The sequence below is a fragment of the Myotis lucifugus genome, unplaced genomic scaffold (assembly GCF_000147115.1).
Source record: "Myotis lucifugus unplaced genomic scaffold, Myoluc2.0 scaffold_658, whole genome shotgun sequence".
Classification (NCBI taxonomy): Eukaryota; Metazoa; Chordata; class Mammalia; order Chiroptera; family Vespertilionidae; genus Myotis; species Myotis lucifugus.
In genome coordinates, this window is record NW_005871706.1 from 180,122 (window position 1) to 231,799 (window position 51,678).

Genomic DNA, 51,678 nt, shown 5'->3' on the forward strand with positions numbered 1-51,678 from the left:
CGCTCCGTGAGTCACCGCAGCGGGGAGGGAGGGAGGCGCCAGGCCGCCGGGGGAGGGACCGGCGAAGGGGGCGGCATCTGGCTCCGCGCGGGCGGCGGAGGCGCGGCCACGGCAACGCCCCGCACAGGGGGCGGGACCTGCTGGAAGGGGCGGGGCCAGGAGCACGCGGGGGCGCTCATTGGTTACATCGGCTAGTGGGCGGGGATTCCTTTTGAGGGGCGGGAGCTGTAGGGTGTTTGGGGACGCTCATTGGGCGCCTCGAGCAAGGGGCGGGGCCACGAGATGGGCGGTGTAGCCCGGTCGCGAGTAGTGGCGGAGCTGCGCTCAGCGCTCAGGGGAGGGCGGGACCGGAGGTGGGCAGGGGAGGAGGCGGCCTGAGGGCGGAGCCGGGTTAGCCGAGCTGTCGCCGAGGTAAAGCAACTTTGCGAGTCCCTGGCTGCTCCGGGAGCAGTGATCCCGTAAAAACAATGGCCTCTTCCACACACGGGTCTGTGTTTAAAAATGGGAGCTGCCAGACCGGGCGGAATCCTTGGTGAGACCGGTTCACCCAGGATCGCTGAAAAACCTGAATGGACGAGGTTGCAAGACATTCAGAGGCGTGGTCTTCCTGAGTCTCAGCTGGGTTCGTTGCTGCGTTTGAAGCAGTTAGGCCCGCTCTTGCGTTGGGGGCCTAACCTGGGATCCACGAAGCCCAGAAAGCCCAGGGATGGGCCTCCGTGGGCCCGTTAAACTTCGAATATCGTGTGTATTGTCCAATACCAATGAGCGCATTTTTCTGGGGGAAAGGGACCCATGTTTAAAATGTTTCTGTAGAAAGTCTGACCCTGCTTGCTGGCTCTCTCTGGAGAGAGTACAGGGAGAAACAACCCTTTATAGGCAACATGGAAGCTGCTTTGCACTCGCACCTTTCCTATGAAAGGGATGCGTGTACTGAAGTGTGGTCTCATTTTCAACATTTTAACGTAACAGTTACACAGTGTGACACTAACCGCAATCTAAAAGCCCTCCCGCCCCGTTTCCCCCTTTTCTGTCTCGTCCTCTTCCACTTCCCCAGAGTTCTTCCTCTTCCCTGTGCAAGAGACATGAGGTGCTTTTTTTACTTTACTGTGTTCATTTTCTGAAATGTCCATATTACTTTTTAACACTGTACTGTAGTTACAATCGAGGAATATTTTAATCTTACAAAAAATCATTAAATTACAAAGTCTGAAAGGCCAGAAATAGATCTTAATCCTGTTTATATCCCCATCGATGTCCAGACTACCATGCCCATAGCAAGAGCTCAATAATATTGGCCAATCCAAGTGTACCCGCTGGCCCTTCAAGTTTTCCAGAGCATGCCAATGCAAAAAAACCTTACCCATTCAAACTATTTTTATGTAAGTATCGACATTTAAACAAATGAATTAAAATTGAAAAAGTTGTTTGCTATTCAAGACACAATGTATAAATTATATTTCTAAAAACAATATATCGCCGAAACTGGTTTGGCTCAGTGGATAGAGTGTCGGCCTGCGGACTGAAAGGTCCCAGGTTCGATTCCGGTCAAGGGCATGTACCTGGGTTGCGGGCACATCCCCGGTGGGGGATGTGCAGGAGGCAGCTGATCGATGTTTCTCTCTCATCGATGTTTCTAGCTCTCTATCTCTCTCCCTTCCTCTCTGTGAAAAATCAATAAAATATATTTTAAAAAAAATAAAAAAATAAAAACGATATATGCTTAAGGAGGAAGGTGGGAAAGGAATGCATAAAATGAAAATGTGTCAGTGTAAAATAAATGCTTTTCCTTTTTTCCAAAATTACAGAAATATCGTTTTTATAGTTCAAAATTATAATAAGTTCATCAACACAGCCAGTGCCTCAACTACCCCATGAGCTTAGAACTGGAAAATTCTGCATTTCTAGATAGCAGTATTGTTTCAGGATAACTAAGGCTCCATCCATCTGTAGGGTCTTAAAATGAAACATTGAAGGCTTAGGAGATAGGGAACATCTGTTAGTTCCGACAGCCCAGTACCACCTCTCTCCTTGGGGAGCTGCTCCTCTCTACCTTCTACCACCCAGAGGTGTGACAAGGTTACAATTACAGTATCTACACCAGTAGTTCCCTACATGGGGCACACGCCCCACGGGGGGGGGGGGGGTAATTTGACTTTTAAGGGGAGCAATTCGAGAATGAATATTAACAGTGAATTTTTTTGCATTTCTTATGGTTCTAGGGGCCTCATATACAGTATATAAATATATATTGTGACATATTTATGCATTTCAGTTCTCTATTATATGTTTTGAAACTTTATTTGCTATTTGTTCATAGCAATGGGCAGTGTAACCCGGTCGTGAGTAGTGCTCCTGGCCCCACTTCATATTATTATGATTTTTAACAATTTCTTAGTGATTTCTTCCTCAGTACTTCAACTGTCCTTTCGTTCTTTTATTTTCCTCTTTCATGGATGCCATGTTCTTTGGAAGCTTGTGTAGACCAAGTTAATGGCCTTTTAGGCTTCCTCCACGTGACTAGGAGTTCACTTTTTAAAAATATATATTTTTATTGATTTCAGAGAGGAAGGGAGAGGGATAGAGAAATAGAAGCATCAATGATGAGAGAGAATCATTGATCGGCTGCCTCCTGCACGCCCCCTACTGGGAACCAAGCCCGCAACCCAGGCATGTGCCCTTGAGCAGAATCAAACCCGGGACCCTTCCGTCTGCAGGCTGATGCTCTATCCACTGAGCCAAACCAGCTAGGGCTAGGTGTTCACTTGTTGAATAATAAGAATTATATGTCATGGGGCGGGGGACATCAGTATTTTAGAGATGCTTAGGTGGGGTATGGCCAAAAAAAGGTTGGGAACCACTGATCTCCACTCTGCCCTCCACTAAAACAAACAAACAAACAAACAAACAAACAGGGAAGACAAGGCACTCGAGCTGGACCAATCCAAGTGCTGCATTCTCTTAACCACTGGCTAAGTAGGATGTGACCCCAGCTGAGCCTATCAGAGCTGTTCCCTGACATTTTCTGAATGAGAGATGAAGGGAAGTTCTGTATTTCCTATTGGATCCAGAACTTATAAGGAAGTGACCTCAAAAATGTTTGCATCAGCTTCCACCCACCACGTGGAAAACTTTGAAAGAATGAGGCAGTGTTACTGGACAGAAACAAAACATCGGAGGGAGGGAAGGGGGAAGGGAGAGGAAAGGAGCTTGTTCCGTGGTTTCAGTTGACCTTGCCCCAGTTTTGCTCACACCACCTCACACTTAATAGGTCCACAAATCTCCCTCTCCTCCGGTGCTCCCCGCTTCAGGAACTGGCACTGCTCCCCAACTTAAAAGAGTATCCTTGATCCCCTCTCTGTTTACCCCTCATATCTAGTCCATGCTGTTTCCACCCCCAACCCATATCTTGAATCTCTCCACTTCCCACCACCTCCACTTCTCTGTCTCAGTTTAAACTATCATCAGCTCTCCCCTTGACTCAAGCAATAAATGTCAAGTACTCTCTCATTCGGGCTTTTCCCACCACTCCCAATCCATTACCCACCCAGCAACCAGAGGAATCTTCTTAAAATGTACAGATGTTGTTAGACTTTCGCAGCTCAACGAATTCTCTTTCTTTTCATGATGAAGTTCAAAATCCTCATGGCTACAAGACCCTGTATAATCTGGCTGCAGCCTGACCTTGAACCACCCTTGCTGACCAGGCTCCAGCTACACACAGGCCTCCTCCCTATTCCTTGGTCACAAGGTGCTTCTTTGTGCTTTGGGACTTGTGAGTGTGCCGTTCCCTCTGCCTCTATGACTCTATTTCTTCCACCTCTCCCCTTTCCACCTGGCTGAATAGTTGATCTTTTTTGGTCTTCTTCAAGGAGACTTTTCTTAACCTATGCGAGATCCAGTCCCAGCGTGGCCATAAATTCCAGGAGGGCAAGGAGTTCACGGTGAACCACTCCTACCCAACACAGTACCTGGCACATGCAGATGCCAAACAACTATTATTGCATGAATAACTAAATGGGCCCTGGACAGGTAGCTCAGTTGGTTAGAGCATTATCCTGATATGCCAAGGTTGCAGGTTTGATCCCTGGTCAGGGCACATACAAGAATCAACCAATGAATGCATGAAGAAATGCAGCAATAAATCAAAGTTTCTTTCTCTCTCCCCTTCCTCTGTCTCTAAAACCAATCAGTCAATAAATTTTTAAAAAATGAATGCCTAAATGTATAAATAACTCACCTAGGACTTTTCACCCATTGGCCAGCCATTCCTACTTCCCCAACTCCAATGCTAGCAACACAGTCAAGTTTTCAGGCCAAGTATGAAACAACGGTGGAGCCACAGCAGGCTGCAGGGAAGGAGGGCTATTTTGGAGCAGTTCTGCTGACCGTGGTCCTCAAATTTTACCCCGTAAGAGGGCCTTCCATTCTACGAGCTGAACAGGTGCTAGGTGAGAATGGGAAAGAAAGAGGCTTTGTATTGAATAAAAAGAGAATTTTTAGTTAAGAAAAATGAGAACCAATTCTTTTTTGAGAACCAAGTTTTACTAGTAAACGTGAACAATACCCAATAATGTAGAAAGTTTTAAAAAGCTGTTTTTTGCTTTGGTCCCTATGTTTGTATCCTGTTTACGTTTGGTACAGCACTAACTGCTCTGAGGACAGTGATGAGGAGGCTGCATGCACAGGGGATAAAATAACTTGTCATCTAATTTTACTTTGGAGATAACAAGGAATTATTAAACAACCATAAAAGCGTTTTGTAGATTGGTGAATATACATATTTTGTGTCATGTGTGGGGTATGTGCAGCTGTGAACAGCTGGCTCTCTGCCAACCTGTCCCCAGGGTGTCAGCTTCTGCAGCCTCTGATGGGTAGATCATCCCTACATCCCAGAATCCTGCTTGTATTGTGCTTGGGAACAGTATAAATATAATTATTCAGCTCTTTGGCTGTTTTGAGAGACCAGCATGTCTTGTAAGTGTATTTGGCTTGTGGAGTCTCCAACATTCTAGTCACTTAGTAAAGACAAACTAACATAAGAGCTCAATTTGAATCCAAATACTCAAGTCTGTTAGCCTTTAAACATAGTAGTTGTTTATCACCTTTCCCCCCTTCTGGTTATCATCAAGTATAAAAAAATCACCATCCTTAAAAGCAAATAGCCCCTTCTCTCTAGGAATACATGACAAACAGCCGTCCTTCCCCTCAGCACTTACCAGTGCATTTTCAATCTGTTGAATGTTATCAGTGTATTCAGTGAGACTGAAAAGACCATTCCTGACAAACAATTCCCTCCACCCCAGCAGAGGTGCAGACTGCCCAGGAGTTTATTGTAAACAAGTAGCGGGGCCTGTTACTATGAACGATGTGTAGCTTTGCTCCTACCCTTCACTGTCTTAAGAGTGGAACGTTTCAAACCTTCCTGAGACGATAAGCCTTCCTGTTTTGACATTCCAATGCTTAGCTAGGAGTTTTCTTAAATCCTTCGCTATTTGTAACACTGAGGTCTGTAACATTTGTGACATTGCTCAATCTAAATGAACCCTGTGGTTTGGTCTTCTCCCCAACGCCTCCCCTCACTGCCTTCATTACTGTTCTTCCGGAAAATTCCTTCCCATCAGCAGTATTTGCCCCAGCTGGTGAATCAGATGGAGCTCTTTTTTATAGATAATAAACACTAAAGGCCGAGGGCGGAAAGTCTACACCCTGGTGCCAGCTAATGAAGAGCGTCACATGAAAGCTTAGGCAAAGGGGACAGGCATGGTGCAAATGTCCTGGGATCCGAGATTACTCAGTCTTCTCCCACACACTGCATAACAGAGAGTAATGATTATTAATTATTTAAGCAAAGAACACGGGAGCCAACACAGGCAGCACTCTGGGATCCCCCGTTGAAAGCACTTTAATTAGCACAAGCTACAGGGCCAAGGGAAATAGACCAAGATACGTAATAGCTAAAGCGTTTTTCAGAATTCTCTATCACTCATTCTCCCTTAAAAAAAAAAGAGACAAACTTAGGTTATATTTGTATACATTGCTGACAAACTGGAATATGAAAATGAATGGCTTCCACAGGCTCCGGTCTGTGATGGCAGGTGTGTTTGGAGGGGGCGGTGGGGACACGAGGAGGCTCAGCCAGGGCTTCGCAGGTTCCAGTGAACCCTGAGGCTGTGAGTCCCAAGTCTCCCCTTGAGATGCGTCTTTCCTGTTCATACACAGTAAGGTCACCGAAACTCTAAAAGTTGTAACTCCTGATTTTCTTCTTTATACTCTGAACTGAAACCTTCATGAGATTTTCACTTCAAATTTCAAACTTTGTGTCATTCCTGGTAGGTTTTACATAAATACATATCATGATACCTAGGGTTTCTCCCTACTAGAGAAGCTGTAAGACTCTTTAAAAAGTTAAGAACTCCAAAAGACATAGTTTTGACCTTATTTTCAAATTCTTGGCCATCTTCACTTGTTTGAAATGCATTGGTAGTTCTACTACAGTCCAACCTTGCCACAGTCAGTCCCCCTCCAGATAATGGCATTTCCTCTTCTAATCAGTTTCCCTTTCTAATTCAGTAACAGTTAGACATCGAGCTCTCATTATAACTACCCTGGCTCTGTGACGAACAAGAGACCATGCTTCCTTTGCAGTGTCTTTTTCTGATTGTGTTCCAACATTCACACTATCTCACACTAAGTTCTTACAGGACCTTTCTTCCTATTGAACTAATTCAGATCTTCCACATCACATGTGACCTCTCCTCTGGCTTTTGTTCAGTCTAGTCTCTGTAGTCAATCACTTATTCAAAAAATATTGAGTACTTCCCAGGTACATGCCACTGTGCTAGGCAAGGGATAAAGTGCAAATCAGACACATATTGTCCTTGTCCTGATGAAGGGTCAGACAGACACCGATGAGTTACTACTGAATAATTCATCGCAACTATAGTTGAATGCTAGAAGCTGAAATACAATGGGATGGGAAACCATTTAATTGGGAATCAAACCTTGCATCAAGGAGAGTTCTATGGGAAAGTCACACTGAAGCTTACACTTGAGGTGTAAGTAGGAGTTAACTAGACAAGAGTGGGGAGAGCACACAGTAGAACTACAGAAAGGAGAAAAGAGAGCCTGGTGACATCACACAACTGAGCGAGAAAGCCAGATGGCCGGAGAGCAGAGTGATGGGGAAAGAGGCCCCAATGAGACTGGGAGATGCCACGCCCAGATCCTAGAGAACGTCATAGGTCTTTTTTTTCTTTTTTTTTTATTTTGTAACCATTTTAATAATTTCTTATTTTCCAAACACAGCTTTCATAACAGAAGTGTTTCACACTTGCACAATATTAATGACTGTATTGTATATGGAAGCCGCGGTAGGCTGGTTACACAATAAGACTGCAAACAAACAGTGGTACTTTCCTGACGTTAGAAGAGGACGTAAAACCGAAACATCACCAAAAGTACATAAAAACTCATAGGTGTAAACACCCAAGTACGTTAAAAAATATAATCAGAAAAAAATGCAATTGTTAAAAAGTGGCTTAGAGCAGAGCCACTGTCACCAGCAGCTGCAAATGGCAATTCGGGTTGAGAGCTAGTTCGGATGACTTCACAGGACCCCTGCACATGCTGACTGATGCCCCTTTGCAATGTGCAATCAAGGCTGCGGTTCCACCAAGAGGCTCTGAGGTCACTACGAAAGGCAGGCACACCCCTACCCCTCACGTTAGCTATGGCACCAGTTGGAATTACATACCTTATTCATATCTCCAGCTCCGAGTACGTGGGACTTTATTATACATAAAAATCTAGAGAACTTCATAGGTCTTTATTCCAAAAGTAATGAGAACCATTGAAAGGTTTAAACAAGGGCGTGACATGGTTGGATTTGTATTTAAATAGATGACTATGGCTTTAGCATGGAGAATGGACTAAAAAGGAACAAGAATGGTGTATCAGTCAGCTATTGCTGCATAACAAACCACCTCAAAACTCAGTGGCTTAAACAAGCATTAGTTATTTTGCTCAGGTATCTGTGAATTGCCTAGTGTGGGCCACTTCAGGTCACGGGTTGACTATGACTCTGCTGGGCTGGGTTGGGGTCAGCAGGGTTTAGCTGAAGATTGGGATTGTCTGCTCCACATGTCCCCTCATTCTCTTTGGACTAGATGCTACCTGGGTCATACTCTTTTGATGAATGGCAGAAGAGAAAGAGTCCCAAGGCAAACTGTGGACGCACATTGAATACCTCTCCAGGAGTCACATCCACAAACATTCCCTTGACCAAATTGTTTCATGGCCAGGCCCTAAACAGTGGGGTGAGGAAGTCTATTCCACCCCAAGGGACGGAGGTGTGAATATTTGTTGAGTAACACTCTAATACATCACAGCAGTTATGATCAAGGCATTTTCCATCTGATGGAAACGACATAAATGGTAGTCTTGCTCTCCTCGTCCTAAGCCACCTTGCTTTAGCTCCCAAACAAGAGTTTTACTTTCCCCAAAGCCCTTGATGGATGTGATGGAAAACTGGTATAGTATTACCAGTCTAGAATTATTTTGATCATTTACAGAACAGTTTAGGGCAGTGGTTCTCAACCTTCTGGCCCTTTAAATACAGTTCCTCATGCTGTGACCCAACCATAAAATTATTGTCGTTGCTACTTCATAACTGTAATGTTGCTACTGCTATGAATCGTAATGTAAATATCTGATATGCAGGATGGTCTTAGGCGACCCCTGTGAAAGGGTCGTTCGACCGCCAAAGGGGTCTCGACCCACAGGTTGAGAACCGCTGGTTTAGGGTCTTTGACCATTTTTTCATTGGGTCTGCGGATGCAGTACATATATGGTTTGTAGGTGATCAGACGCACATGAGTAATGATGAATGGTTTTATAAGTTTTAAGAAATAAATCGATCCCTTTTTGCACTTATTTCTAAGTAAACATGAGATGACTTTCCTCCTGTCAGGGCTGGCTCCAGAAATACTCACTCTTCTGCCCATGGCTCCAAGGCTACCTACTAAGTCTACAATGTTTTCCAAATGGAAAGGCATAGTAGGTAATTTATTTGGAGGGATATGGCACATTACTCTATACTCCCATCAATTTTTAGATATAATTTGGGTTTTTCTTTTTAAAAATAATTACTTGAGGAGAAAAGAAAATCTGTGGTTTTGTGTGTGTGTTTATTTACCAAAGTCCTGATTTCTTTTTAAAATATATTTTTATTGACTTTAGAGAGAGAGAAGGGAGAGGGATAGAGAGATAGAAACATCGATGAGAGAGAATCATTAATCAGCTGCTTCCTACACACCCCCCTACTGGGGATCAAGCCTGCAACCCAGATATGTTCCCTGACCAGGAATTGAACCAGTGACCTCTTGGTTCATGGGTTGACACTCAATCAGGGCCACACCAGCGGGGCAGTCCTGATTTCTTATCTCACATTCCTGGGCTCAGTTTTCACTGGGTTCTTCCTTCCCTTCCCTTCTTGCAGTTAGGCACGCATTCACAGCAAAAGTCCTGGGTCTTTAATAAGCTAGCCTTGCTGTGGACATCAATACTTTGGGTGGGGTGGGAGGCTGAGGGGAGAGTTCATGTAACTCAGGAGCAGCCCTGTGGGGAGTAAAAGTGAACTATTTTTAGCTGAATTCAAGTGGAGGCAATTCACTTCAAGAATCCAAAGGCTTCAGCAATATCTCAGATTGACTTTAATGAGTAGTTAGACTGAAATAGCTCCAGGCTCCAGGGGGCAGAGCAACCTACCGAGGACCTCTCCTGGAAGATAAAAAGGCACTTTTATAGCTTGCAGCATCTAGTGTCAGCCTCTTCCGCGCCCCTAGCACAGCGCTCAGCATGCGGCATTTCTGCTCATCTTACTAATTGGTGGCTAAATACAGGCAGAAAAGAAAGGGACACTCATTTCACCAATAAGTAGAAAAGCTCTCTTAGGAAAGAACAGAAGTCAGCTCACAGGGAAGAGGAGTGAGTCCTTAAGAAAGCACCCAGGTGACACTTGTGATTTTTTAAAACTCTGAGCAGGCAATTTCTACTTAATTTCTTTTCAGAGTAGGAGACTGAAGCAGCACGCTAAAGGGGCTACAGTGTCTGCAAGAGATAAAGGGACCAGTTTTAATTTGCCTTCCATTTCTGCTGTTCATGACACCCTGCAGAGGCAGACTATAATATTAACACACAAATGCCCACAAACATTCTTTCATTAGGATGTCTTGGGTTATTATAAGATCTCTGTAGCCCAATTTACATTCAGAGAAAATATAACAGAAAAAGTAATTTAGTTCACCTCCAAGAAAGGAATAAACAGGAGTAACAGAATTGTCAGCCTTTTCACCACATTAATTTCATATTATGATCTTTATTTCCCATTACTTCAAATATCTAGAATATGAACACAAACTTCCTTTAGTCAAACCAAACACAATGCCTCCATTTTATTTATTAATCTTAAAATGTTTAAGATTTTAAATACAAGTGGTACTATTTAGCTTTTATACAGTTCCTTATATTGTAGTTTCAAAGTAATTTATATAGTTAATAACCATTCCTCACAAAAATGTCTACATGAATAGTTGGAAGATGACTTGAGAAAATGGGGTAAAAATTAAGTATAAGAATGGCCGAATTAGTACTAGAAATGGAACGATGAGGTTCAGGACATGCTACCCCAAAATCTGGCAACTTGGCATTTGAAGATGAAGGAATTTGAGAAGTGGCAGGGGCAGGAAGGACTTTCGACTTTCCCCTGCAACAGGTCATAAAGCCTTCACGAGAGGTGCCTTCCCAATACCTGGAGGAAAGGAGAACCTTACCTCGAAGATAAGGGACACAGAGGGGAATCTGAACAAAGAGATGTTGCTAAGTTTGCCTCTGTTTACTACATTTCATATTATGATCTTTATTTCCCATTGCCTTTGCCCTATCACATCTTTCCATGACTTTCCACTCTTCATCAAAGCTAACATAGCCCTGGCTGGGTAGCTCATTTGGTTGGAGTGTTGCTTTGTACACCAAAAGGTTGTAGATTCAATTCCTGGTAAAGGCACAAGTCTAGGTTGCAGGTTTGATCCCAGATTAGGGTGCATATGGGAAGTAACCGATCAATGTTTCTCACATCGATGCTTCTCTCTCTCTCCCTCCCCCTCCTTCCTATAAAAAAAAATCAATAAACATATCTTTGGGTGAGGAATAAATTTTTTTTTATAAAAAGCTAGCATTAAAAACATTCAGGTTTGTTTCTCGGGTCTTCATTTCTTTATGAAGGCTCCCATGTCACATAAAACTTATATTAAATAAATTTGTGTGATTTTCTCTTGTTAATCCAGTGGTTCTCAACCTTCCTAGTGCCTCGACCCTTTAATACAGTTCCTCATGTTGTGGTGACCCCCAATTTCGTTGTTACAAATTGAACATAATTAAAGCATAGTGATTAATCACAAAAACAATATGTAATTATATATGTGTTTTCCGATGGTCTTAGGCGACCCCTGTGAAAGGGTCGTTCGACCCCCAAAGGGGTCGAGACCCACAGATTGAGAACCGCTGTGTTAATCTCTTTTGTTATAGGAACCTCAGCCAAGAACATAAAAGGGTAGAGGAAAGATATTTTGCCTCCCCTACAGTAGTATTCCAGCTTTCTCTCCATTTAATATTCTCCAAAACAACTTAATTACATAAATATTTTAATGAGACATACAGTTTACAAGGTTGATTAAAAGATCAGATAAAATCATAGTTGAAAGAGATCACTTAGATCAAATTGTATAGATCAGGATTATTTCCAAGCATACTATTCTAGATAGATACACAGCTGAAATAATGTTTCTAAGAACCCAGCTAACCATGATAGAGTAACAACTTTGTTTATTGTGAGGTCTATGTAAAACACAATTTTATCACTGTAAAATAAACCTCTTGGCAATGCAGCTGGATAGCTATTATCTATATAAACACTGAAGAGTCTCATTTTTTTTTAAGGATTCCACCCAATACCATTTTAGAAAATTTGACAAAAAGAGCCAAGTATCGTGTCTGCATATATCAGCCCTCGGTAAATGTCTGAGGAAAGAATAAATGACATAACTAGAAGAGGTATCAGATAGAAACTTTCCCTGCTCCCACACTGTCATTAAGATTTTTCCAAAACATGATTTCTTCCCATAAATTTCAAGATATAATCCCCACCAGGGGAAAGCACATTTTGAGTTTTTCAAACCAAAAGGGCCTAGTGCACACCCTTGTCCGGTGCTTTGATTGGAACAAAATGAACCTGGCACAATCAACCTCCCACTCTGGCAAGAGCAGCACGGTGGGAGGTCCTAAGTGCCTTGTGGGAGCGGCTCCAGATGAGGCATGCACATGAGTGAGCACATGCTCATATCTCTCACTTCTCCTCCAAGTTCACAAGTTCAAAGACAGAGCCCACATTTTCCTTTCTAAGAATGCAAAGTGGATTTAGGCATATCAACCTACACTCCTTTATGTGGGATTTTTTTTAAATGTATTTTATTGATTTTTTACAGAGAGGAAGGGAGAGGGATAGAGAGTTAGAAACATGGATGAGAGAGAAACATCGATCAGCTGCCTCATGCACACTCCCCACTGGGTATGTGCCCGCAACCAAGGTACATGCCCTGACCAGAATTGAACCTGGGACCCTTGAGTCTGCAGGCCGACGCTCTATCCACTGAGCCAAACCGGTTAGGGCATATGTGGGATCTTGTTCATGCTATTTTCTTGCAGAGGAATAAATCACCATACTTTTGGCAGGATGAAAAGAAATGTCACAAGGCTGAGGCTAAGGGGCTGAGAGTTCACCTGTTTGCTCCAAATGCACACATGTTCCTTTCATGAGTAAACATGAAACAAAATATTTAAATAAATGAGTATATGCTCAGAGCTATATAAACCAAATCTAAGGTACAATTGTCCAAGACCTGGAATAAACTTGATGTATGTCAAATTTGAGATGCTAACAAAGTTATCTATTTTTTCTTTTTAAAAATATGTGCCCTTACTGGGGATCGAACTCACAAACATGGCTTATCAGGACAATGCTCCCACCAACTGAACTAATCAGCCAGGGCAGGTTATCTTTTCTTTTAAAGAAGTGGTAAAGCACCGCATTTTCTAAGGTCACAAGCAAATCAGGGTTAAGGCAATCGTTATTATCTAATCCAGGCCAAATGTCTGCTTTTGCCTAAATTACCTATCTCTTTGATTATCACTGGGGATAACTGTTTCAGTTTTCAACTTGGCTTGGTTTAGGAGTATTGGAGGAATAACACCAGGCCTAAGGGAACACAAGCCAAGAAAACATTAATCTCCTCTTACCGGAAAGAACACCTCCATGTAATATGATGATTGAATGGTAACAAAAAGCAAAATACCCCTCCTGCTAAGACATTTTACTTTAAACAGACACAATTAAGATAACTTAGGCTCTTGCACCATGTACTGAAATTATGATTATAAAAAAAAAATCAGAAGTTCTTGTGGGAAGGCCTAAAAATTTATGGTCATAGTTGCAGTTGCCAGAAGTCAGGGCAGAGATCTGTGGCTGATGCATAACCTTACAAAGAACCCTACTAGCATTATCTCCCTCTTTTCTAATTCAAAAGAAAATTGGTGGTTCTCCTTGACCTCCTTTACAGAAAATAATTTTTTACTAGTTTAGTTATTGTCAACTGTAGTCCGCTGTCTGAGGCTGTAAGAAATGTGATCTCAGAGGAAAACAAGCGTTAGAAAGCTTCTAACTGGCAGCCTCAAACCTCTCAACTTGTCTAATCCTTTGCTTGCAACAGCATGGACTCCCCATTGTGAACGCTTGGGAACACTACTGACCCCTTGTGTCTGAGGCCTTTCAGCATTTTAGTCTTTTCACTTTGCTGTCAGTGTGAGCAGGGAGAGAGGGGTTTCAAAAAGAAAGTCAGTCAGGAGGTCAAAAGGCCATATTCTAGGGGAATATCTAGACAGCCATAGTTTTAACCTGTGTTTTTGTGACTTAATGAAAATATTAAATGCTAGTTAACCCAGTTTCTAAACCTTTTAACTCCAGACCAGACAGACTGGGAGCAATTACAACTTGTTCAGGGGTCTGTGGGAATGCTGGCAGTTTTAATTTACATATTAATGCTGGAAAACATTTTCAGAGGCTAAGAAGAGCATTCTTTGGTCCTAATCATGAACAGAATAAGAAAAAGAAAAAAAGACAGGAAAGTGGTTGAAAAGCTCTAGGCAAAATGGTCTGGGTTTATTTTTTTCTGTAATAATTTCAAACTATCCATCATTTACTATAATGAGATACCACAGCAATGGTGGATTTGTAGTCTTTTCTTTTGCCCAAGATGATCATTCTTTGGCTGAGTGTCTTCAATAAAAGACTTAACAATCAAAGTTAACAATCCATCTGTCCCAACTCCAACTCCTTCCTGAGAACAACTCATTCTATTTCTTGGTTTCTGCCTCTACCACCCACCTAGAATACTTATCTTACCACTCACAGGATAAAACAAAACACTGAAACATAGGAATTGTTTTAAATTACTAGATTTCATTAAACAGCCCAGTTGGACACTTGCTCATTGGAATTTACTTTGCTTCCTCCAGTTCTTTGAAAAAAAACAAGAATTCTGTTCATGAAAATATCAGCTTGACCCAAGGATGTAAAAAAGTTAGCTGCCTCAGCATTAGTTATTGCAGTTTGAGACCTCCCAAGAGGTCTAAAACACTAGAAGATTAAATATAGCAAAATATGAACAGGAAACATAGTTTGCAAGTCATTTAATAACTACAGCTGTATAGAATTTTCAAATGATTTATTTTTCAAATTATTATTCTGAATTAAATATCAAATTTGTGAAACAAAATATATCATATGCCCTTGAAAGAACTGTTAAGTGGTGGATTAACCCCAATGCAAAACTTGTTTCTGTCCTAAGGAAGAGAGGGGAACGCACAGTAATCACGGTAATCCTGTGTGGTAGTAGGTCCTATTATCCCCACTGAATAGAAGAGGAAAAAGAGGCTCAAAAAGCTGAAGTAACCTGTCAAAGAGCACATGGCCATGATTGGCAGTGTCTTGCTAGGCACTGCAAACTTGACCTCTTTTAAAGGAAGATTAATTTTAAATTGAGTACTAGTTATTGCTTACAAAATGAATATATTAATGTGGTTAATGACAAAATATTTCACTGATGTTGGTCTAATAGAAAGTTTAAGGGAAACCAAAATTAAGGACCCCAGATTCATCTAGGCCCCTTTGAAATACAAAATATTGCTAATTTTCCTCATCCTGCTACTGGAGGGGAAGGGGAAAGCTTGCTAAGGCTTAAAACAACAGCACAGCAATGCCATTCCTAGGTACTATATCCAAAAGAGCTGAAAACAGGTACTAAAACAAGTACTCACACACCAATGTTAATAGCACAATAGCCAATGAGTGGGGAAAAAAATGTTCATCAAGAGATAAATGGAAAAACACAATAGGGCACCCATGCAAGGGAATATTTTCCCTGTTAAAAGGAATGACATACTGATGTGGATTAACCTCGAAAATATTACACTAACTGAAAGTAGCCAGACCCAAAAGGTCACATACTGTACGAATGTATTTATATGAAATATCCAGCTTAGGTAAATCCATAGAGATAGGAAGTAAATTAGTGGTGGCTGCAGGGCTAGGAGGGAACAGGGAGTTTCTAATGAAAATGTTTTGTAACTAAACAGTGGTGGTGATTGTATAATACTGTGAATGTTCTAAATGCCACTGAACTGTACACTTTAAAATGGTGAATGTTATGTGAATTTCACCGTGGTTAAAACAAAAATATAGAATAATGAAGTAATGATGATTGGCCATAAAGCCCTAAATGAAGAGCAGATAATTTGCCTTTTCTTGGTTTGTCACAATTTCAATGAGTTTTGGGCCATCATAAACCAATATATGAAAAATTATCCATTAAAAGCTCCAAATAAGGCATTCATGTATCTGAGTTCCCCTATTTTGTCTAGTTGACAGAGCACCTAGTTGAGTTTACAGTTTATATGAAGCTTTAAAGATTTTTTAATTTGTATAAAGTGCAAAGAAAAAGAGTATTGAGAAACATATGAAAGACTATAAAATAGCCAGAGCCTAGGAACAACATACATGCAAATGGGGACATCTATATACAGAGATGTAAACACTCAGGAGAGAAACCTGCTTCTCCTCAGAACGTATTTTGTGTTTCTCCAAAAACTGACTAGTAAACAGTAATCTGCAGTCACCACCCAACGGGTTTTAGCAAAGAGGTCACACACAGGGAGGGCCTCTAGCTGCCACTTCCAATTACTCCCCTGGTGAAACAACACAGGAGGTTAAGTTACTTCAGGAGACTCTCAACAGGGCTGCCATTGTTCCAGGCTCAAAACTCAGAGAGACAATAGACCCTATTCATCAGGAGAGCTTACAGGCCGGGGAATGGTCCCTTAGTGACAACTTTTTGTTAGGACATCGAATTTTTATAAACATGGACTTGTACAAATATATGTTAATTCTTTTCAAAAAACAACATAGGTTGAAAAAAAAATAAAATTCAATGGACACGAAATGGGGAGTTTGGACCCCCGAGTTTTATCCCCAACTCTCTGATGTGACTTTAAGCAAGTCACTTTCTTTCTGAGCCTCGGTTTCCTTGTTTATTAAGTGAAAATGACTTCTAAGATCACTTAGGACTCTAAAATTCTATGAACACTTATGAGGTCTATTAATGTTGTTGCTACACTATTCACTCCAACACAAGTGGGGATAAATTCTGAGCAGAAAAGAATCACTAGCTCATATATTTTCATTTACTATCAGCACCGAAAAACAAAGAGCCTTAAAAAAACAGGAACTATTTTCTATATTCTCTTTAAACAGACAAATCATAATGAATAGGTCTAGAGATCCCTCCATCCCACCAAGTCCAGGATCACCCAGAAGGCTGCCCTACAGAAAGCACAATGGTGAAGGGCACAAACAGAAGCCACGAGTATGTTTTTGTCACCTTTTCTTAGGTTATGAATGCACTTGAAGAATCTCTTGATTTCTCTGCAATGACTCAAAATCCCCAGAAGAAAAACGCCATTTACAACAAGAATGTGATCACTGTCCCAAGCTTCCACACCACGTCATTTTTTTGTTTTTTCAACCTCAAAACTTGCCAAAGCAAGAACTTTGTCTCCAGAGCCTAAGAGAGACACATAAATGAAAACGAAAAGGTCATTTCAAATGCATTTACAGTTCCAGGCAAAGAGGCGAAAACTTATCACATACACATTGAAACAGAGATAAAGTTCGCTTCTATTACCAGCGCATTCCCCTAAGCTTTTCCCTAAGCCATCCCAGTTTCCTTCCCCTCCAACCAACAATCAGCTCCAAGGGTCTCTTATTGGTTGCAAATGGTAAAAATTTAGTTTACTTTTATATTTACATTTAGATGACAAATATTCTTAAAGCATTAGGCTATATTAACTTAATTGTGTGATTATAAAGTTTTGGGAAATAAACTCAATAAAAGGGATTTATAAAGAAAACAATTCTGGTTTTACCTCTAAACTCAATCTGAGAAAGCCATCATGTTATCTCACCTACGCTATCTGTCCATTGGACAGTAATTCATGTCCAACTTTCAGAAATACGAGCTACTCACCAAGGTCTGTAGAGACTTTCTCGAACTGGCTGAGAATAGCACCTGCATTTGCTGACAAGAAGGCCTCATCATCTGCAGTCAACTAAACAAAGCAAAACAAGTCCGGTGTAGTGGGTTCAAATCTTAACAGGCAGTTCTGGGAACCACTGCTAAGAATGCCTCAGGGCTATAAACTAGATCACAGATCAAGAAGTTCTGTACCAAATACTTTACACCTTTTCTTTATGGCTAATGCTATCTTATATTAAATTAAACACAGGTACCTTCTCTCCAAGTTTCCTGAGAGCTGTTAGTATCTCCACTTTCTGTTGAGTGTACAAGTCTCTTTCCAGCTTCCCAACCATGAGATCTCTATCCATCTATAATGGATGAACACAAAGCATACGGTATTTAAGTTAAAAACATTCTATGCATAAAATACAGCTCTTCAGGTCTACTTCTTTAAAAAATATCCCCTAGCTGATTAATATTATAAGGAATTAAAGAAACAATTTAAGACAAACATGATAGAAATGCTATTACATAGTTCTAATAAATCTTAATGCTAATCATAACCAGTCTTAGTTACAAACTGTTTAGTAGTAGAGTTTAGGGATTAGGGATTAGTAAGGCAACAGCTTCCTTTAGAGAGGATCCATCCTAAGAACTTATTAAACTCAAGTGTGGTTTATAGGCTTGAATGAGGTCATTGGTATCAGGCCTCCTGGTACTTGGGTTAAATATTGCCTTTACCACTAGAAACAGTGATAGTATATACTATACATTGGTACTATTCTATGTGCTTTACATATTACATATTACATATAATATGTGCTCTACATATATTATTTCATTTAATCCTCATAACAACTATAAGAGGGAGAAACTATTATTATCACCTTTTTTTACAGGTGGGGAAATTGAGGCACAAGAGTTTGAACAAAATAACTTCTCCAAGGTCACATATCTCTACATGGAGCAGGAATACAAATCCAGGCCAGTCTGACCTAAGTTCATACTCCTAACCACTATCCTACTGAATTACCAGTGCTTGCAAATAACCATTAATGCCTTTATTACATTCAAGTTTATAAACATTTCTTCAAGTATCAGGTTTATAAAGACATTTGAAATCCTTAGGTGAGAAAGGCCACACACACACACACAAAGCAATGCTAATGAATTCTAGATGGGATTTCAACTCAGAGCTTCAGAAGTAAGTAGTAAAACCTTACCGGTAGAGTTCAAGTAGAAGTGGTCAGTCGCAATTTAAACTGCCACTTGCTGTTTAACCTTCTGAATTCAAAATCAACAATAACTGCTCAAAGGACAAATTTTGACCAATTTTTTAAAAATGGACTTTTTTAGAGCAGCTTTAGGTTCACAGTAAATTGAGTGAAAGGAACTGAGATTTCCCATATACCTCTTGCCCCCACTCACGCACAGCCTCTCCATTACAAACATCCCCCACCAGAGTGGGACATTTGTTTCAATTGATGAACCTACACTGAAACAGTTTACATTAGGGTTCACTCTTGGTGCTGTACATTCTCAACTGACCAATTTTTAAACTTCAGAATAACATGAGCAAATTGTTGGGCTAAGAAAAAAAATACACACAGCCATTGGGTCAATTTAAAGAAACTTTACCTCCGCTAATCTTGTCCGAAGCTGACCTGGTTGTTTCTTTGCAAACAATCTGATGACCTCTGGGGTTTTAAAGGCCTGGCTGATAGCTGCTTGGATAGCCTAGAAATACAAGGTGAAAACTAACCAAAATATTCCAGTGAATCAGATGTTGCAACTGATTGATGGGTCTTCAGTTATTAATAGGCCTTCTTTATTTATCAAATACTGTTACAATTTTAGTTTCCATTTGCTATTTCTGTGCATGTCATTGGAGTCAAGTATATCCTATATAATAAAAGCCTAATACTAGTATGATAAGTATCTGGTAGTCCATTCAACCAATCTAAGTGTAATGCTAATGATATGCTAAAGCCGTTCAACCATTCGCTATGACATGCACTGACCACCAGGGGGCAGACGCTCTGACTGGTAGGATAGCTTACTGCTGGGGTCCGGCCGATTAGGATGGGCCGAACACACCCTGGAGCCCTCCCACAGTCCCACAGTCTCTCCCCGGCCCTGATTGTGCACTGGTGGGGTCCCTTGGCCTGGCCTGTGCCCTCTTGCAGAGACCCCTCAGGGGATGTCAGACTGCCGGTTTCGGCCCTATCCCCGCATGCTAGGCTGAGGGACCCCACAGGTGCACAATGCCATGCATTGGGCCTCTAGTAACTAAATAAAGATCTGGAAGCATATGCTATTTTATCCACAAGTGGACACTCACCTAGAAGTTAAACCTAAAAAAAAGGATAAATTTTCTATCTTAAATATACTTACCAAAAAAAAAAAGAAAGAAGAAAAAAATGACCTAACTGTGTCATCTAGGTAAGTAATTATGCTTACCAGTTGCATTCCACTTAGTTCATCTACCAAAGTCATATTTCCAGACATAATTTTCTTCAGTGAATCATTAAATTCACTTAGTTGCTCCAGCGTTTCCTTTTTGGTTTCTTCATATTCATCTGCATCAAGTTCCTCTCTGAAGTACAGTGAATATAATATATAAAATACAGAGTTCCAAGTGAAAACAACAATGTTAGTATTTGTACACTGAGACTTCAGATACATATATTTACAAAAAAATATCTTGGGGGAAAAAGGCTAAAACGAAATATCAAAATACTAATGATGGGTGTATTCAGATATTAAAAATGTGGGCATTTTGCTGCAATGTGGTTACTTTAACTAAACATTTTTCTTTTAACAAAATGAGGCACATTTAAACCACATAATAACTTCCTTTTTTTAAAAATATATTTTATTGATTTTTTACAGAGAGGAAGGGAGAGAGATAGATAGTTAGAAACATCGATGGGAGAGAAACATCGATCAGCTGCCTCCTGCACATCTCCCACTGGGGATGTGCCCGCAACCCAGGTACATGCCCTTGACCGGAATCGAACCTGGGACCTTTCAGTCCGCAGGCCGACGCTCTATCCACTGAGCCAAACCGGTTTCGGCAATAACTTCCTTTTAAGCAGTCTATAAATCAATGATATAAACTTGGGCAAGATTGTTAACATAGCGAAGCCTCACTTTCTGTATCTATAAATTGAAGATAATAATAGTGCCCTCCTTATAGGGTTGCTAGGAGCATTAAATGAAATATGGAAAGTGCTTGGCATGTAAAAGATACTAGTTATTATCATTAATGGTAGGTAAAATTTTGTGCACCTTGAAATACAACAGGAATACAGTGCTTGCCATTTGAGTAAGAGGTTATTTTCATGCATCAAACAAAGCATTTATTAAACACTTACTACAAATAACAACAGTTATTATTTATGGAGCACCTACTCCATCCGAGCATTTTGTTGGCTCCTTCATTTGTAATATTTACCATGGCTGAAGAGTCTTGGTCTTTTAAGCAGTCAAGACTAAAAATACACCAGAAGTTCAAGTAGAACCTTCTCAGCTTGATGCCAAGCAGGGCTATTTTATTATTTTAATAATTCTTTATTGTTGAAGGTATTACATATGTCCCCTTTTCCCCCCATTTACCCCTCCAAGCCCCACACCCCTGCCTTCAGCACCCTATGAGGGTTATTTTAAATACTGAAGACAAGGTAGGTGTTATTATTTCCACTTCACATATATGGAAACGGAAACTTAAGTATTTTGCCCACGTTCACACTTGCTTTGTAATTAAATGAAAGACTTTCACCTCCCAGCCTTTATGACCTCAAAGCCTACATTAACTTAATTTCTCCACCAGACAAAGCACTGTGAAGAACACTACAGGAGGAGTACAAATCACACATGGGCCTGAACTCATGGAGTTTGTAATCATGCTGCAGAAAAAAGGCATTTTTACAGCGTAACAGCATACAATTATACTATTACCTGCATTCCTCCAGATCTTGTAATTGCTGCATTAGTCTATCCAACTGTTCTTCTAAATTCTGCTTTAATTTGCTTGTCTCTGTCTTTCCTCTGGAAGCCATTTTAATCCCTAAACAGAACAATAAACCCACATACAGTATATAGTTGGCTATCTAAAATGATTCAACATACCAGGAAAATTTTAAATAGGCTATACTCTTTCTTAGCTATAGGTGTGGGAAATATAGTTGTGCAAAGAAAATCTCAATCTACACTAATAAAAGAGAAACATGGTAATTGGCGTACGACCGCTACCCTTTTCATTGGCTAATCAGTGAGTATATGCAAATTAACTGTCAGCCAAGATGGCGGCCGGCAGCCAGGCAGCTGGAAGAGAACATGAGGCTTGCTTGCTGCAGTGAAGGAGGACTCCAACGTTCCCCGCCTCACTTGCCGGCCTCTGAGCTACAACTCTAAGCAACTATGTACTATGTTGCAAATAAGAAGATAAACAAAACCCCAGAAACCGGCTTTCATTCAGCCAGGCTTTAGCAACATTGTATCGATGTTTTCAGCAGCGAGGCCTCAGAGCTAAAGCTGGCCCAGAATAAAAAAAAAAAGAAAGAAAACAAGGAGCGGTTGGAAGCTTCAGTCACTCGCTTCCGGAAAACAGCCCTCAGCCCCTCACCCAGACTGGACAGGCACCCCAGTGGGGACCCCCACCCTGATCCAGGACACCCTTCAGGGCAAACCAGCCAGCCCCCACCCATGCACCAGGCCTCTATTCTATATAGTAAAAGGGTAATATGCCTCCCAGCACCGGGATCAGCGGAGCAGTGAGGCTCCCGGCACCGGGATCAGCGTGACAGGGGGCAGCGCCCAAACCCCCTGATCGCCCTGCGGCTCTGTGTGTTACAGGGGGCGGGGCCACAACCTCCCTATCTGCCCTGCTCTGTGCCTGATAGGGGGGAGCTCCCCAATCCCCTGATTGCCCTGCGGCTCTGTGTTTGACAGGGTGCAGCCCACCAACCCCCTGATCGGCCCTGCTCTGTGTGTGACAGTGTAGAGCCATAACCTCTCCATCGGCCCTGCCCCGAGTGTGACAGTGGCGGCGCCCCAACCCCCTGATCGGCCCTGCTCTGTGGGTGATAGAGGGTGGCGCCCCAACCCCCCTCCATGGGCCTTGCTGTGTGACAGGGTAGAGCCATAACCTCCCCATTGGCCCTGCCCTGAGTGTGACAGGGTGCAGCGCCCCAACCCCCTTATCCGCCCTGCTCTGTGTGTGACAGGGGGCGGTGCCCCAACTCCCCTATCGGCCCTACTCTGTGAGTGACAGCGGGGAGCTCCTCAACCCCCTGATCGGCCCTGCTCTGTGCGTGACAGGGTACGGAGCCCCAACACCCCTGATGGGCCCTGCTCTGTGCGTGACAGGGGGCAGCGCCCCAACCCCCTGATCGGCCCTGCTCTGTGAGTGACAGGGGGCAGCGCCCCAACCCCCTGATCGGCCCTGCTCTGTGCATGACAGGGGGTGGCGCCGCAACCTCCCCATCGACCCTGCCTTGAGTGTGACAGGGGGTGGTGCCCCAACCCCCCAATCGGCCCTACCCTGAGCGTGACTGAGGGTGGCATCACAACCTCCCGATCCGCCCTGCTCTGAGCATGACGGGGCGACGCCCCAACTCCCCAATTGGCCCTGCTCTGAGCCTGACCAGGGGCTGCACCTAGGGATTGGGCGTGCCCTCTGCCACCCGGAAGCAGGCCTAAGCCAGCAGGTCGTTATCTTACGAGGGGTCCCAGACTGCGAGAGGGCACAGGCCGGGCTGGGGGACCCCCCCCCCCCGAGTGCACAAATTTTTGTGCACTGAGCCTCTAGTTTATATATAAAAGTTTAAACTCACCCCACAAAAATGCTTGGCAGTTTTCTTTCTTTTTTTTCTAAGTGTTTTCATTTTAAATATTTCTTAAAATTAATTTTTTGAGAGAGAGGAAGAGAGGGAGAGACAGAAACATCGATGCAAAAGTGTAACATCTATCAGTGGCCTCCTGCATGCTCCCTACCAGGGATGGAGCCAGCAACCAGAGCATGTGCCCTGATCCCTGACAGGGAATTGAACTGGCAACCCTTTGGTGCATGGGATGGTGCTCAACCAACTGAGCCACACTGGCCAGGGCCTGGCAATCTTCTTAATTGACTTGATGAATTAATTAGAAGTCTTCACTAGTGGGTCTATCTCACCTTAAACAGATTTGATAGATGAAGATACAGATTTATAAAGAAATAGATCAGGTGTGAATACAGATTCATTATAATATTCTTTTTCATTCTTAGTATGTTCCAGGACTTAGAACACTCCTAGGCCCTAGCTGGTTTGGCTCAGTGGATGGAGCTTCAGACTGCGGACTGAGGGGTCCCAGGTTCGATTCCGGTCAAGGGCACATGCCCAGGTTGCAGGCTTGATCCCTAGTAGGGGTGTGCGGGAGGCAGCCAGTCAATGTTCTCTGTCATCATTGATGTTTCTATCTTTCCCCCTCTCCCTTACTTTCTGAAATCAATAAAAATATATTTTTTTAAAAAAGAACACTCCTAGTATTATCTTGCTGGTCGTATGTGTATTTACCTAATATTGTGTGGGCATGAACAACTTTTGATATGAATTTCTTCTTTGAAAATGTGCCCATTTTTCTACTGGATTGTATTTCCCTTACTGACTTATATAAGATGGATACAAAGACTTTGTATTTATGTTGCAAATATTATCTCTTGTCTCCTGACTTTAAATTCTACTTATGATGTTTTTATCACAATAATTACTTTTAATGGTCAAATCTATCTTCTCCTTAAATCTTCTTAGTCTGTGCCCCATGAAAGCAGGCCCTAACTATCTCAAGATTTGAAAATATATATTTTTTATTCTAAAACTTTTATATATGTATTTTTAACATTCAGCTCTTTAAGCCACCTACATTTTTTGCTAATGCTGTGAAGTTAGGGGTCTTTTATTTTCTTTCAAATGGATAGTCAATTGCCCAAACACTATTTACTAGTCAGTATTCATTTATGCCACCTTTAATGTACTCAATCGTGGCTCAATAGTGTTTCATTGATAATATTCTGGTCCTAAGGCATTGCTTTACTATTTTAATTTTTATAGCTTTAGAGCTGATGTATAATGATAACTGATAAGAAGTTGCTTTTATTACTGTGGGTTTCTTCCCCCCAATAACTCTTCGTTATTCATGTGCATTTCCTCTTTTAGATATGTATTTCCAGAAGAAATTTAGATGAATTTAAAATCAGTCTGTCAAGTTTTCTTAGAAATTAAATTGAGCCCTAACTGGCTTGGTTCAGTGAATAGAGTGTAAACTTTCGGATTGAAGGGTCCCAGGTTCGATTCCAGTCAAGGGCACATACCTCGGTTGCAGGCTCAATCCCCATGTGGGAGGCAACCAATCGATGTGTCTCTCTCACATTGATGTTTCTCTCTGTCTTTCCCCCTCCACTCTCTCTAAATATCAATGGAAAAATATCATCGGGTGAGGATAAACAATAAATAAATAAATTCAATTGACATTTTGACAGGGCTTACATTTAAGTTAGACACTAATGTGGAGAAAACTCGTATCCTTGAAATTTGAATCTTCCTATCAAGCAATATGTATTTTATTTAGGCTTTCTTTTATAATTTTTAAAAAGAAAATATTTTTTTCACAAAGGCCTTGAACATTGGCTATTCTTAGATATTTTGTATTTTTTGTTAATATTGGGAATAGGGTTTTCATTATTATAATTCCTGATTATTGCTGATGTAGAGAAGAGCTACTGATTTTGGTGTTGATATTGTATGCATCTAACATTTATAGCATTTAAGTTTTTCTATTTATAAAAATTAAACTTACATTCCTTTCGGGAAACACATATTGCCTAGTATTAGGTATAAACCATTCATTGAAACCTAAATCCTAGGGTAACATATTAAAACATTTAAAATTTTCCTACACATAATCATTATCAGACAATTTGATATGTGAACTTCAGTGAAGAGAATTCCTTACATCATATTCAAAGTAGAATTTAATCAGTGAAAATCTACTCTTACTACCTGCCATATCTCTTAAAACTAAATAATCTACAATCATTAACATGTAAATGTAAATGAGTATAGCCAGAAGTGTAATTTATGATAGCTATGCGTCATGTAAAATTTCTCCTGGAAATACATATTTAAATTTTATTTTAAATCTGTTGTATTTTCCAGTAAAATTCAAGGCAAACCTGAGATAAAACCAAAAGTGTCTTTTCAGGATTAATTTCCTATAGTCTAACCACGCTGGACTATTTGCTATTTCAGAAAATGCTATGAACTTTCATCCTTCTCTTGGGAGCCTGCATTTTTTTCTAGCTGACAAGCCCAGGTCATTCAGTCTTAAGGGTCTAGCTCAAGTCCACCTCCTCCATAATGCCTTCTTTGGTTACCCCCACTCACTAGGTTGTGAGTTATTTGAGAGTAGGGATTTTGCTTTCTCTTTATAAACCAGCATCTAGCACAACGCTGCACACACAAAACATACTGGATAAATAATTGGCAAATCAATTATGAAAAGAGGAGTCTTTTTTGTGTGTGTGGCTGTTGGTTTTTGTTGTTGTTGTTAATCCTCACCTGAGGATATTTTTTCCATTGCTTTTCAGAGAGTGGAAGGGAGGGAGGGGAGAGAAAGAGAAACATCAATGTGAGACACATCAACTGGTTGCCTCCCGCAGGTGCCCCCACCGCAGGGCATGGAGGGAACCAGCTACCCAGGTATGTGCCCTTGACCCAGAATTGAACCTGTGACCCTTCCATACCCAGCCTATGCTATAACCACATAGCCACACTGGCCAGGGCTGCATTCCACATCTTATTCTCTATTTACGACTTTTTTCTTCCCTGAATTATATGAGTTCATTATAGCGTGTTTTCTGTGTCTTTCTCTCCAACTGTAAAAGTTCTGAAAGCAGAAAATTAGTCTGATTCCGCTTAGCCTCGATACTCAATAACTGGATGATGTGTATAAAGGCACAACATATTTTAGGGAGGTAAAGCTATTCTAAATAAATTCCAGAGAAACTTTAAAAGCCTTAACCTGGCGCTACATTGAGATTTACCCCAGAAAGATTAACTCGCTGGCACCATCTAGCATTCAATAAAGGTGGTGCATCTTTTACCAAAAGCTAATCTGGAGAGGAAACTACTCATTCATGCTCACTTGTCTCTTTTTTTAAAAAACAAAACAAAAACTTTTTTATTTATTTCAGAGAGGAAGAGAAAAAAAACATCATGATGAGAGAGAATCGTTGGTTGGCTGCCTCCTGCACACCCCTTACTAGGGATCTAGCTGCCACCCAGGCATGTGCCCTGACCTGGAATCGAACTGTGACCTCCTGGTCCCTAGGTTCTCGCTCAGCCACTGAGCCACGCCCACCGGGCTCACCTGTCTCTTATCACTCTGGACTCTGCACAGTGCTGACAGGTCTCAAATTGCATACACCTCCAGCTCTTGAAGTCCCAGTGTCATACGCTTGAGGAAAGTGACACTGCTCATCAGAACTACAAGAAGCTCGACGTGCAAACAAACCACCGTGGGGTGGAGCTGGTTGGGGAAAGAAAAACCATTTGCAAGTAGTTTTTATTCACTAGGTATAATCTTGGCCTAAAGCAGTCCAGATAGCTCCCACTGGAACCGCCTGCAACTGAAACACACCTCCCTCTTTCTAGGAAGACATCCAGGGGGCCTCGTTGGGGGTGGTGACGGGGTGGGGTGGGGGGGGAGGACAGCCTTTCTGAGATGTTTCCTAGTGCGGACGTTACTGAGGAAAACCCCCGGGCGGACTCGCCTTGAGGGAAGCTGTCAAGTCCAGAAAGGCACAGAGAAGTAAGGGCGGAGAGCACCCCTTTCCCGTTTCCGGCTGGAAGAGAGCTGCGTTTGGACCGCAACCTTCCGGACGCGGTCAGGGAGCAGCCCCGGCCACGGCCCCAAATCCTGTCTCCACGCGGGAACTTGAAGCTCCCGCACGCCGGTCCTGTGGCGGCCGGGCTCGACTAGGCCCCGGTTGCCACCAGAGGTCGCCGTGAACCCAACACCCCGAAACTTTTCGGCCCTCCCTGACCAGAACCCGAACGACCTCTTCAGGATTTCGGGGCTCCCTCTCCGTCTCAGGCCCCTGGTCCTCAGAGTTGAGAGCCAGGGGCCCCGCCTACCTGCTAGTCCTGGGCTGGCGGACGCGCGCTGGGGGAGCACTTCCGCCGGACGTACGCACTTCCGGCCGCCTGGAGCCAATGAGGGCGCGGCCGCGGGTGTTCCCCTCGCTGGCGTCCGGGCTGCGGGTCGTCCGGCGAAGGACTCGGGCCGCTTTGCTCTGAGGACGTGGTAAGCCCCTACCCCGCGCCCCTGATAAACTCGTATCTAGGGGAGTCCGCCCAGCACCCCGTTTTGTCGCGAGCATAGGGGAGGCCAAGGCGGTGGCATCTTTGAGGGTCAAATACAGCGGTTGCCGAGGCAAGGTCATATTCAAGTTTGGGGCGAGGAGCTTGCCTCTTCATTCTTTTCTCTCTCTGGGGGACCAAAAACCTCGGTAAATTTGCCTCTGACCTTCGACACTGGTGAATTCACCCTGAAAAAATAAATAAATTAATTAAAAAGTTCCTCTAGAAGCGGCTTCTAGAGCTCGGCGGAGGTGGTGGGAGGCAGAGCAGGAAGTCCATTCTGAACGACTTCTCTTTCCTCCCAAATCTTTTCCAAATCAAGAAAATACTAGGCCCCGCTTCCTGGGTGCGGTTTGACACTCACGCCCCTCGAGAAGGAGACTAGTGAGCTTGGGGCAGCACTTAAAAAATTACTGAGAAATTAGGTGGGAACCATTTTCTGCTATTTTCCAGCCCATCTCCTGGAATCCGTAGGGTTTCTGGCAAATACGTCAAAGGTGTTACCTTTAAAGCTACTTCTTTTTCAGGCGCCCAGGGTAAACTTCCAACTGATATTACCGGAGAACTCTACCAAAATGAATTATTTCTGCCAGTTCTGCCTGATGGTGGAATTCCGTACTTCTTGCCATAAGGTGTATTTCAGAGTTATAATTTGGGTGTTAGAAAAGACTGTTGATGGGGATGTAAAGTACAGCATAGGGAATATAGTCAATAATATTGCAATAACTATGTGTGGTGCCAGGTGGTTACTGGACTTATTCGGGGGGATCACTTCGTAAGTTACTTAAATCCCTAACCACTATGTCAACTGTAATGGGGAAAATGTGGGCTAAAATAAAGACTTTGACACACAAGTTGGAATGGTTCAGTAGCTTACCTTGCAAAAACACTTCAGGCTCACAGAATGTCCTTTGTAAAAGTGTGTGATGGTTATGTTAATGTAACTATCTCTCATTTCTGGCATGTGGATATGTATGGAAGTGTCAACATTTTAAGCAACATGGAACTTTCAGTACAAATAAGGTCAGTGCGAAACAAAACAAAGCTGGAAGATACATTTTATTTCACCACTTGAAGAACTTGCTGAATAAACATTTGCTCTTGTGTACTTCCTCTAATTTTCCTGTTGGTAATACAAGTATTCTATTCAGGCATTTGTGTTGGTTTTGGTGTGTGCAGTCTTGAAGCCATGGAGGAAAGTGCTCACCCTACAAGCATTCTATTTGCCTGCTCTTCTTTATTAGTGACTTAACCTGATCTAGTGGTTCTGTACCTTTGGCTTCTTGTTTATAGTGAATGGAGAATGAAAAAGTATTCCTTGTGCATAAGTAAGAGAAATTGGTTTGGGTTCCAGTCCTCAAACAAAAATAGAACCCAAGCCCTGGGAGTGGGGGGAGAAGAAATTGTAAAACTATATATCAGGTAAGTAGTCATGGGAGAGAGCGTTGGAGAAAACAACTTCAGAACTGAGAGTCATAACTGGGAAACCAGATACAGACACATTTCAGAGAGATTGCTGTTCAGTTCCGGACCGCCGCAATAAAGTGAGTCATCATCTTTCTCCTCGTGGGGGGGTTTGCCTTCAATTTGTAAAATAAAGCAAAAGCAACACCTGTGAAGCGAAATGAAATGAAGCACCATAAAATGAGGTAACGCCTGCAAATACTGCTTGATGGCTGCAGGAGTTTAGAACACTTCAACTTGGACTCGAGATGGGAGCCTACAGTGTGCAAGTTGCTCCAACGAGGTAGGGAAAATGCGGGGCAGAGGAAACTTGAGTGACTAACAAGAAGTACCATGAGCCACCCTTGACCGTAATCGAACCCAGGACCCTTCAGTCCGCGGGCCGGTGCTCTGCCCACTGAGCCAAACTGGCCATGGCGATTTCATTGATGTATGAATTACTCAGGTTTCTAATCACTAAGTTTTCACAATATGTCTGGGATACGGAAGGTGCTAGAAAATGCCAGTGTTGTGGATAGTGAATGTGTTTCAGTAACTTCCCCTCCAGCAAGTCCCACCTGAACAGAGAAGCAGATGGAAACAGTTATTTCTACTGTGAAGGTCTGTGCCTGTCACCGATGTGTTTGGGAGATATTTACATCGAATCTGTCCCTCCTGCCAATGGACACTGGTCTTTTCCTCAGGAAATAGAGGCGTCTCCACTTCCTAAAGACATTCAGAAGACCTATGGGTAGCTAGGTCCTACTTAAACTGCCTTAGAATCTGTGACTACACAGAAAAAGTAAAAAGACGAAATACCATGTGGGTCACTTGGCTGTTTTCTAGGTAGTAATTGACTGTCACGATGCAAAAGATTGTCATAACCCATATGGAGGAGATTGTGATTATTTTTAATTCTTTTTACTCAAATTTCCCGCTGCATTTTTAAAGAAGCAATAAATTGACCTTGTTCAAACATGCAATCTGAATCACTTCTTTTGAAACTAAACCTTTGTTCATTACTAAGATTTATAGTTTTCTTCTTCCTTTTCAGTACATATTTCTCTAGCAACCATGCAACTGTTGCTATCACTTCCTGAAACAAAAAAGGAGGTTCCGAAAGTCAAAGTAGTGATCTTGAAAGTATTTCAGAGGAGATCCTTATTTGGGATGAATTTGGTTGTGCTGTCAGCCCTGTGATTTGGGTTGAACTCTTCCTTTTTATCCATTGTCAGTGCTCATTAATGCTTAAAGACAGCATTCCTTCAAGAGTGGCTTTGATGTGCTTCCTGTCGTAGCTCTGATGTTCGGCTGACCGTTTCATCTCGGGAGGAGCAGGGTAGGAGATGGTGATGTGCTTGCTGGCCGTGGCAGGTGCAGTGCTGTGGGGACAGGCTCACCCTGCTGGTGACACGTATCTGAGGCAGGGGGCCAGCCGGGCTTCAGACTGCTGGTTTAGCACCTGGTCTTGCACCGCCACACTGGCCAGCCAGAGCAGCCCCAGGCCTGAGAAAAGCACCGCGGATGAAGGATGGGATCTAATTCAGTGGAGTGGCAGTAACGGGAGAAGGGTGGCTTTTTATCTCCCCTCTAACCCTCTCTGCTTTTTCTCTTGCTTTTCAGACGCCTTAGCTTCTTGGACTTCCCTTTGCAGTGTGACAGTCCTAGCTGAGCAGTTACTTCCCCTGAGGGACTGATAAGCCTTTGACCAAGGTGGGTTTTGAGGACGTTTGTTGCTCACCTGTAGAAACCAAGCTGCTCATTGACAGCAGCACAGACAAGGAGTAAAGTTCAGGAGTCGTTTTTTCCTATATTTGGGAGGGAAAAAGCACTGTGAGGAATACTTGTCTGTTCATTGGAACAGATGTTTAATGTGCTTTTGCCACAAGGATTTAAACAGAGGCACTCACTTAGCAAGAGATGGAAGGCTTGCTGCTTAAGGTGCCAAACCTAGTCCAGTGGTTCCACTGTTGGTTAATATCTTAACTGAAAAAAAAAATTCTAGCAAAATGGAACTCACAAAACACACACATACAAAAAACTCTTGTGGGATTTTTTTAACTTTCCCTGGTGAAATGTGTAACTGTGACATGTGTCTAATTCGGAATTCTGCCTCCACATACCTCTGTTTTTAGTGTAAATAGAGAATAAGTATCAAAGACTAATGGTGTATTGTATACAGCCAAGCTTTCAGATTAAGATGAGCCTTTAGAAATTCAGTATTTCAAACGTACGCAGTGAGTTGCCAAAACTGGTAACACCCTGGTGCAGACGCCTTCCCTGAAGGATCCCACACCGAATGCAGAAAACATCCTCTTTGGAGCCCGTGGGACCGGGTGCAGGTGAGTGAGCGGCACAGTGAAACTAAAAGGACGGCAGGACAGCGTCCCTGTCCTCGGCTTCAGCATCTCAGAAATACACTCCCGAGTGCAAACCTAAATCGAATGTGCTTCCTCGCTTCCCTCGTGTGGAGCAGAAATGCTCAAAAGCTAGCTAGCTAAGGGTTTCCTTCGACAGGTCCTGCTCTTACTGGCGACGCGGGCGATAATAACTGGGACTATTTTGGGAATAACTTCCTCATTATCTCAGTTAAACCTTCCAGCAAAACTGTGCCTATGGCACTCAATAACTACTTTTTCATTTTTAAAAAACCTCTTCTGGCCCTGGCCAGTGTGTCTCAGTTGGTTGGAGGTTGGCCCGTGCCCCGGAAGGTCGAGAACTCTGTGGCAGGCTGGATCCCCAGTGTGGGGCATGCAGGACCTAGCTTGCCCATTCATTCCCTGGTCGGGGCATGTACGAGAGGCAACTGATCAATGTATCTCCCTCACGTCGCTGTTTCTGTCTCTTCTTGACTCCCTCTCTAAAATCAGTTTTTAAAAATCTCTTCTGTGTCACTTTTTGGGTTCAAGTTGTCAAGGCCCCTGTTTTTCTACCCATATTATGTCCTACTCAGTAACTGTTTATGGAATGAGTGAATAAATCTGCTATTTTTATATAACTAGAGAATTTTATAACACCAATGAGAAATCGCAGAATAACTAAAAGCATGACTAAAGAAGTTTTAAAAATGCCCTTCATCTGGATTTTAAATGTGAATTTTTCTTTTCTTTTTTTTTTTTAAATATATTTTATTGATTTTTTACAGAGAGGAAGAGAGAGGGATAGAGAGTTAGAAACATCGATGAGAGAGACACATTGATCAGCTGCCTCCTGCACACCCCCTACTGAGGATGTGCCCGCAACCAAGGTACATGCCCTTGACCAGAATCGAACCTGGGACCTTTCAGTCCGCAGGCCAACGCTCTACCCACTGAGCCAAACCGGTCAGGGCTAAAGTGAATTTTTTCTTACATTTCAATCTTTGAGCTCCTGAAAACAGGAAGTCCCATCTTACCATTTAGCAGACACTGAAGTGCTGGTCAGAGTGACTGCACACTCACCAGTTGCAAAGAAAGTAAAGATGGTGTTACCAGCCAAGTTGTTGAGAAGTTGACTGCAGTCCCGAGAAGAGCTGGGCCTAAAATTCAATCCACTGGGTTACACATTACTTACTACTGATCAGAAGAGATCAGCTATAAGCATGACACCAGAAGGGATTTTAACCCTAACCTGGCACTAGGTTCATTGGGCTCCAGGCAGCTCACTTCTCTTAAGGACCTTAGTTCCTTTAGCATGGCTCAAATTAATGCTGTCAGACAGCCCACCAGTAGCATTGAGTTATTAATAGTCATAGTTGGTGGACAAATAAAGTTTGCCATTTTTCTAATTCATGTGAATTTGCTATTTTGGTGAAATATTTTTGTGGAGCCCAACCGGTGTGGTTCAGAGGTTGGGCATTGACCTATGAACCAGGAGGTCACGGTTCGATGCCATGGTTGCAGGCTGGATCCCCAGTGTGGGGCGTGCAGTAGGCAGCCGATCAATGATGTATCTCTCATCAGTGATGTTTCTGCCTCTCCCTCTCCCTTCCATTCTGAAATCAATAAAAATATATTTTTTTAAAGAAAGGAAAAACAAGAAAAATATTTGGTGGAAATTCCAGCTTTTCAGAGTAAGGGAATATGCTTTACTGCACACAAACATCCTATAATAGAAGCCGGCAGGTTTGAAGTCGGCCAGTTACAGTGTCACAGTTCCCGTCCCTTCTCCATCCCTTAAGCGGGTTCTCCGTTTTCAGGTACTTGTCGAATATCAGTGTTCTCAGAACTGCAATTCTCTTATTTTGAATGTGCCAAATTGCATTTGTTTCATTTGTCCAATAAGAAAGTTAACTGATTTTTTTTTCTGCCAAGACTAATTTCCAACGTAGAATCTAAACTAACATAATCAAGGCATAATCTGGTCGAGTGTGCCTGTGTCGCCCTCAGCCCTACAGACATCAAGTAATGCAGGGCTATTGGGACTGCTCTGTGGGGAATAAATAGAGACGTTGGTTCCCCATTGTCTCTTCTTATGAAATTAAACTCAGTCTGCCCAAAGCCAGTGATTCTCACTGTATTGAGATTGTTGACTTTTCCAAGAAGTGAAGTGGGTGACTCCCGTCGATGATCCGGGCAAACACAATGGGGCAGACTACAATTAAACACGTGCCAGGAATCGCAGAGCGCACCCGAACCGCCCCCACAGCTGAGACCCAGACCGCCCGGCTGCCAGGTGAGGGCTTGGCCGATGAAAGAACTTACCTGAGCAGAACGTACAACTGGAGAGCCAGAGTGGCGATCGCAGACAGGAACACGGTTGCTCGGCTGCATGGGACACAGTGAGTTACACTTTACACAACCGCTTCGTGATGAACTGGCTTCCAGAAACCAAAGCCAGGTTCTGTTTCAGGATAACGTAGCATTAAACCACAGAGGCAGAGTTTTACACATAGCAAAGACGAATTGAGATCCATCCCGTTAGAGCAAAATTATGTCTAAGAATACTCCAATAAGAATATTAAAAGTGCCTTGCCCTGTGTTGCTCAGTGATTAGAGCATCGGCACACAGACAGAAGGGTCTTGGGTTCAATTCTTGGTCAAGGGCATGTTCCTGGGTTGCAGATTCAACCCCACATGCAGGAGGCAACCAATCAATGTGTCTCACATCGATGTCTCTCTTTCTCTCTCTCTCCCCCTCCTCTCCCACTCTCTCTAAAAATCAATGGGGAAAATGTCTGTGGGGGAGGATTAACAAAGGAAGGGAGGGAGGGAAGGAGGAAGGAAGGAAGGATAGAAGGAAGAAAGGAAGGAAGGAGAAAGGAAGGATATTAAAAGTAGCTACCATTATTCAGCTCCTACTATGTCACAGGCACTGTTGATACTGATTTCTAAGGAGTCTTTAGAACTTTGGTTCCTTTTTCATGACTAAATTAATGCGCCAAAGCAATCCACAAGTAATAGCATGAGTTATTAATACTCAGTAGACAAATGTGTCATTTTACATGCATTTTCTCACTTAATATGCACAAGTCCTATGAGGTAGGGACTGTGGTTCCCCATTTTATAGATGAGGAAACCAAGACTCAGATTAAGTGGCTTAGGACAAACACCTCGTAGTAGGAGGTAGAGGTAGAATGTGAGCCAGATCTGAGAGTCCTGACTGGGCCCCTATGTAGTGCTACCTCTGCCTCCAGCCAGATGGTTCACGCTGAGCATCACTTACAAACTGAGGGCTACCCTGCCGACCACAACTTAACCACCAAGTGAAGTCTGCTGTTACTGCTCAGCCATTTTGGAAACGTTTACGGTTACGTGTATGTAGTTTCTGTGCATGAGAAAATCTTCGTCATTAGCTAGTAGTTGTAGCTCTTCACCATAAACTCTTTTAGTCATTTTTATTATTTACTTTACTAATTGGGTTTAGCACTGAATGCCTTTAGGGTGTTTGTAGAAATCAAATTTACCCTTCAGAGATTTATCCCCACTGAAGGTCCTGTTATACCCCCAGGTTATTGAAAGCAGTGGCCTGTTGTTAGAACTAGAATACAGTTACATGCTTAAAGGTATGTTTTAAAAGGAACAGCTTCTTAGAGGTGTAAATTCCAGAGGTTGTCAAGTCAGCCCCATTATTTGAGTCGGCGAATGCAGCGCCCTGAAATGTGACAAAAGCCACACAATTCCTGTTCTTTCTGGAAAAATGAATGTTCTACACACTGGCTTCATGTTTAGAAAATGTTTCATTACTGTTTACACATCAGTGTTTTTAAAACCTAAGAAGGTCCGTGAAATCGAACTTGAAAATGGAAAGTACATGTTCGTGACACGTCAGGACCACCTCAGGAAGAAATGACGTTCGTCGCACTGGGCTGGGAGGGACACTTACCGCCTGAGCTGGTGAGACCTGGGCCGCCGGCAGTGCACCTGGTAGGCCGAGTGGGCCAGACGGAAGTGGATCATGGCGACACCTGTCCTCGAGCACCTGGAGCAAGGCAAGGCGGAGCCCAGACAGGCCTGTTAGAGCTCCCAAACCACCTCTCCCAGCGGCCCCTGCCCGCCCCTTCCCTGCACAGGTGCCGCGGGCCAAAGGGCAGTCTTCTCCCGAGAGGGGCAGGTCCTTTTGTTTTTAAGCCGCCCTGGGCTGTGGTTGGAGCTCACTGTAACTTAAGTCTCCTTGGCTTTGAGCGTCACCTCAGGTTGGTGGTGTTCACGGTGGATCAATAGGACTGAACGAGACATCTGAGGCAGGTCCTGACTGACAAGGGAGAAAGCTTTCTTTAAGCTGAGAGATCACCTTCCCTAGCCCTTCCCCTGGGAGTCCCTGGAACCTGAGCGCATCCCCAAGGCCAAGGGGGGCTTCGAGCTCTTTGTTCCATCCGTCCCTGTGCAGCAGGCGGCTCCCCTGGGCACCAGTCCCTCCTGACCTCAGCGTCCTGTTCTTCCAGCTCCAGCTCAGTCTCCCTGGGGGAAGGTACCTGAAACCTGAGATGGGTGGGGCTGGAATTGACACCTAGCTTGGCTGAACCCAACCCCTGAGCTCTAAATAACAGGCATTCCCCACGGGAGGCAGAAGACCATGCGCAGACCACGTGCAAAACAGTTCAGTTCAGTTTTCAGAACTGAAGGTGATGCCTTCGAGCTAGAAAGGGCCTGCTCAGTGTCCGGCACAGGGGAGGGTAGAGCTGCACCACAGGGCCTCACTGAGATTTCAGAGCACTGGGCAAAGGGCAGGTCTCACGGGATTCAAGGGAGAAAATAAACGTCACACTTAAAGGATCCAGAATGGAAAGTGACTTCGGCCCGGCCGGCGGGGCTCAGTGGTTAGAGCGTCAGCCAGTGCACCAGGGAAGGGCACATACCTGGGTTGCAGGTTCGATCCCTGCCCCCTGTCGGGGCGTGTAGGAGGCAACCAATCGATGTGTCTCTCTCACATCGATGTTTCTCTCCCTCCTTCCACTCTGAAAATCGGTGGAAAAAATATCCTCCAGGGGAGAATTAAAAAAAACAACTGACTTTGGATTTTTCACCGTTAGCACTGAACTCTCGAAGTAGTGCCTTCAGAATTCTGGGAGAAGGTGATTTTCAACAAAGACTAGGATCTGCCAAAAGAAATAGCTGAAAAAGTTGACTGAGATTGCTTTTGGGAGTTGGATGAAGGGGTTGGTGAGCGGGATATGGCCGATGGCTGTCACCCTGAGATGTCTCAATCTATATTCATTTAACAGAAGTTTTTAATAAAAGCTTTAGATCACGTCTCGCATTTCTTCAGTAGGTTTATGGAAAGATCAAATAATTTGAATGAAAAAGGTTTGTGAAGGGTAAGCTGTTACTCAGTGGAAAGTGACGTGATCATGTTGACTTAGAGGCAGAACACTGGTTTGAAGGGCAGGTTGCTGGGGAGTTACCCTGAAGATGATGGTGTCACTGTGTCCGTTAACTGTGGCCACAGCCGTGCAATCACAAACCGCAGCAGCGTGCAGCAGTGGACATTCGTTTTTGCTCGTGAGCCTGGGTCAGCTGTGGGTTTGCTGATCTGGGCCAGGCTCAGCCGATCCCACCTGGGCTGGCTCTCGTGTTGCGCTGGTCGCTGTTTGGCCCGTCCCGATGGCCTCGGCCACATAACTCATGGCAGGCCATCTGTCAGCAGGAGCACCGCGCTCTCTGCATGCTCGTCACCCTCCCTCAGGCTGGCTGGGGCCTGTCTGGTGGCAGAGGCAGGAATCCGAGAGAAAGTAAGAGTGTGCAAAGCCCCACCTGGCAGACTGTCACATCTGCCACATCCTTTTGGGCAAAGCAAGTGACACAGAGTGGGAAGGAGCTCCCCATCCTTTGTGGTAGGAGCTGTAAGTTCACGCTGAAAAGGAGGGTGGAGAAATGGGGCCACTGTTTACAATTCATGGAGCGCAGTCATCGAAGCCAAGTATTCTAATCCATCTATTGGGAATGAGAACACAGAAGGGGGTCAAAAGGCCTGTAACTGGTGTTGCTTTTCCTTTGTAGACAACCCGGGAGGTGCCAGAGTGTGCCACTCGGATCGACACCTTCAGGGTCCTAGCATGGAAAATCCCCAGAAGACAGAAGTGGTTCTCCTTGCCTGTGGCTCCTTTAACCCAGTCACCAACATGCACCTCCGGTTGTTTGAGCTGGCCAAGGACCACATGAACGCAACAGGTAGGAACAGTAACAAACGCAACGGTGGGGTTCAGAACACTACCCCCAAATACGGCCCCGCGGCATATTGGGTATTTTGAGCCGAAGGAGTTTGAGAAATCTGCAGAATCAGGAAGGTCACTCGGCCCTCCTCCCCACCCTTCTCCTCTGAAGCAGGTCACAGAACCCCATGTGAGAGGCACCCCCCATCCCCAGAGGAAAGGCGCATCCTTAGCTCTGAAAACAAAGGGATGCCAGGAAGAGTCTGAATGAAGGAGCCTTCGTTAGTTTCCCCGGACTGACTACACTCGCCTGGTGTGCTTTGCCCCTTCCTGTTTCTCCACTGCTGTCTGCTCTTCAAACCCAGCGTGAAACACTCAGGCTCCCCGGTTTCCTGGGGTCTTCATTTCCTTATGAAGGTTCCGGTGTCTGTAACCTTACATTAAACAAATGTGGGCTCTCCTCCTATTCGTTTATCTTTCTCAGTTTCATGTTCAGACCCAGCCAGGGACCGACCCGAAGAGGGTCAAGGAAAACTTTTTCCTTCCCTCCATAGACAAGATTTCTTTTGTTACACAAACTCATGCTCTATGCTGATCGATAGGAGGATGGGTGCTCATACTCACTGATAAACAGGAAACTAAAATTAAAAACGAGACACAGTTTTCCCACCACACGAACAAACATTTTTAAACTTCACAGTGTCAACTATCAGAGGTTGGGGAGATTGGGGCTCTTTTTTTACTGTAGGTGGACAATACAACATGATTAAGGCATTTTCCAAAGCAGTTCTATGTGTTGTCTATTTTACCACAATTATGAATGAATGAGTGAACCTGAATCCCTGTGTAAAATATAGAAAGGGAATATTTGATTAAAATCATATCGATTGAACTATTTCCTGTGCATAAAGTCTAATTTGTTATACCTCATGTCAAACCTAACTCTCTACCCAGGGAAATACAGGGTTATCAAAGGCATCATTTCTCCCGTTGGCGACGCCTACAAGAAGAAAGGTCTCATCTCTGCCCATCACCGAGTGATCATGGCACAACTTGCCACCCAGACTTCCAGCTGGGTGGAGGTGGACACCTGGGAGAGTCTGCAGAAGGAGTGGGTAGAGACTGCGAAGGTGCTAAGGTACCTGTGGGGAAGTCAGCTCTGTGGGCTCCCGGGAACGGGTCGGCGCCTTTCTTGGGTTGGGCCACGTTTTCGTGCTGCCGGTGTCTGAGCTACAGGTTTACAGCGCGGTCCCTAGGGCTGGAAGGGCTGAGGTGTGTGGTTCCCGTGTGAGGTCGTTGCACAGCGTGGAGCGCAGAAGCAGGCAGCGTGTTCCCGAGCCTGTGCCTTGCATTGTGTGTTGAGATGTTTGCATGATGGTTACTGTGCAAAGCTCTGTTAGCGAATGTGCAGGGAAGCCTGCCGGCCTGGCCGTGCCCGAGCGAGAAAGGCAGAGTTGTAAGATGATGTCATTGCCATCCGTCTTCTGAGAGGCAGGTATTCAGGATGGGAAGCCGTGATGCTGGGTCATGGATAGACTTGTCTGTGCGCTGCTTCCGTGACAGCATACGGGCTTGTCACACACCTGTCTTACACCTTTGAGACAGTTCCAGGTAAGGGTTCAGAAACCAGAGTGAGTGACATCTAGTTATTACTTAATGTTATCCTATATAATAAAGAGATAATATGCAAATTAACCCTCACGCCCTCACAAGATGGCTGCCTACAACCAGGCTGGCAAGGAGGGTTAGTGAGCATCTGCGAGGGACAATGTTTGGTTGAGCTCTGTGAGGAAGAGGACTGTTCTGTTGCTTTGTTGTTTTATAGACACCACCAGGAGAAGCTGGAGGCTAGAGGCTGTGAGCAGCAGGACTCCCCTGTGCTGGAGAGGCCTGGCCGGAAGAGGAAGTGGGCTGAACAAAGATCAGAATTGAGTCAGAAGAAGACCCCAGAGCCACAAAGAAAAGGTCTGCATGTTTTCTCAGGACTTGCCAATTGGAGCAGATAAGGTTCTAGAGCTGAGCAAGCCCCCTTTCTATTTCCATCTTCTTTTTTAAAATATATTTTTATTGATTTCACAGAGGAAGGGAGAGGGAGATAGAAACATCAATGATGAGAGAGAATCATTGGTCAGCTGACTCCTGCATGCCCCTCACTGAGGATCAAGCCCACAACAGGGACATGTGCCCTGACTGGGAATCAAATCTTGACCTCCTGGTTCACAGGTCGATGCTCAACCACTGAGCCACGCCTGCCAGATCTAGTTCCATTTTCTATTCAGTACATGGGGTGCCTGGAAAATGCCCTCGTAGGTTTGCTGAGGGAGGGAGGGGGGGTGCGAGGCATCCTGAGCTCCTTCCCCTGCAGTCCTTAGCTTCTCAGCTGTCCTAGGTCTCTTTTGAGAATCTGAATCGGAAAAAGCGGAGCCTTCTTTTCAGAAAAACACGCCCACACCCTCATTTTAATGCAGGGAGTTATTACATAGCAAACCCTGACGCAGTGTTTTCTTCTTTGTCCCAGACGTGCCCAAGGTCAAGCTGCTGTGCGGGGCAGATCTGCTGGAGTCCTTCGGTGTCCCCAACCTGTGGAAGCACGAAGACATCGCCAACATCGTGGGGGACTACGGGCTCGTCTGCATCACCCGGGCTGGAAACGATGCTCAGAGATTCATCTACGAATCGGATGTGCTGTGGAGACACCAGGCCAACATTCACCTGGTGAACGAATGGATCACCAACGACATCTCGTCCACGAAGATCCGGCGAGCCCTCCGAAGGAGCCAGAGCATTCGCTACTTGGTACCAGATCTCGTCCAAGAGTACATCGAGAAGCATAATTTGTACAGCGCCGAGAGCGAGGAGAGGAACGTCGGGGTCATCCTGGCACCTCTGCAGAGAAACACGGCCGCCACTAACTCAAGAACTACCACAGCGTGAAGTTGCGCGCCTCCCCTGGGGGAATCTGAAACTGTCTGGGTGGCAGCAGTTTAATTGATTTGAGCCAGAGAGAGCAGCTGGGGGAAGGAATTATGATTCTCTTTCATACATTGAAACTTGAAAGTTTGGTAAAAATCAGTAGTAAATTAAAATCAGGTTTATTTTTTTTCTTTTTACCAGAAGTTGCAAAGGTGAATGTTTTCACTATTACCATCTTTTTTGTTTTGAATGTGCAAATCCTTTTATCTTTAAAACAAGAGATTAGCAGCACTCTACCCAGAAGACGGTTTAATCAAATTAACTATAAATCAGAAGGCAAAAAGGGCATCTGGCTTTCTCATACTAGAGAAGCAAAGTCTGAAGAGCCAGGTGCATTTAAAGGCCTCACGTTAGTTATGAAGGAACGAACATTTGTGGATGCCTAATTCTGGGCCGAAGAAGTCACTCTTCAAACAGCCATCTTGCAAAAAGCAGCACGGAGCAGCCATCTCCAGCTGTGCACAGGCAGGCTGGGAATGTGCCTGGCGGAAACCTCGGGCCCACAGAATGGCTGGTTAGGCTTCGCCAAGATACACCTGCCTGGAGCTCCGCCTCTGGAGGCAGGGAGTGGGGTCCAAGCCCTGGCGTGTTTGCAAAGGCAGGCAGGTTTCTCCAATGCCCCCCGGTGGTGGAGAGCCTCTGCATCAGGTGTCTTACGCATTCTCCTAGCACAGCCCGAACCCTGGCCACCCTTTCGGAGATGACATCATGCTAATGCAGTGTCTTATTCAAGAATGCGGTTAAGTGTCAGTGCTCTAAGCTTTATGGATAGCTTAATAAGCAAAAGACAAACGGAGACCTTAAACACATGAGAAACGCCCCGCTGTGTGGCCAGAGTTTCAGCGCAGGGTTGGGGCGCTGGTGAGGGGTGTAGAAGCCATCAGCCCCGCCTGCGCTGAGGGTCTGAAGAGCCTGCTGTTTCGTTGCAGCCACGGTGAATCTGCCTTTTGTGAATCTGTACATTTTTCTCTTGTCCATTTGTGTGGACTTTATTTGTGTTTTTTAAAAAAATAATTTTATTGATTTTTTACAGAGAGGAAGGGAGAAGCATAGGGAGTTAGAAACATCAATGAGAGAGAAACATCGATCAGCCGCCTCCTGCACACCCCCTACTGTGCCCGCAACCAAGGTACATGCCCTCGACCGGAATCGAACTTGGGACCCTTCAGTCCGCAGGCTGACGCTCTATCCACTGAGCCAAACCGGCTAGGGCCCTTTGTGTGGACTTTTCTCAAGGCAGAACTCCCAAGTAATAAAGTCATAGCTCTATGTTAAAAATACAAGCTTGCTATATGATTTGATACTGATAAAGATTTAGTGGACATTTTATCAATTGGTAAAGCAAAAAGGCCAGAAATAGTTTTTTATAGAATAGTGTTGTGGTTTGTGAAAATCATTCTATGATAGAAACAGGACTAAAGTTACATTTCCAGTGAAAATAGAATACCAGTAATCTAGCTTTTGCAATTTATTCTTCATACCTACACCACTCTAGATGAAGGATTTATAACTGCAGAAGAAAAAGGTACTTATAACCGTGCAACTGCATAGTCAAATCTGTACCCACAGTTCACAAAGGAAAAGGTTAAATAAAGCCAGCAAATAAATGTACATCCTACAGCTCCTGACATTATTACTAACGCCAACAGGTCAACTTCTTGAAGGCGGGAAGGGTTGCAAAGCCTGGCACCCAGTAGTTTTCTCTCTATCTGCTGAATGAATGCAAAGTTAGAATCTCAGGTCATAGAAATGGGGTCATTCTTCTCCCTCCTCAGCTTTGTGGAACCTAAGAGTTGGAGCAAAACTGAAAAATAGCAATCTAAAAGCAGCGGAAGCTGTCAGAATGTAACTTTGATGTCTTCTCCTGGAAAACTAGTTAGTTCACCCGAAATATTGTGGGAGCTGCAGAAAAATTCCAATGCTAGAAATTTCTCTCATACTCTGTTGCCTTGCTACCTAGAAGTGCGTATACCCTACTCAGCTATTTGTGTGTGTGTGTGTGTGTGTGTGTGTATTTGTTTTTAAATTGATTTCAGAGAGGAAGGGAGAGGGAGAGAGAGAAACATCAATGATAAGAGAGAATCATTGATTGGCTGCCTCCTGCACACCCCACACTGGGAATTGAGCCCACAAGCCGGGCATGTGCCCTGACCGGGAATCCAACCATGACCTCCTGGTTCATAGGTTGATGCTCAACCACTGGGCCATGCCGGCCAGGCAGCTATGAGTATATTGACCTCAGGCCCCACTGGGAAGGCCTGGGGGACCCTCCCTGGAGAGCTGGCCATGGTGAAATGGCCCTTTGTTGTACTATTCGTGGATCAACAACTTTGTACATTGAACGAGCTGCTTGACTTTTCCCCCCAAGATCAAGGATGCTGCTAATGCCACAGCATAATAGCACAGTTCTGGGTGTCTTCAAGGACAGAACTTCCTCTTTGGATAATGGACATTAGAACAATGAGCTTCGCAGGGGAATAAATATCAACTATTGTGACCTCCAAGGAGGAAGAAGAAAATGTGCATTGTTGATCCTGCAGCAGGTCTTTCTCATAATTTGCTTTTGTAAAGTGAGAGTCTGGGCAGTGTGGGAAGCTGGTGTTTTGTTTGTTCGATGCTGGTGATGTTGCGTCGTGATCCTTTCCCCCTCGAGTGGCATCACGTAAACGCTGCAAACAAACTTGCGGTAAGTCCTTTCCAGGCCGCTTCATCAGCTTCACTCAGTTGAACATGGAGATATTTTTTTTCTGTTGTTTACCAGTTGAGTGGACAACCGGGAACCGGGAGCAGCAAACCTTCTAGAGAAGAGGAGCGGGGCCCTTCCGCCATGGGAGGATATACCCAGCAGTCTGCAACCCCCACCGACCCGACCACACCGGCCTTCATCTCAGATTTCCAACCTCCAGAACTGAGCATCCCCCGGCAATCAAGGTTCAATGTCAAAAGCCTAGGCCAGTCTCCTTCGCCAAGGAGATGAAGAGAAGGGGTGCTGTAGGTAACATAAAGGAGCGTGCTCGGCTGGAGCTGCATTTTGTGCATTTGCACTGTTAACTATTTGGGGGTAAATGATGCTTCTAACAAAATAATAAAGCCACATTATGGAAACAAAACAAAAAGGAGGAGGAGGAGTGGGTTCTCCTTGGTGATCAGGTGCAGAGACTGAACCAAAGGGATATGTAGGCTCATCTCCTGGCATCAGAGGTGGCTTGTTTTTCCCATTTGAGGACCTCACCACTGGGTAGGAGAAAGCACCCCCAAGGCCAGGGCTGCTCTCTTCCACCCCAGCCTCCGAGTCCCTTCTCTGGGAGCTAGAGGTCACCGTCTTGTGAAATGGGCTCCTTTAACACTTCTTCTGGGTGCCACAGGACATCCGTTCCTTTGCCATCCTCCGAAGGCCTCTTGCTCTAAAACGTGCCTTGCAGCTCCCACCCCAACGTGAGGATGCGTGGACAGGGCCAGCTCTGAAAGCTGTACCTCGCTGAACGGGTGCTGTTGGCACTTACCGAGCCCTTGCTGTGTGCTGGGCGTGTGCTACTGAGGCCTGGTTTCAGGAACGGCAGTTAGGTGACTGGGGTCAATGGGAAACAGGCCTGAAGGAGCAGTTTGTCTCTGAGCCTGTGCTCTTGATCACCACACCTTACATAATGTATCATTTTTCAAGGAATGTTTTAGCCAAATCTTGACAATTTCATCCACCCGAAGTGGATGAGTACAAGTAGATAAAACGTTTAAGAGTATGATAGTCTGGTGGCGATGGCTGATGGGTTCAGTCCACCCAGACGGACCCAGTTGAACTTGCCCAGTGTGAGCAATGCCTTGGAACTGGGCAGCCAAAGCCCAGAGGGAGGAGGTGGTATAAACTGTAGTTCACACACAGAATGAATGAATGAATGAATGAATGAATGAATGAATGAATAAAGGAAAAGGCGCCCAGATGCCCATGCTAGCCCCATGAGGCCGGCATGCAGGAATGGTGCCTGCGAGCCGAAGGCGCTTCTCTGCCTGGGGGTGGTCTCAGCGCCAGGCATGTCGGCCAGCTGCTGGCAGAGGGAGTCGCTTGTCACTGTCCCTTTCTCTAGATCAGTGGTTCTCAACCTTCTGGCCCTTTACAGTTCCTCATGTTGTGACCCAACCATAAAATTATTTGTGTTGCTACTTCATAGCTGTAATGTTACTACTGTTATGAATCGTCATGTAAATATCTGATATGCAGGGTGGTCTTAGGCGACCCCTGTGAAAGGGTCTTTCGACCGCCAAAGGGGTCGAGACCCACAGGTTGAGAACCGCAGCTCTAGAATAAGGCACTGACCTCGGCGGCCCCTTCCAGCTCTGATATGATGTCGACCCGATGGTGGGTTGGCGCTCCCACTGGTTCTCACCGCTCTGAGCTGCCACCTGCCCCTTCCCTTCTGCGGGACCTGGACGTCCATCTCGGATCCTTGTCATGGCGTGAAGTGCCCAGGGAGCACAAGTTGCCCACAGCCAGGTGGGGAGGAAAAACGCCCAGTTTTAGCATCAGCAAGGGACTCCCCAGGACCAGTCTTGACAGTTTCCTAGAAACGAGCACGCCCAGACCCTGCAGGACAGGAAACCAGACCCGAGGCCGCTGCAGGGGGAGCAACTCAAGGCGTCCAGACAGATGGGGAACGTGCAAAAAATGACATTTTCAAAAATTAAGCAAAAACTAGAGCATGAGCGAAACTAGTGGTAATAGTAAAAGGAGCCCCTCTGGAACCCTCACCAGCTTCCATCGTAACGCTCTGCCAATCTCGCTGCATCCACACCCTCATTTTTCTGGGATCTTTGAAAGCGAATCTCAGGTGCATAATTTCATCTACAACTACATCCATGTGAGGCATGCTCCAGTCTCATTTATACGTGAAAGCAATTGCACTACAGACCAGCAGGGGGAACCGGGAAGCCCGGGACAGTCAAGGAAGGGAGGAGGGTGTCTTGTTTTCAGAGTTTATCTTGATTTTTTAAGGTATAATTGGCCCATAACATATTAGTTTCAGGTGGACAACCTAATGATGGTTACTTGTATATTGCATAGTGGTCACCGAAGTAAGTCTAGTTAACCTGTCTCAGTACACATAGTTAGAAAATTTCTGTGTGTGCGCGTGCTCAAGTGCCAGGAGAAAAAGGAGTTGTTTTTAAAGAATCATTCGGCCCTATTCCATCTGCCTCCGGACCTCAGGAAAAACAGCTTCATGGGGAGTCAGAGGAGCATGAGGAAGGCCCTCAGGTTTTTCCCTCTGCCGCGCAGTACAGAAGAGCAGGGCTGAGGCGCCCCGGGCTCTTTGTCCAAATTCATGGAAGCGCAGCCCTAACTTACCTTCTTCAAGGCAGACTCTTGGGGTCCAAGAATTAATGGGCTAAATGATAGTGCAGCTAAAAGTACCGTGTCACCAAACAGACCCGAGTTTCCAGCCCCACTGTTCTTGTTGCAAGAAGAGTACTCATGAAGTATAGGCGTTTTATTTGACACTTGTTAAGTGCCCTCAGCAAATAAACATGCTCAGAACCGAACCACAATGAGCTTGTCTTGTGCCCTCAGACAGGAAAAGGCAAATAAGGGGACAGGAGCGCCCTGATTCTACTGTCTCTGTCAGGATGTTTCCACCGGGAGTAGCAGGAAGCTCACTCCAGTGCTTTCAACAATAGGGACCTTGACCAGCAGCGGGGACAGGGGGCAGGCAGGACTCAGGGTTCTCGGATGCAGTGAATCAACCGTGTCAGCAGGGACCCCGGTTCTTTTCGTCCCTCTGCTCTGCTGGTCGCGTGTCCTGAATCAGGTGCCCCTTAGTCGAGGATGGTCACCAGTAGCAAGTCTTCCTTGTTCATGTTCAGAAGTGGAGAAAGGCTGGCTCTCCACAGCTGTTACAATCAAGCCTCTCCCAGCTAGTGTGGTTCAGTGGTTAAGCGTCAACCTATGAACCAGGAGGTCATGGTTCCATTCCCCGTCAGGGCACATGCCCGAGTTTCAGGCTCGATCCCCAGTAGGGGGCGTGAAGGAGGCAGCCAATCAGTGATTCTCTCTATTCATTGCTGTTTCTCTTTCCCTCTCCTTTCCTCCTTGAAATCAATAAAATTTTATACACATATATATACATAAATAAATAAAGATTTAAAAACAAGCCTCTCTCTGCAGCCCCATCAAACTTCTCATATCTCATTGGCTGATTCAGAGTCATTTAAACCTGTTTGTCCCTAAAATCAACCACTGACAAAGGAGGTAAGATTTCTGTGATTGGCTAAGCCTTAACCCAATCCAGGAATTACCCCCTGGGACTGGGCCACGCTCCCTGAGGGCACTGCTTCCTTGCATTGGGAGGGAGGCGTGGATGGTATGAGGTCCACTTCAATGTCCACACCGTTCTTTGCTGGACCCGTATCAGGCCCCATCAAGTGAGAGAGGCTGGTTCTCCTACAAGTGCCCCTCAAGTCCCATCCATTACCGACTAGGAGGAGCAGTGTTTGTACCCAAGGGCAGGACCTGGTCTTGGCTATGATTTTATGGTTCACTTTGCCAGTATCAAATGGAAGGAGAGATAAGGCTCAAATTTAGCCACATTTCTCCCCTTTTCCCTTTCAGAGATAATTTTATCCTTGTCTAGAAGAAAGATTTTAGAATTGTAAATGAAAAAATTTGCCTGGCCCATGTGGCTCAGTGGTTGAGTGTTGACCTATGAACCAGGAGGTCACGGTTCGATTCCCAGTCCAGGTACATGCCTGGGTTGCGGGCTCGAGCCCCAGTGTGGGGCATGTAGGAGGCAGCTGATCAATGATTCTCATTATTAATGTTTCTATCTCTCTATCCCTCTCCCTTCTTCTCTAAAATCAATTAAAAAATAAAATAAAATAAAATAAAATAAAAAGGAGAAAATCACTCCTTATCCCATGGGCAAGTCCAATTTATGCCACTTCAATCAAAATGCAACCCTAGCCCTACTAGATGGCCCTTGCCCAGGCTGGCCAAAAGCCATACCTACCAGCACAGATGCTAAAATCATTATTACTTATTTCTGTGACCTTCATTTTCAGGCCAAGATTTAGAACAATAAGATTTTAAGGATAGGAAGTAAGCATGATTTCTCCATATCCTGTTCATCTGGAATTTAAACAGGCTTCATGCTCCAGAAATCTAGTCAGAGTTCATAGTTCTGTGCCCATTAAATGGCAAGGTATAGGTAATTCCAGGGTTTGAAAACAGCCTGTCATGTTCCACTAAAGCAGTGGTTCTCAACCTTGGCTGCACATTAGAATCACCTGGGAATCTTTTTAAAATCCTGATTTCTGGGCCTCATCCTCCGGAAATTCTGTTTCTTTGTTATGGGGTGGGGCCACAAAATACCACGTGCAGGCACGCACGTACAGTGTGACTGAAACTTCGTGGCCCATGCGCAGAAGTCGGTATGGAAGAGCCACACTCAAGGGGCCAAAGAGCCGCATGTGGCTCGAGAGCCGCGGTTTGTGGAGCCGCAGTTTGCCGACCACTGGGTTAGAGCATCGTCCCGATGCACCAGGCTGCAGGTTCCATCCCCTGTCGGGGCACATCCAAGAACCAACCAATGAATGCCTACACACGGAGAACAGCAAATCAATGTTTCTCTCTCCCTCTCTCCCCTCATTTCTCTCTAAAACCAATCAATACGGTTTTTTTTTGTTGTTTTTTTTTTAAAAAGGCAGTCAACAAACGAACCAAAAAGAGATCATTGTGCATTATGATAATTATGAAGGTAGTGAGCAGAGATGTGATGCAGACTAACTGTATGGTGTCGCGCCAGCACAGCCAGGTTCGGTGAGCCTGAGAGGGGGCAGTGAAGAATTAATAAAAGACAAGACAAGCTCTAGCGGTTTCGGCTCAGTGGATAGAGCATTGACCTGGGGACTGAAGGTCTCAGGTTCGATTCCGGTCAAGGGCACATGCTCAGGTTGGGGGCGAGTCTCTCTCATCATTGATGTTTCTGTCTCTTTCTCCCTCTTCCTTCCTCTCTGAAATTCATAAAAATATTAAAAAAGAAAAGACAGACAAGAGAAGAAAGCTGGGTCTGGGTGTGACGCTGCCCTCTCTGATGGAGAGACAGCGCCACGGCCTGTAAGCCGAATCTTTATTTTATAGCCAGATTCCACGACGCAAAGTAAGGGCATGGTCAAGATGTTTACAACATTCTCCTGGGTTTCAAATCTACTCAATTACATGCACCGGATCAAGCTTGGTTTACTTGCTGCACCTCCCGCAGCCCCTATCACTCAGCCACGTGGGACCACAGGTTCGGACCATAAGGTCAAGCTCACAACTATCGCCTTTGGCTAAAATTGTGCTGGGACTTGCACGTGGCTTTGCCACGAGAGGATCGTGCCCTCTCATTAGGCCCAGGCTTGAGCCTGTCCAAACGCTGTAGCCGCTCTCCACAATGTAGTATATTAGAAGTGATATCAAAGGCTGTTCTGAAAAGGTGACGCTTAGAGATTTTTGAAGAGATCCAAAGCTTTCTCTGTCCAACTTCTAACCCAACTGGAAAATAAGATGAAAAAAGCAACAAATGGAGAATCTAAAGAGCACGTCAATTACTGACAAAGTCTAGGTTAGAGGTCATAACTTAGTGTGAGGGTCGGAGGAGGAATGGGTTTCCGTGACAGATTATTTCAAAGGTGGCCATTCTAAGACCTGCCGTTCCACATGCTCTTCCATGTGACACTGGGAGATGCGGTCCGTGTTCCCGCCCTTGGGGTCCAGGTGGGTCTGTGATGGTGGAAGTGATGTTGCCTGACTTCTGAGGCCAGGTCAGAAAAGATGTGCAGCGTCCTCCTGGTCCTCCTGGGACATTCCCTCTTAGAACCCAGCCAGCCAGCCCTGCTGTGAAGGCGCCCACGCTGCCCGGGGCCCATGGTGAGGCCCAGTGAGAAGGAACCTGCCCTCCAGCCCACAGGCCTGGCTGCGCTCCCAGCCAAGAGATAGGCAACACCAATTTACCAGCCAGGAGACTGAGCCATTTGGGAAGTGACTTTGCCAAATCGGAGTCACGTGACCCCAGCTGATGCCTCCTGAAGCTGAGATGAGCCACCTTCTGTGAGCTCTGCCCAACTGTAGGTTTGTGAGCAAATTAATGGTTTTTTGTTATTTTTCAGTCGTTACATTGGAAGGCAGATAATAACTTATACACGCATTTCCCCGGGCTAGACTTTGGAGCAGTCTGCCGGAGGGAACGTGTGGGTCCTCAAGTCCGTGTTCCAAGGGGAGAGGGAAAAAATGAAATACCCTGTGTTTAGGATTTGTGATAGATTCGCTGCCGAGTTGATAAAAATGGATCAATGGCAAGGAACTCATTCAGGTTTTCCTGAATTTTTCCAGTTTCAGCTGTGAAAGACCCATGTCACATCCTGGGCACTCACTCCTTCAGTCTCAGGGAACCAGCGTGGTGGTCGCCCTAGCTGCCCTCCATCAGGTGACTCATCTCGCCTCCTGCGGTGGAAAGAGGCCCGGGTATTCGGGGAGCATTCCCCTCTGCTGAGAGCATGATTAGGAAAGACTGTGCCCCTAATAGTAACTTTTGAACTGGAAGCTCGAGGAGCCAGCCATGCAAAACCCAGGAGGAAAACAGCCCAGGAAGAGGGGGGACCAGATACAGACGCGAGGAAGGCGAGGGTTTGAGCTCTGCCAGCGCTGCGGCCACAGCAAACCTGGCGGGACTGGAGTTCCGGATGGAACTGTGGGAGGAGGAAGTAGAAGCCCCTCAGGAATGGCTTTATGAACCACAGCAGAGGGTACCAATTTCCGTTTAAGAAAACTGGGACGACACTGAAGGGTTTTAAGCAGGGGCGTGCTAAGATCCGAGTTACATCTCTCAAAAGCTCGCTCTGGCTACAGTCTGAAGAATGGTTTGATAGGATCAGAGTGGAAACAGCCAGGCCAGGGAGGAGGTAAGGCATGAGAGAGGCTTAGTTTAGGATGTGGAACCAACGGGTCTTATTGATGGGTTGGAAACAGGGGAGCCATCCTTAGCGAGCACCAGATGACCAGTGGCGCAATCTGCAGAGAGAGGGGCGCTGGAGAATGCGTCTGTTTTAGGCTTCTGTCTTACGTGTTAAGTCTGAGAGGCCTTTAGGGCATCCAGTGGAGACATCGGGTAGGCAGTGAGAGCTGGCGTGGGAGTTCGGGGGTGGGAGTGGGGGGTCAGGCTGCCTGGGTTTGAATCCAGACTCTTCCACCAACGATATGACCTTCGGCAAGTTACTTTCTCTCTGTCTCAGTCTTTGTCTCTGTCCAATGGAGATAACAAAGTAACTATTGGAGAAGTAGGTCTTTGTGACAAATAGTAACACATAGGAATCGCTCAGTAAATGTCGGCCGTTAATGTGTTTGAGTCTAGAGCTCATGGAGGGGTCAGGAATGGACATTTAACTCTTGGCCTGGATCACAGCCTGGGTTCCGCGCCCGTTTGGGGTGAGAGGAGGAGGAGCCCCGAGGAAAACAGGCGAGCGGCCAAGGGAGCCTGGAGGGACTGGGCTCCTCCGAGAGAGTGTCCGGGCACCCCCGCCGCACCCCCTCGCGCCGCCCGCCCCGCCTCCGCGGCCCAGCACTTAGGGCCGAGCGCACGCTGCTCGCCCT

General features: G+C 44.8%; 2 protein-coding genes across 13 annotated transcripts; one reads left to right on the plus strand and one right to left on the minus strand.

The window, feature by feature from the left end:
• Positions 1 to 14,784: 14,784 nt before the first annotated feature.
• Positions 14,785 to 27,901, minus strand: LZIC (leucine zipper and CTNNBIP1 domain containing). 7 transcript variants are annotated; one of them, XM_023746347.1, is made up of 8 exons: positions 27,781 to 27,802; positions 27,090 to 27,248; positions 21,642 to 21,750; positions 20,142 to 20,277; positions 19,320 to 19,418; positions 17,954 to 18,049; positions 17,691 to 17,772; positions 14,785 to 17,228 (listed from the first exon to the last, which is right to left on the minus strand). In XM_023746347.1, the coding sequence occupies exons 3-8, from the start codon at positions 21,740 to 21,742 to the stop codon at positions 17,170 to 17,172; spliced, it is 573 nt and encodes a 190-aa protein (XP_023602115.1). In that variant the 5' UTR covers positions 21,743 to 21,750; positions 27,090 to 27,248; positions 27,781 to 27,802; the 3' UTR covers positions 14,785 to 17,169. The 7 variants fall into 7 exon arrangements, with proteins under 7 accessions (XP_023602115.1, XP_023602118.1, XP_006105341.1 ...); XM_023746350.1 differs by lacking the exons at positions 21,642 to 21,750; positions 27,781 to 27,802 and adding an exon at positions 27,857 to 27,901 and having other exon boundaries at positions 27,090 to 27,252; XM_006105279.3 differs by lacking the exons at positions 27,090 to 27,248; positions 27,781 to 27,802 and adding an exon at positions 27,857 to 27,896.
• A 31-nt stretch (positions 27,902 to 27,932) lies between these two features.
• Positions 27,933 to 42,677, plus strand: NMNAT1 (nicotinamide nucleotide adenylyltransferase 1). Of its 6 annotated transcripts, none has more exons than XM_023746343.1 (7): positions 27,933 to 28,025; positions 31,148 to 31,237; positions 31,707 to 31,866; positions 37,942 to 38,112; positions 39,048 to 39,231; positions 39,919 to 40,058; positions 40,612 to 42,677. In XM_023746343.1, the coding sequence occupies exons 3-7, from the start codon at positions 31,824 to 31,826 to the stop codon at positions 41,025 to 41,027; spliced, it is 954 nt and encodes a 317-aa protein (XP_023602111.1). In that variant the 5' UTR covers positions 27,933 to 28,025; positions 31,148 to 31,237; positions 31,707 to 31,823; the 3' UTR covers positions 41,028 to 42,677. The 6 variants fall into 6 exon arrangements, with proteins under 6 accessions (XP_023602111.1, XP_014302958.1, XP_023602113.1 ...); XM_014447472.2 differs by having other exon boundaries at positions 31,763 to 31,866; XM_023746345.1 differs by lacking the exon at positions 31,707 to 31,866 and adding an exon at positions 34,045 to 34,283.
• Positions 42,678 to 51,678: the final 9,001 nt, after the last annotated feature.

Bases quoted from the DNA above. Each gene is read 5' to 3' on its own strand.
- LZIC (XM_006105279.3), bottom strand. From the start codon at position 21,742: ATGGCTTCCAGAGGAAAGACAGAGACAAGCAAATTAAAGCAGAATTTA. The intron at 20,278-21,641 runs GTAATAGTATAA...ACTGTACTTCAG, and splicing joins CAAGATCTGGAGGAATGCAG to AGAGGAACTTGATGCAGATG. The intron at 17,773-17,953 runs GTACCTGTGTTT...TGCTTTGTTTAG, and splicing joins TCAGGAAACTTGGAGAGAAG to TTGACTGCAGATGATGAGGC.
- NMNAT1 (XM_023746343.1), top strand. From the start codon at position 31,824: ATGCAGAAAACATCCTCTTTGGAGCCCGTGGGACCGGGTGCAG. The intron at 38,113-39,047 runs GTAGGAACAGTA...CTCTCTACCCAG, and splicing joins GGACCACATGAACGCAACAG to GGAAATACAGGGTTATCAAA. The intron at 40,059-40,611 runs GTCTGCATGTTT...TCTTTGTCCCAG, and splicing joins CCCAGAGCCACAAAGAAAAG to ACGTGCCCAAGGTCAAGCTG.